Source organism: Talpa europaea (genome assembly GCF_964194135.1).
Source record: "Talpa europaea genome assembly, chromosome: 13".
NCBI classification, from domain to species: Eukaryota; Metazoa; Chordata; class Mammalia; order Eulipotyphla; family Talpidae; genus Talpa; species Talpa europaea.
Window position 1 is genome coordinate 22,711,374 of NC_140080.1, and position 63,193 is coordinate 22,774,566.

Consider the following 63,193-nt stretch of genomic DNA (forward strand, 5'->3'; position numbering starts at 1 on the left):
AGTATTTGTATCTGATCAATGGGATGATTTTATATAATCTTACAAAAATAAGTAATCTTACAAAGTAAAGCCAATATAGCAGTGAGAAACAGAATTTCACCGGCAGAAACTAGTATTTTAGATTTCTTTCTTTAAGTTTTCAGTTTGCAGTATTCATATTCCAATCTTTCAAAGCCAAAAATGGCAGTTTTTCAATTCACCTGTTTCACTCTTAACACCTATTTTCATTATCATATATATCTTTTAAATTCAAGTTATAAACTTAAAGTCAAATAGCTGTAGTATTCAATTTCCAACCTCTGAAGAAGTCATACAGATTTTAAGGGAGTAAAATAAAAAAAAGCCCACATAAAATTTAGAATTCAAGCAACAAGGGCCTCCCTGGAGGCGCAGGCGGTTGAGCACAGCGCTGTGAAGCTGTCTGCAGCCTCTGCAGTGCTGGTTCCATCCCAGCCAGCCGGCGAGGGTCCCACATGGTGAGCAGACCTCTCCTGTCTCGCCCGCTGCTCCCGTCAGCAGTGTATTTCATCAGTCTGCTGTTCTGTTCCCTGCTCTGTCTCTGATGATTCTTCCCACCCTCCTGCACATCTGGCCTATGCCCTGGTTCTTGAATAAAAAAATAAATCTTTAAAAAAAAAAAAAAGAATTCAAGCAACAAATGAAGTGGAAATTTTAATTACGATTAAAAATCTTCTATAAGACAAGGATATGTTTTCCTTTTCTTACTGAGGTAAATTTACATATAGTGAATTGCATAGATCATAAGTATACAATTTTGAGTTTTGATAACTGTATTTTTCTACATACTTATGGTCCTGTCATTCTAGAAAGTTCCTTAATGTCACCTTTCACTCAATCTTCCAATCGCAGTGGAAACCCAGTGTTCTGGTTTTTCTCACATACATTACACTTGTTCTTCAACTTCATGTAAATGAATCTTATAAAATGTATTCTCTTTATTTCTCAGCATAATGTTCATGAAGTTCACCCATGTTGTTACATGTATCTGTGGATCATTCTTTTTAATTGCTGAATGTATTTTTCATATGACTTCTCAGCTCTCCTGGTGATGAGAATTTGGATTGTTTCCAGTTTGGGCTTTTCTGAAAACAGCTCCTATAAACTTCTTGTACTATCTTTTAGTAGATAGGTGCTATCTTTTGGGAATGGGATTGCAGTAGGGGTAGAATTGCAATGGATTCAATTTTATAGGGACCTGTATGTAAACAACTTTCTGAAGCACTGTATGAAAGTTTCAGTTGCTTCTTTACTCAATATTTATGTAGATCATAGACATCCCTAATATTTTTTTGGTAGCATTGAATCACAAGAATTTGAGTGTCCAAATTCTGGAAGACTCTTGCCCAATTCCTAAAATATAAACTCAACATACACAAATACAAATATTTCATACAAAAAATAGAGTGATATCACTTTATGGAATTGTGGAAAAGTTGTATGTAAACTATTTATTTATTTATTTATACAAGCACTTGGTACAGTCAGAAGCGCGGGAGGGTGAGAGAATTCACCGGAGCCAAAGCACGGAGCAAAACAAGCAGAAGGACCGAAATACACTGCTGAGGGGAGCAGCGGGCGGCAGGAGAGGTCTGCGCGCCATGTGGGACCCTCGCCCTGCAGCTGGGGATTGAACCAGCGCTGCAGAGGCTGCGGGCAGCTTCACAACCCAGAGCTCAACCGCTGTGCCACTGGGGAGGCCCTGTGAACTAATTTTTGAAATCCAAACCACCTACTAAAGTAAATCTCCCACTACTTCATTGTCCAGTTGAAATCCTCTTTTTCCACAATGTTCTTTTGTGATGTCTTGGCTAGAAGAATTTCTTTCATTCTCTAAATTTTAGTAGCCCCAGTGTTTTGACACTTTACATCAATGCCACCTTTTTGTACCTTAGTCATTAATGGCTTTATTGCTGAACCTATTTATTCCCCGGCATACATTTCATTTGCACACACATATAATGAGGGACCATTTCATTTGCACACACACATATTGAGGGAACTAAGCATATTTCATACTTGAAAAAATTTCTTTCATAACATAGTACAGTGCCTTGTACACAGGAGTTAACTGAAAATTTTTGGCTTAATTGGTTTCCTATTTTTTTGTTTTGCTTTAGGCAAGGTATAACTGCTGTTTATTGACTCAGTTTAAAAAACTTACTTGTTTTAATTACATGGTAATTTTGTCAGTTTTCCATTTTTCTTGACTAATGTAAACCAGCCCCAAAGTTAAACTTGCTGACTAAAATCCACTTCCCTTATCAGTTTACTAATTCCTAGTTTAAAGCAGTCCCAATGTGGTTAGATGTGAAATGAAAAAGCACACCATAAGGAGATTAGGGATTCCATCTAGGGCTTTCCTTTCGTTTTCCCTGGAGGATATGAGTTGCCATTTAGAGGTCTTCACAAAGTACTGGATCCATTTGCCAGTCCCTGGAGGCGGACATTATTATCCAAGTCTAGCTCAGAGCTCCTTTTCCCAAATTCATATCTCCTTATTGGTATTTGGCACTTAGAGGGAAAATTGATATATGTGTATATTTGCCTGTTCACAATTGGACTGTTGAACTCCTCAAAGCAGGGATCATGTACCTTAGTCATCCTTGTTCCGCATTTACTTAAGTCCTCCACCAATGTTCATTGAAAAAAATGTATAGATTAATAAATGAACAAATACATATGACTTTTTAGGCATCCTAAACATTTAAGAATTTCTGTTTTTTTGGTATGCAAATCTCTGGAGAATTTTGGGACAGAAAATTACTTTCATTTTTTATTTAAAGATTTATTTATTTATGCATACAAGAACAGGGGTACAGGCCAGAGGTGTGGGGAGGTGAGAGAATTCACCAGAGACAGTGCGGGGAACAAAACAGGCAGACTGACTAAAATACACTGTTGAGGGGAGCAGCGGGTGAGACAGGAGAGGTCTGCTGTGCCATGTGGTTAGCTCCCTGGCCAGGATCGAACTCAAGCTGCAGTGGCTGCGGCTAGCTTCATAGGTTGCATCATAACCCCTTGCACCACCAAGGAGGCCCCTATACATATTATTTTATTTAATCTTTATAAACCTGCAGAGTGTGAATGATCCCCCATTTTCTTATTGTTGTAGAGCAACCCCAATACAAAACGGGGTGCCTGACTGTGGGTCCTCACCCACGCGCTTAAAAGGACTTCTCAATGCTCTACTGCAGGTACACACGAAAGGTTAATAAAAGGTTTATTTACAAGGGAAGGGTGAAAGGTCCATGCAGCAGGCCGCAATGCAAAAGCCTACCCAGAAGCCCACCTGGGGGGCAGGAATGAGGATACCTGCTTGGAGGACTCAGACAATGAGCCTCCCCCCTCCCCCTACAGTCTCATCTCAGACAAAGAACCTCTATCTGCCCTACAAACTTTTCCCACCTTAGGAGCCCAACTACCCACCTGACCTCTCCTCACCCTATAAAACCCTGCTTCCCCCTAACAACGTGCGCGACTCCACTGACCCCCGCCTTGGGTCTGTGAGGTCCGCCCGGGGCGCAATAAACTTTCCCTCCCTTTGAGAAATGTAGCCTGGCTCTCCTTTTCTTTACCGCGCCGAACCTTTCAAAGGGGAAATGAGGAAATGTACAGCTCTGGGAGAAAAGTGGTAGACAAAGTTTTAAATGAGTCCTACCCGATCCACCGATCAGGAATCCCAAAATGGCGCTCTGAGAGCTGGCCGCCAGCCAGGAGCCATGAAGCCAGGAGGCGAGCGATATCGAGCCCCAAGGCCCACGTGTTTGGTTTTTTCATCCAACCTGGCTGCCCAACTCTACCCTCAGGTCCCAGCCACCTTCTCTTTGGTGGTGATGGGATTTGTCTTTCCCAATGTCTTGATGGCTTTAGTCTGGAGCGGGGGTGGGGTCCACAAAGCCTATATGGGATTATCTCAGGACATCCTTTCCCCCTAACATTATGAGGAAACCAAGGAATAACTTCCATAAAGTTATAGGGCTATCAGTAGCAAATCATCCAATGTCTCACTCCTTTTTGTGTTTCAGATAAGACACAATGTGAGCTCCTAAAAAGAGTCAGAAGATGATTTTAAAAGATAAATTCCAAATATTTTTTAAAAGTCTGAGGTAAAGGGGAGTGGATTTACATTCCAATCCTGATTCCAGATTCTGTAACAGGGTGGTCCCCAGGAAAGGGGGAGGTTCCCTGCCCCACCCAAGGGAGGGTGGAGCTGAGCAGGGAGAGGAGAAGCTGAAGAAGAGACTGAGGAAGGAAGCAGGATGGAGCCAGGAGACCTGGAGGAGGCGCATGGATCCTAGAGACATGTGAAGAAACTGTGCTTGTCTTTTGGTCGTGGACGGGGTGACACAGATGTGGGTGAGACCCGTGGGGAGGTGACAATGGCAGCTTTTATCTTGATGTTGATTTTGCTCTTTTCCTTCCCGGCTTGTCTGGTTGTTTCTGACCCTTTGCTGTGGGTCCCCACTGGAAGGTGCTTCAGACTCATGGCAGGCTTTGGGGCCTTGCTCTGGGTCAATCCTATTTGGATGGACTTTTACCCATGAGGGGACGGGTAACTTTGGGTGCTTCACTTAGAAACTAGACTCTTTGCCTTACCTGTATTGTTTCCTAGTTGTATTAAAGTTCCTTCCCATTAAAGTCTCCTATGTTTTGTGTTGATGCGGCGGATGGCAGAACCCATTTAGAATAGGCAGGTTTGCGGGGTTTGGGCTGCCCCTCTCCCTGTCCTATAACAATTCCATTGCCTTGGACCCAGCCCCCACGTTTAGGCCTCATTTGTCCATTAGTAATCTGGATTTTCCAGATACCTTTAAGTTATTAAAATTAACCAGATACTTAAAGTACTTAAAAGTTACTATCACCAACTTTAAGATAGAAGCCTTTCAGCTCTTTAATTCTCAATGAGGTTTAGAAGGAAATATTTTAGATACCAGGACAGCATATAGAGCCATAATAAGGAGGGTATCATCATTTAAAGAATGCACAGAAATAATTCTCATGTACATGACTCAATATTTAAAGAACATCCTGGTCTTCATCTCTACCATCAAACCCTTAATTACACTACAGATGTAATAGGGTTGTGAGGTGGCTTTCTAGGTTAGTTAAGAGTGAGGCTCCAGTAAATTGAACCTCCTGGATTCAAATGAAGTCTTATCGCCTGCCTGCTGGGCGGCAGTAAAGAAATAATCCAGTTCCCAAATCACAAGACAGCTGTGAGGACGGGTATTTCACAAAAAGTTCAATGTGGGGCATGTAGTAAGTCCCAGCAAACGCTTGCCTGAAAGTTAAAAAACTTTTCCAAGAAATTAATGGGCAGTTTATAACAACTAGCTGTCAGTTACCTCTTAGGGGAATTCACTGTTTAAAGCAAAAAAAAAAAAAAAAAATCAAATCCCAATAAACGTTTGCCTGAAAGTTAAAAAACGTTTCCAAGGAATTAATGGACAGTTTATAACAACTTGCTGTCAGTTACATCTTAGGGGAAATCACTTTTTAAAGCCAAAAAAAAAAAAAAATCATTTCTATTTACGTTTCACAAGCTTAGGTTTTCATGCATTAAATTTTAGGAAGCATGACAATTAACAGCTTGTGCTATTTATTCGTCCATATGTTAATCCTCTCACTCGAGGCGTTTTTTTTTTTTATTTTACAGAGCCCTAAATTGTTAGGAAACCAAAGGTCAGCGGCCACCCGCTAGCATTGATAGCAAAAGATTTAAAAATCAAGGCTTCCGGCTTCTCGGCGGCGTTTACCAGCGGGCTGCTGGGCTCGCGCCCGATTTGAGGCGTCCTCGCACAGCGTTTCCATCGGAGAGAAAAATAATGATTTGTACTTGGAACCGGCCCGCCGTGGATTTTGGACCTTGACACCGAGGCCCCTTACGTAACCCCGGGGCGGCCGGGCCTCGGGGCCTCTTCCCGAGCCCTTTCCGCGGGGCAGGGGGTCGGGTTTCAACGCGCGCGGCCGTCCGGGCCTCGGCGAGCGGCGCGTGGGGCCGCGAACGGGGACGTTTACTTTTGAATTTCCCTGACCCGGCCGGGTGTGGGCCGCGGCGCGGGCCCGCCCCGGAAACCCCCAGGCGCCTTCCCGCCACCGGCCGGCCCGGCCCCTGCGGGGGTCCGCACGGGGTGATGGGAAGGCCAGGCCGGCGCTGGGCCTGGGGCCTCGGGGCGCGCAGTCCCCGGCGCCCCACCCTGCCGCCCTCAGGCCAGCCCCGGCCACGCCCAGCGCGGCGCGCCCCGCCGACGGTTGCCCGAGGGCGCGAGTTTGAATTTCCAGGCCCGACCCGGCAGCCGCCGAGCGCGCCTCCCGCCCCCCATTGGCCGGCGGGGGTCACGTGGGCGCGCCGCCATGTTGGGGAGCGCGGCGCGGCGGCTCGCGCCACCTCCGCCCCCTACGGCTCGGCTGCTGCCCGCCTCCCGCCCCCCCTTTCCCCCAGCCCGCCGCGCCGCGCCGCTCCGCCTGCGAGGAAACAAAGTGCTGCGGGCGGGAGACTCGGCGGCGGCGGCGGCGCGCGGACCCTGCTCGGCCCTCCCGGTGCTCCTCACCCCGTGTGTTCCCCGCGCGCGCGCGCGCGCGTGTGTGTGAGTGTGTGTGTGTGTGTGTGCGCGTCCGTGCGTGCGCGTGTTTTCTTACAAAGGGCATTTTACGATTGATTGATTCGCAGCCCTCCCCCTTTGCCCTTTGTGTGGTAACCCCGCTCGCGCCATCCCCGCTGCTTTCCCCTCCCCACGCCGGCCTCTGCGCGAGCGCGGGTCCCCGGCTGGTGCCTTCGGCCCCCGCTGCGCCGCCCGCCGCCTCCCCGGGACCCTCGCGCATCCCGGCTCAGCCCGCGGCCTCCCCGACCCCGCCGTCCCTGCCGATCGCCCCGCCGCCGCCCGCCATGGCGACCGCGACCCCCGTGCAGCCGCGGTCCGGCAGCCGCGCCAGCGCGCCCGCCACGCCGCTGAGCCCCACGCGGCTGTCGCGGCTGCAGGAGAAGGAGGAGCTGCGCGAGCTCAACGACCGGCTGGCGGTGTACATCGACAAGGTGCGCAGCCTGGAGACGGAAAACAGCGCGCTGCAGCTGCAGGTGACGGAGCGGGAGGAGGTGCGTGGCCGCGAGCTCACCGGCCTCAAGGCGCTCTACGAGACCGAGTTGGCCGATGCGCGCCGCGCGCTCGACGACACGGCCCGCGAGCGCGCCAAGCTGCAGATCGAGCTGGGCAAGTTCAAGGCCGAGCACGACCAGCTGTTACTCAAGTGAGTGTGCGCGCCGCGCGGCGGTGTCGGGGGACGCCGCTTCGGGGTCTGCCCCAGGGGGTGAGCGGGGACCCGGGTGCCGCGGTCCTGGGGCAGCGACGGGGCTTCCCGTCTGCGGAAAGGAGAATCTAGCGTTTTTTTTTAGCTAGAGGAGTGTTGTTAACGGGACTATCCGCGGGTGGAGGCTGGAGTTGTGGCACCCATGGGGTCGGGGCGCGCATTTGGCGAGGCCGGATACCCTGCAGGAGCCGGCGAAGTGTACGCTGGAGGCCGCAGAGGAAGAAAGCCCCGATTTGGGCCTTGGCCCCCGGCATCCAGCAGGGTTCTCTGGCGCGTGGACCCGGCACGGCAGCCGGGAGGACCCCAGGTGCGGGGAGGAGGATCCCGGGCGCGCGCTCCAGTGCGCGCCCCGGTTTCCGGCCGGGCGGGAGACAAAGCGTTTGGGGTTTGCTGCGCCGGGATGGCCGGTCTGGGAGGACTGGCTGATCCTCGAGAATGAATGAGCTCTGCGCGGGCTCGGAGGAGGAAGGGGAGGGACCTGTCTCCAGCGTCCGGGTCTCCCGGGGGTGGTTCTCTCTTTGGCGCGCTCATTCTCGGCCCAGTGACATTTTGCAATGCTGGTGCGTCTGCCTTAAGCTGGGAGGGAGGGGTGGGGTCCGATTTGCGCGCCACTGCCGGTCCACGGCACGTTGGGTGTGTGAGCGCCTTAGCTCTCATTGGGAAAACGTGTAGTGACTTTCCGCGAGACAGAGGCTGGCTTGGGTGCTTCTGTGAACGGAATTTCAAAAAAATGGATTTTTGCATGTCATGGCCACCCACTATTCTTCATTCCTTGGACTGCCTGCCACGTGTCTCAGGCAGCAGTTCCAGCTTTTGCATCTCCATAATATAGACAGTTCACCTCTCCGGTAATGAAGAGACCCCCTCATTCACCGTGTCTGTCGTGCTGACACGTCAGGGCAGGTGACAGTGTTGGATGAATGTGGAGCGTTGTAGTAAAGGAGTGCATGTAATTCATTATTCTACCTAACGGAGTCTGAGTTTCAGTCCAGGGTCAAGGATAAACTCTCCAGACTTGGCTGAGCCTACCTTGATTTTTTGATGAGTGAAATGGCATACTTGTTATCAGTAGGCAACTAGTGTTAGTGTTACCCTTTAAACATTTACTAAACATGCATCCAGAAGTCATGGTTTCCCTCCCTACTGTCAGTACAAATTTCTGAAGATACCCGATTCTAACTTGTTTATTCCTGGGTGTGTGTGTGTATCCTTGTGAATGTCTCTTTCAACCCTCTGTGACTTTTAAGTGAGTCTCTACTCAAAAGGGTTTATAAAAAAGTATGTGTACTGGGCCTCCCTGGTGGCGCAGCGGTTGAGCGCTGGGTTGCGAAGCTGCCCGCGGCCTCTGTGGCCCCGGTTCGATCCCCGGCTGCTCCCTGGCCACCTGAGGAGGGTCCCACATGGCGCGCAGACCTCTCCTGCCGCCCGCTGCTCCCCTCAGCAGTGTATTCGTCCTTCTGCCTGCTCTGCTCCCTGCTCTGGCTCTAGTGAATTCTCTCACCCTCCCGCGCTTCTGACTGTACCCAGTGCATGTATAAACAAAACAGACAAACAAACAAATAAATAAATAAAACATGCCTCTATAAAAAAAAAAGTATGTGTACTTAGTAAAAGGAAAATAGTGTGTACTAACTTATAATGAAAAATAAAAACATGTTTATGGCCTCTTGATCACATTTAGCCTTTTTCTGTTTATTTTTTGGTATCATTTCATAACCCAAAAATAATAAGCTTATATATCTATTTCTTGGATTTACCAATCTTTGGAATCACCTTTTGAAATTCACTGATATGCTTGTCTTACTCTCCATTATTTGTTGCTGGGGTGGGAAGGTTGGAAGTTGACAGTTAATAGGACCCATCCTATGAACCTGTTCTGGTTTCAGAGATGTTAAATGTGACACTGATTAAGTATCTGTTACATGCCAGTCACTGACACATAGAGACTTAAAAAGAAAATTACTGCCCATAATGTTCTTAGAGTGCAGTGGGGGAGATATTCAGCAAGTAGATACACATTTCATCTGGTTGGAAGCATTTTGATTTTGGGTGCTTTCCAGAAGGTATCCACTGATGATTTTTTCACACAGTAACAAGACTGCCACCTGGCTGACTGTGTGTGCATATGGGTTGTAAAATGCATACCGGTTTCAGAGGGATTAAAAAATTAGGAGATATGTGTATTAGAATCAATGAAGTAATATGTGTGATAATATTGCTAAATAATAACAGATTTCTCAGAGAACACTAATAAAACAGGAAGAAGGAATGGTGTGGTTAGGAGACCTGTCTGAAGCACTATTAAAATAGTTTTTGAGATGTTAGGTAGTGTGCTGTAATTTTATTTTCTAACCTTTGCAAGTACATTTGTAGTGTTTTTTTCCCAACACGCCTTCAGTTGCTCAAAACAATCCACTTTGTTTCATATTTCAACCCCTGCCTTTTTCTTATACAATTTTGCCCCTAAGTAGTGTTTCATTTTTCTTGTTGACTAAAGAAAAAAATTGCTCTCAGCATATCTTCAAACTTTCTTAAGATAACTAACTAGTCATATCATTTCAGTGTGCTATCTTTCCTGGAGTTTTATCTTCCTCCAACATGCTGTGCTGCTGACATCCTAGCAGTTTGCCTGATTTTAGATCTATTTTCCGTCTGCATCATATGTTTACCTTACCACACCTCTTTTTTTTTTTTTTTTTTTGTCATTTTTGGGAGAACATCCTTAAGTAACTTAGAAAAGATGTCCGAAGGTTACCTTTCTGAGACCTGTGTGCCTAAAAATAACTTTGCTTTGTCTTAAACTTGATTGATAGTTGAGCTAAGTATAGAATACAGAATACTGGTTTAACGTATTTCTTTACTACTTTGAAAGTTTTGTATTGATCTTAGCATCCAGTGTTGTTGGCAGTTACGGTTATTTTCTTTTATTAATTACCTTTATTTTTCCTCTCTGGAGCTTTGGGAAATTTTCTTTTTAATCTTACTTTTCTGGAATTGTATAATGATGGAACTAGGATGTTATATATCCTAGTTGTAATAGGTCTTTTTTTTTTTTCTTTTTATGATTTATTTATTTATTTATACAAGCACTGGGTACATTCAGAAGCGCGGGAGGGTGAGAGAATTCACCAGAGCCAGAGCAGGAAGCAGAACAGGCAGACTGACTGAAATACACTGCTGAGGGGAGCAGCGGGCGAGGCAGGAGTGGTCTGTGCACCATGTGGGACCCTTGCTGGTGGCCGGGCACCAGCTTTGCAGCCCAGCACTCAACCACTGCGCCAACGGGGAAGCCCAGTCCTTTTTATTTTATAGGCTTGATTTTAATTTAGCTCTGGGAAACTTTATTCCATAATTTGCCTGTACTCGTTTTCTTTGTTCTTTAGTTTGAAAGTTGAAACCTTTGGTTTCTTGATGTCTCTTATAATTTTCTCTTTCTTTCTGGGAAATTACATAGTTTTCTTCTGTAGCTTAATATTTTAAAGGCAAAAATAATACGGTGCTAGGAAATATTTTTGTACAAATATTTCTCTTATTCAGCTTGTTTCTATTTTAAGGATGCATTTTATTTGTCGAAGGATAACATTTAGAGTTTTCTTGATAAAATTCTTGTCTATTAATTTATGTGTCTCTTTCTCTCCCTGGTCATTGTTCTTTTTGTTTGGCTTGTTGTTGTTTTCTTTTTTCTTACAGATTTTTGTCACACACACGGTGATCCTTGGTTGTTTTTGTTCATAGTACTTGTGAACCTGAAATTTGTAGACTTGTAATCTCCATCCTTGGGCCTGGTTGCTTTGAGGAGGGTGGGTTTGAGGTTGCTGGGTCAAGCCTTTTGTAGTTATTATTCACATTTCACTCCATCAACACATTAGTAAGAACACCAGTTGGAAGTTTGGATTTGTGTTTGCATAAAAAATGCATGCAGATGCTGCTGTGCTACTGTAACAGGGTGGTCCCCAGAAAAAGGGGAAGTTTCAAGTTCCCTGTCCCACCCAAAGGAGGGTGGAGCTAAACAAAAGAAAAGAAGCTGGAGAAGAGACTGAGGAAGGAAGGTAGCAGGATGGAGAGGCAGAAGGAGACCTGGAAGAGGTACATGGAGCAGAGAGACACGTGAAGAAACTGCACTTGCCTTTTGGTCGTGGACTGGTTGAAACAGATGTGGGTGAGAGACATGTGAGGAGGATAACAATGGCAGCTTTTATCTTGATCTTGATTTTGCTCTTTTCCTCCCAGACTTGTCTGGTTGTTTCTGATCCTTTTCTGTGGGTCTCCACTGAAAGGTGCTTTAGGCTTGTGGCTGGCTTTTGGGCCTTGCTCTGAACCAATCCAGTTTGGGTGGACTTTTACCCAGTAGGGGGTGAGTAACTGTGGGTATTTGATTTGAAAACTATATTCTATGTCTTTTCTGTATTGTTTACTAATTGAATTAAAGTGCCTTCCCATTAAAGTCTTGTATATTTTGTGTTGATGTGGTGGATGACAGAACCTGTTTAGAGCAGGCAGGTTTGCGGGGCCTGGGGTGTCCCTCTCCCTGCGTGTAACACTACAAACAAGTGTAAGTGGGACACTTGGTTACGATAGCGACAGACGTAGTAAAATACTACAGAAGTAGTATCAAGCATAGTTGCCACTTCCACTTCTTGTGGTTTGGGCAAGTACTTTAACTCTGAGCCTTCATTTCCTTATCTGTGTAGTTGGGATAAGGAGTAAGTAGTTTTCTGAATCTCAGGAAGAGTTAAGCAACTTAGACCTTTTCCTAGCCTGTCATCTACTTGTCTCAGAGTAATGAGTGGTTTTTATCCAAATTAGAGATATGAAAGGATTAGGAGAAATGTAAATATGGTAAATTAATTTCCATTTTCTCTTAGTGCCTTAGTGGAGAAAGGACTGGAGGATTTATGTTTTTTAGTTGTATATTTTTTATTTGCTTTTTTGACTTTATACATGTTTTGGTAATAGAATAAAATTTGGAAAATGTGTATAGGCTAAACAGTGTCAGGGTTATTTCAACATTCACGTTTCTTAGTTTTCAAACCTAAATTAGTAACTGTTACTCTGCTTTAGGGAGTTTTCATTGTATTTGGGACGATTAATTGAAAACCAAAACTTCGCTTGTAAGAAGGATCCACTTATCCTTTTACATCCTGAGTTTGCATTGATAGGAGCAAGTTAACAGTTACCCCAGGCTTTACTATACGAGCTGTCAAAGTGCATGTTAAAATTAATATTCAGAGGAAGAGCTAGAAGGACAAAACTCCCAAAATTGGTGTTAAAAATCTGGGAAGCAGGTCCTAAGTAATTAAACTGTCATGACACTTCCTTCCCATGCTTTCAAAGGATATTTGGTGGAGCCAGATATCTTTGGGAATTATTTATTTAATTAGGGGGATTAGCCTAGGTGATCTTTTGGTGTGTCCAAATTGAAGGAAGTAAACACAGAATGAAAGATAAAGCGCTATAAAAATATGCTTCTGAGTCTTTCTCCTCCAAAGTCTGATATGTTTGCTCTTTAATTGTCCAGATGACATCACCTCTGATTTGTCTGAGTTAACGAACTTTGAACTTTCATGTCATATCAGGTGTAGTTCATGCACAAGTAGTGAGAATCAGCCTCTGGTGTTAATGGGTGTGTGGAACCTGTCTAACTTGAGGCTCCCAGTTTCTGAGATTTAAGGAAGTTTCCTAGTCAGAATTTTAACTTTTTTTCAATGTTAATCTGTGATAAGGAGTTTTGTATTTTGATGGTTGTGTTTTGTTACATTTGTGGGCTTTTTAACATTTGACTTATTTATTACACAGAATTTTATGTTCATTGTGGAAAGGGAGAAAATAGAGATAGCACACCAAGAAGAAAATAAAAGTCACCCTTGGTTCCACTGCCCAGAAGTAAGAGCTCTGAAGTTTTTCTATTCACATCCATGTTATTAACAAAGAGTAGGTTTATGATAGTGTAGCCTTTCTTTATGTATAAGTACCGCGGGCTAACCGATTGCGCCACTGGAGCTCCTGTAGCCTTTCTTTATGAAACACTTTTGCGAACATCTTTACACATTACTACACGTACCATCATTTAGCATTTTCTGAAGATACGTAAGTAAACTTTGTTGGCTACTTGTGACCAATAATGTAAAATAATTTACTGGTTTAATGTTAATCATTGGATAGGAAATAAAAATTTTGTCAATTTGTGATGCGAGTAGCAGCTGAGAATTCATTTGCTGTTTGGGTCTAACACAGTGCCTGGCAAGCATAGTAAGCTCCCAAATGGTGTTAGCTCCCTTTGTCTCCCTTTGTTTGAGTTGGTTATTCCAAATGATCCAAGACTCCCTTCTAGCAATAAAAGTACATTAATTCTGTCAACCTCATAAATCCCAAACTGCAATTAAGGCAAAAAAAAGGTTAAATTTTAAAGGGACCAAATACATATCTTAGGAAAACCTCATTTATCATCTAGGTTTACACTAAAAATATCAACAGAAACCTAAGATACGATTTGTGTTTCAGTCATTCTATTCCTTTATCTATAAGCCTTCAAAATTAAAACTAAATTCCTCTAAAATATCTTTAATTCTACTGATGGAAATGTTTATTTCTTATTCACACATTTGTGGGTCAGGAACTATGTGCCGGCACCCTAGATCTCGATACTGGGAATTGAGAGATGGGACACTCAGTCCTTATCACATTGTGTGCAAGTGGCTCTCGTCTTATAGGGAAGGAAGGCAGAAGACAAGCGCTACAGCATTGTGATACTAAAAATGCCATCCACTAATACTGCATGATGAGTGCAGTATCTCATTAGTTCTGTGGAGAAACTGGCTACTGGGCTCATCAGGAGTCTCCTGAAGTTTTGAAAGGACATCTCAGGGGAATCTGGATAGAAAGTGTTGACAGGAAAGTAAGAGTTGACTTTTAAATGGAAAGTGTTAGGAGAGGGCATTGTCCTGAATGGCAAATAGTTCCTTCTTTGTATGTATGTATGTATGTATGTATGTATGTATGTATGTATGTATGTATATATGTATGTATCTACCTTCCTCCCTCCCTCCTTCCCTCCCTCCCTCCCTCCTTCCTTTTCTTCCTTCTTTTTCTTTCATTCATGGGGAAGGCTTGGATTTTAGGTAATGAGGAGCCTCAAGAAATTCAGGCAGAAGAGACAAGTGAACTCATCATTTTCTCAGTTCTGTGGGGGAGAGAAGTAGAGATAGAAACACTGGTGAAGACACTTGGGGAGTATTGAGGTATAGCCACTGAACTGAGGTGCAGGCAGTGGGGAAAGACAGAAAGTAGACTTAAAGAGATGCTGAATGTGGAAATTAGGGAGAATAGTCTAGGACGACCCTGCTTCCAGGCACATGGGTGCCTGGGGACATAGTGTTACTCTCCACAGATTGGTAGAGAAGAACCCTACATAGGCTTAGTGGTGAGTCGGTGCTGTTAGTGAGTTAGTGATATTTGGACTTCCAGGTAGAGATGTCAGCTGGGAATTTTGAGTGCTTTTCTGTAGCTCTGAAAAGAGAGTTGGACTGGAGATCCTGTTTTAGGCTAATGGGTAGTCTTTGGGGCTGGAGAGAGAAAAGAGAAGAGGCCAAAGTCAGAGACAGAACATTCACATCTGAGAACTAGCTAAAGGAAGGAAATCCCACAGTAGAGCTGGTAAGTTACAGAGAGGTAGGAAAAGAGTTGTCATTGAACAAGGTTTGTTTAAAAAAAAAAAAAAAAAAGCCTGAGGCAAATAAAATTCCAGTAATTTCCAAGAATGTGGTGTTGAGCAAGGTTTGTGAAGGGATGCTAGTGTTGTTTTGGTTTGATAAGGTAGTCATGGGCTTTCTTGTCTAGTAGGTCCTTGTTGAATTGTAAGGATGAATTAGTGCTAGTAGAGGGCAGTGTGGTCAGTGTCACTGATTATAATTGAGGAAAAAATGAGTAGGAAGAGAGTGTGGATTTAAAGTAGATAATTACTCAATGTTTATGTAAATTAGGTTGGGGATCAGACCACTTCTTTCTTCAGCATTCTACTGAACAAATATTTGCTTAAAACATTTATGTAACTTCTAAAATAAACACTAAAATCCTCATTGTTGGGCCTCCCTGGTGGCCCAGTGGTTGAGTGCTGGGTTGCGAAGCTGCCCGCAGCCTCTGCAGCGCCGGTTCTATCCCCGGCTGCTCCCCGGCCACCGGAGGAGGGTCCCACATGGCGCGCAGACCTCTCCTGCCGCCTGCTGCTCCCCTCAGCAGTGTGCTTTGGTCCTTCTGCCTGCTCTGCTCCCCGCTCTGGTGAATTCTCTCACCCTCCCGCACTTCTGACTGTACCCAGTGCTTGTGTAAATAAATAAATCTTAAAAAAAAAAAAAATCCTCATTGTTGCTTCATGGTAGCGTGCCCATATAAGTAGGGTGACCATATAAGCATCCAGACAGGAATATTTTATTTGCTTTGTTGGAGCTATGGAAAGCAGCCTTAACCCGCTGCCCATGGGTGTTTTCCCTTCCCCAGCTGCAGGGAGGCCAACTCTGGCCTTGTCTCCTCATAGCCCACAGGCCCACAAGCCTGCCCTGACCTTGTCCCTTTTATATCTGATTCCAGGGTCCTAAATGGACCAATCAGTTTTCTGCTCTCCCGCTGTCATTCAACTTGAGATAATTTTTCCCATTAAAAATGGAAATCAAGGTGCTAAGTGGCCCAATCACACACTTGGGATTGAAAAACGTTCCTGTCAGGCTTGTAGTGTGGGGGACCCTGGATAAGGCTATAAGGCAGAGCAAGAGTCACAGCTTGAGTCACACAGCAGCTGGCCTTGGAAGAGAGAAGGATTCAGCAGACGGCCTCAGAAGAGAGAGAAGCCTTGCGCAGACAACCTTCGTGGGATTCAGCAGACTTCTAGACCTTCGTAGACCTTTACAGAGACCCAGCTGCTTCACCTGCCTCCAGCCCTGCCTCTGACATCACTTGCCAGGAGCACTGTCTGGTATCTCAAAGAGCTGTTTGCTCTTGGTGTTTGCCATTAGCTCCCATAGAGCTGTCGACGACCTCTGGCTCTCTGGTACCATCTCTTGGTGCTGTTGAATCTGTTGCTGTCCAGTCTGGTGTCCAGCCCAACCTTCAGATTGTGGCTGCAGGCTGCTGCAGTCACCTCATCTTCTATGAGCAGCCTTTGTTTGAGACTCCTGGACACTGCAGACACCACCTGGGGTGAGACAGCCCAGCCTCTTGTGACCTTAGAAGCTCTTTCCTTCCCCCCCACTCTCTTGTTTGTAAAATAAATCCTGTTGAACCCTGGCCTCTGTGGTCTTGCAGTTGAGTACCTGGGTGAGAACCAGCAGTCAGTAGACAGTGACCTGTCCCCTGTTTTTAGTACTGTCTCTTAGAATTGCTTGAGTACTGTGTTAGTACTTTTGATTTTTTTTTTCATGCATTGTATTTTACTTTAGATCAGTTTTTGGTATTTAAAGTATTTAGTGTATTGTTACGCGTGGTTCTGTAACACCAGTTAGTTCCTGTGACTGGTAAATAGACTGATGATATTATTATAAGTGGAAGTCCTATTAGTGTATATATGATATTTCTTAGGAAGGGGGCGGGGACTAGAATAACTAGAAGAGTTCATAAGGAAAGAAAATCCCCAGTTCTGCTTTCAGCTCTATTTTAAGAAGACTTAGAGTGCCTCCAGCCTCCCTCATCTCCCCTATAGAGGTGTGTTCACCTGTCTTGTGTTCAAAGCTCTACTTCTGTCTCTTTGGTCTCAATTCCTACAAGCCAGCATGTCTACTCTTGTTTTTCTTCATTTTGAAGTAGCTCTGCTACACTAAACTGCCTGTGTTGTCTTATAAGGTACTAATTACTATTTTATGTTGTTGTTGGTGCTCTAGTTACAAAGCTGCGTAGGTTTTGAGTGGTTTATTTTCAGCCTTTTTTTTTTTTTGCCATTTGCTCTATTATTTTAATGTGTCCATATTAAATGTATTGTAGCAGAAATGCCCATGCTGTATGGACATAATCCCCAGAAGAACTCAGTAGTATACTATGAGGAGATCTCCTCATGCCACCTTTTGATTGTCTATGAAACCAGTATTCTTCTCTTACTTGTTTTATATAATCACATAGAAAGATTGTAAATAAATAGCCAAGTCATTTAGAATAACCAAGTTGAGGTTTTCTGTTTATCTTATTAAAGAAAAATCCTTTGGAGTGTTGTGTGCTTTCTCTGGTTGCACTGCATAAGCCTTGACAGCCTGGTTATATAGAATTCTTAATGGTAAATATTACAGCCTCAAGATTTTGAAGGCGTGCGCCACAAGGTACAAGCTTATATTGTTACCGAAAAATACTAATCAGTGAAGAATTAAAAAACTTGTAAGATCTTTTTTGGTCCCATTCTGAAAATTTTACAATGTTCACAATGGTGTGGCTCTTTCGATCCACTGAGCTGGTCATTTGGTAGAAATTTTACTGAATGGGAATTCATGTTCTTTGGTTCTTAGAAATGATTAAATTAGTTTTTGATGGTATTTTTCTTATTATTTTCTGAGACTTCTGTTAAAATGTTGTACCTCTTAAAAATTGATTAGTTTTCTTGCCTGAACTTTTTTCCTTTTTCCTCTGCTAGATGTTTTACCTTCACATTTTTGCAATCCTTTTAATTTCAAATAGCTTTTTATTCTCCTGACATTTCTTTACAGCATCGTGAACTTGCTTAAATTTCACAGATGCAGTAGTTTTCATTACCTTTTCAGAAGTCATAGTTCTCCTTGATAGTTTTGGTGTGCTCTTTGTTCTAGGTTCATTTCTTTTTGTTTAAGTCTTTATATTAGTGAAAGAAATGGAAACCACTAGATATTTTAAGCAGAAAAGAAAATAATGGGTTTTTTTTTTAAGAATACTTTTTTTTAAGATTTATTTATTTTTATACAAGAACTAGAGTACAGGCCAGAGGCGCAGGAGGGTGAGTGGATTCATCAGAGACAGAGTGGAGAACAGAACAGGCAGACGGACTGAAGGACACTGCTAAGGGGAGCAGTGGGCGAGTCAGGAGAGGTCTGTCCCACCATGTGTGTTTCTCCCTGGCTGGCCGGGAATCAAACCTATGCTGCAGAGGCTGCGAACAGCGCTGCGCCACTGGGGTGGCTGATCTGGGGTGTTTGTGCTTAGAAAAATATTTTAGAAGCTCTGGGGGTCATGTTGTAGACAAGCTTGTATGTCTGAGACAACCACTAGAACCACTGAATTAAAAAGAAATGGCATATAGCTACAATTTATAAAGGATCAGGAAGCTACCACAACTGTTGCTTTACCAACAGCTGTCTCTTAACACCCAGCAAACTGGATAATGGACATTAAAACACTGAAAAGAAATTTCAGACCAAGATCTTTTATGATTATAACTGAAAATTCCCAGCAAAACACTAGCAAACTAAAACTGCCAACATGGAAAAGGATTACATACCACTACCAACTGGAATCTACCCTAGGAATGTTAGATTGATTAAGTCTATAGTATTGCACACCATCCTAATAGACTGAAAGTCTGTACGGTGATCTCAATAGATGCAAAAAAAAAAAGCGCATATTTCAAGGCATACACCATTCTTTCTCAAGATATATACACCCAAATGAGGGGTAAAAAAGGAACTTATTAACCCGATAAAGGGTTTTTGTGTGAAAAAATGTAAGATCTGCTGCTTTCTCCCTAGGTTCAGGAAAAAGGCAAGGCTGTCCACTCTCACCGCTTTTATTCAGTGTTGTACTGAAGCCTCTATCCAAAGCAACTAGGCAAGAAAAAGAAATAGAAACGCATTTAGATTAGAAGTAAAACTATTTCTGTTTGCAGATGTCATGCTATCATAAATAGGAAGTCCTAAGGAATCTGAAAAACAAAACAAAAAACCCAAAGCTTTTGAAAACTATTAAACAAGTTCAGCACAGTTGCAAGATACAAGGGCAATATAAAAAACTCAGCTGTATTTCTGTATTCTGGCAAATAACAACCCAAATATGAAAGTACAAAAACGCCACTTAGAATAGCATCCAAGAGAAGAAATACTTAGGAATAAATTTACGGAAACGGAAGATGTTTGCACAGAAAACTACAATATATTGTTGAAACAAATGAAAGAAGACCTAAATAAGTAGAAAGACATCTTATGTTCATGGGGTGGAAGACTTTAATATTGTTATGCTGGTGCTTCTCCCAGACTGAGTTACAGAGTCAATAATACAATCTATCAAAATCATAGTTGTCCCCCACTTTTTTTGCAGAAATTGGCAAACTGACCATCAAATTCATATGGAAATGCATGACACCAAGAAAAGCGACAACATTCTTGACAAAGAATAAAATTGGAGGACTCACAGTTTGTGGTTTTAAAATTTACACAGCTATAGGAATGTGTGTGGCATTGATGTAATGACAGGGTGTTTTCAGGTTTCAGAGACCCTGCTTATCAGCAGAAAAGGGACCGTATGGACCAGGAAATTAGGCCCACTGCACTTCCTTCTCTCATATGGTTTATGGATGCATTAGCTAGAGTGCCTAAAATGTATTCAGAAGCATAGCTGGGATTCTGATTCCAGGAATGTAGGTTTTGATTTTCCAGAGTAGGAAAGCTCTTTAGGAGGGTGGGATATGGATATTGGCTGAATCAATCCAAAGTTTTTCTCGTATATGTGGTGAGTATTGTATGTTCCCTTGTATTCAAGAATGAGATTCTAAACTGATGGGAAGCATCTTTGGGAACTTGAACTAGCTTCATTGTGGGTGAGATGGTGAGATCACTTCATTGGGACACCCACCGTCAGCTTCTTTAAGTCATTTCTCTGGAAGTTTGGCTGCCAAGTGTACTGTAAGCCGAGAGAATAAGAGCTAATGTCAGGATCTGTAAAGATCCACCAACTTACTCTGCCTTTTTAGTATGGTACTGCTGATACTGAGATCCTGCTTTACTGCTGAAAGTAAACTTGTCATCTTTTGCCATGGTGAATGAGTGGCCATTGGTCCAAAAGCATGGAAATATGAGTTCTGGGGATATGAGTTCATTTTGATTCTTAAATCAGTTTCCTTTTTTTTTTTTTTTTTTTAAGATTTATTTATTTATTTATACAAGAACCGGGTACAGGCCAGATACGCGGGAGGGTGAGAGGATTCACCAGAGACAGAGCAGCAGGGAACAGAACAGGCAGACCGACAAAATATACTGCTGAGGGGAGCAGCGGGCGCAACAGGAGAGGTCTGCTGAGCCATGTGAGACCCTCGCTGGCCAGCCGGTATCGAACCTGTGCTGCAGAGGCTGCGGACAGCTTCACAGCGTGGCACTTAACCGCCTGCGCCACCACGGGAGGCCCTAAATCAATTTTCAGCTGGTCTACTTAAGGATACCAGGTCTATCTTGCTACCTATCAACATTGTCTACAGGATAAATCAGGTTATTTCTCAGATTTTCCTGTTTCTAGATTAGAATTCAGTACTCTTGAATTGGGTTGACTAAGTAAGTTGTCACACATCCATCAGCTTTCAACCTCCAAAATTGTTATCATTTCCTCTTAGTTTATTGTGAAACTTTTAGCCTTTGCTGTTTACTTGGGTTTCTGGAAGAGTTAAAAAATGCAATCATGTTTAATATGACTTTTTTTTTTTTTTTTTTTGGTGGGACCCTTGCCAGCAGCCGGGGAACGAACCGGCGCTGCAGAGGCTGCGGGCAGCCTCGCAGCCCAGCGCTCAACTGCTGCGCCACCAGGGGAGGCCCTAATATGACAATTTTTACCCAGAAATTAAATCATGTACTCTTGCAGCAGCACTATGTACTTTCTTTTTCTTAAAACTTGTTGAGAAAGTGGCTCACAAGTTTGATTTGTTCATTAAATGGTTTCATATGATTGGCTGATTCCCTTATTAGAGTGGAATCTCTTTATGGGCAGAGTGTGTGTCCTTTTTTTTGCCTCCTGTTGTATCACCACAATTCCTAGCACTCTAGGTCTCTCCTGAAGTAACTGTTGACTTAATGATGACCATTTTTGTAGGGAGCTGTTAATTTTTCTTAGGGCTGAACTGTACATAACCCATAGAGGATCAAAATAATTAATGATATAAATAATGGTATTACTGAATACAACCTAGATTTGAAAAGTGATTTTCTGATGTGAAAATGGCTGTTAGTTTTAAATAATGGGCTTTAAATCAGTCTCATTCTGTTTATATTCTATAAAATGGTCATCATTCCCCTCTGACTCCTTATTCTGATTTATTTTTCTTCAAGTACTGATTACCCCAGTCACTTTTGTACTTATTGTGTACTCTCCCCTAGGTACTCTCCCCACTATAAAGTCCCTTCCAAAGAGCAGAGAGTTGGTATATTTTCTTCATTACTGGTTTTTGAGCACCCAAGTACATGCATGACATACATAATGACGTCATGAGTATTGGTTGTTTTTTTTCCCCCTAGTCAGTCATTTTTTAATTAGAACTTGGGATATTATAAGTGTGCACTCCTTTACTCCTGTGCCTATGTACTGAAGAGTGACTTCCTTTTTTAAAAAAAAAGATTTATTTATTCATACAAGAACTGGGGTACAGGCCAGAGGTGTGGGGAGGTGAGAGGATTCACCAGAGACAGAGTGGGGAACAGAACAGGCAAATTGACTGAAATACACTGCTGAAGGGAGCAGCGGGCGAGACAGGAGAGGTCTGCTGCACCATGTGGGTCACCTCCCTAGCTGGGGATTGAACTCATGCTGCAGTGGCTACAAGTAGCTTCACAGGTTGCATCCTAACCCCTTGCGCCACCCGGAATGCTCTGAACAGTGACTTCCTTTTGTTCAAAAAAATGGTTGTATGGTCACATTTCAGTCTTAGTATTTTTCCTAATTTTAATCTGATTTCAATTAGGGTTTGCCTGAATCTGATTGGGTTGTTGCTAATTAGTTTGTTGCAGAATGTTAACACAACCAGAAATTATCAATGGCAGTTTCTGAATTTATGCAAAAGCATATTAGTCTTTTTGCTTGTGCTAGAAAAGTGCCTTTTCAATCTAAGTTGTGATCACATGACTTTCTGGAGGTTTTGTATATTAAATTACATTTGTCTTTAACTACAGAGAAGTTTATTATTTTTTCTCTGTAGAAATATTGTGAATCACATCCTTTTGGAAGGGAAGATAATTTAAGTACAGTATTGAAGCTGAAGAATAAATGTTGGTGCTAACTCACATTTAATATGCAGTTTGAATCTATTCTGAAATAGATTCGTTTTAGGATGGAAGGTTTTTACTTGAACACAATACCTTAAATTCATAGTAAATATATTTTGCTAAAAATGTGGACCCTGGTTAGATAATAAAGGACATGTTGGTTCTGAACTCTGAAGAAAGCCCCAGAAGCTGGATTATTTGGTAGTCACTTGAATGACTGTACTAGTGTTGAGTGGGGTTCAGCTGCCTCCAGACAGCTGCCAGAAGACCCTTAACAGTAGATGAAAGCACAGAGCCCCACCAGCTGGGTCTGATTGGCCTGGCTCTCCATGCAGAGTGGGCTTGTTTGGAGGGCTTGAGAAGTTCTTTTTGTGGATTTGATTAGAAATAACCATTATGCACAGTGGTTTCTGTGTTTGTATCTGATTGCAGGTGAAAAACCACATCCTTTCCCCCCTTTTAATCCTGTAGTTTTATCTGTTTTTCTAAAAAAGAATAGTTCTGACAAAGCACATCATCAGCATGGCACTCCTTGTTCTCTCATCATCTTCTCATTTCCATTTAGGAGATTACTGTATGTGCTTTAGGGGAAATTCTCAATCCCTAGTTCTTGAGTGTCTGTTCTTATAGAATATGAAGCTAACAATTTATAATTGCTTCTCAGAAATGCTAGGATTGAGCTAAACTACCAGAATTGCATGGTATTTTTCTGTACAATATGAATGGAATTTGAAACTGACTTGAGGGTATCCACTTTTTGTTTCCTTAAGCGATTCTTTTGTCCTGCAACTGGTGAGGCCAATTGTAAAAAATCTGGGTACTTGTATTTCTGGTTGAATATTTCTTGTTTAGTTTATGTGTAACTTTAAAAAGTTTAATCTTTGATGCACTTACAGGAAATGACAATAATTTAATGTCCAGACACTAGTTTCTTATACCTTTTTCTAGGTATCTAATTATTCTAATAATGAAGAGGCCATCTCTGATTTAAGTCTATTACATTGAATTGTTTAATGTAACTCTTTGTACCTGTATTTCTATGAAAATCAAAGAACATGGACAAAGTACTTGGAAAATAATGGCACATGTAAAAGAATCAAACCACATCTGGGCATGTGTATAGATCCTGTCGAACATGAACCATTCCTTGTGCTCATGTGTGTTGTGGGTATGTCTTTATTTAAATTGTTATTACCTAGTAATAACATACATTCCCTCAGTTTTGTTGAGCATTCACATTTCAGTGATTGTATACTTTGGTGCATTTTTAAAATCTCTGCTTAACTATTGGCGGGGTTAGTCTGGAGTGGGGTGTGTGTACACATATGAAGGGTCTGCAGGGAGCGTGATGGAGTCACTGAAACAGGAAAGGTAGTGCAGAGAACAGAGTTGAAGCAGGCACTGATTTCCACAGCCAGGTGGTTCAATGCAAAATTAGGGTTGATTCTGTAATAAGTCAATGTCAAAGAGTCAGTGGCTTGAAAAATCAAGCTGAGGAAAGCAGTGAAGTAGGATGTTGCTGGCAATGGGAGGTAGGCAGGGGTAAGTCAGAAAGTAGCAAGTAGAGGCTGAGTTTGTGTTTTTCCTCCAGATCTCAGAAGAAGGTCCCAGACAGTTACTGTTGATAGGTTCTCCTAGGAAAATAGTCTGTACCCTACCTGCCTCAGTCTGTTACTCTTGAATTACTGCTGTAGGAATATGAATGGATCCTTTCTAGTTAGTTAGTTTTTTTAAGGGTCACCTGGATTCTTGATAGTAATTTATGAAATTCACAATTACTTAACATGAAAGAATTTTATTAGGGCAGGAAATTCTTAGAGTCTCAACTACATTTTATAAAACATTTTCCTTGGAGTTTTGGCCCTTCTATAAACATCTACATCCCCATCCCCATTAAACAATGTTTACTTCTACCACCCCCTCAAGTGTAGTTCTCTGCTAAATATTTAGCAGTGTGCATTTTCCTACCATTTGGGTTGACATGTTGTATTTAAATGAAAACTCAGGAAGGTCTCCTTATATGGAGGTAGGAAAGGAGGTAGGTCAGTAACACTGAACAAATTCAGTTAAGAGATTTAGTAAGAAGAAAAAAATGCCCACTAACCCCCATAGTTTCTGGTGACTTTGGGTTCTGAAGTTCTTTTTGTCCCCCAGGGACATTGTCACATGTCACTGTGTGCATAGGTGAGGACTGTAGTCAGCTCACAGGTGCATTTTTAGGATGTCAGTTCTGCAAGTGTCTGCTGGACTTCCTGCACTATATTTCTTGAATAAAAATAATACAGTTAGAAAACTAGGGCAAGATTACGTTTGACATTGATTCAAAAAGAACACCTGTACCCCTATGTTTATTGCAGCACTATTTACAATAGGTAAAACCTGGAAACAGTCCAAATGCCCAAAAATAGATGACTGGCTCAAGAAGATGTGGTATATATACACAATGGAATATTATTCAGTAGTCAGAAAAGATAAACTCATGCCATTTGCAGCAATGTGGATGGAGCTAGAAGAAATTATGCTCAGTGAAATAAGCCAGAAGGAAAAAAAAATTGGATTGTTTCACTTATAACAGGAATATAGGGAAACCGAATAAGACAGTGTAAAAAAATAACAGTACAAAACACAGCAAAGCAAAAACAGACAATTATAAACCAGAGACATCCTGCAGGGGAGGAGCAGGGAGAGGGAGCAGAGGGAGGGAGGGAGAAGCACAGGGGACTGTGGTGATGGCGCACGGGTGCACTGGTGAAGGAAAATCTGGGGGCCACACTTGAAGGGGTGGGGGTAGTAAATATTGTTTAAGAATGAACAATGATGTAAAAAAAAAATCAAAAGATGTGAGATGTTAACTCATTTTGTGACCCTTGTAATTTTGGTTTGGGCTGCTCATGTGGCATGTAATCATGGCATCTTATCAGATAGAAACCTAAATGTTATCTTCACAATTTTTCATGATCCACCTTACTTAGGAAATTGGATGGGCCATATGGAGAATCTTTGTTTCTCCATTTAAAAAATATATATATATAAGATTTAAAAATACTTTATTAGCTAAAGATTCATTATGTAGCTTATTCGAATTTATCAGTAGTAGAAATATTCTTTCACAGCATTAGTTTTTTTTTTTAAAGATTTATTTATACAAGAACTGGGGTACAGGCTAGAGGCGCGGGAGGGTGAGAGGATTCACCAGGGCCAGAGTGGGGAGCAGAACAGGCAGACAGACCTATAACACTGCTGGGGGAGCAGCAGGTGAGACAGGAGAGGTCTGCTGCACCATGTGGGTTTCTCACCAGCCGGCCGTGTTAGTACCGGTGCCGCAGAGGCTGCGGACAGCTTCACAGTGCCGCGTTCAACACGCTGCGCCACCAGGGAGGCCCCACAGCATCAGTTTAAATTAAGAACTTTTATTGAGAATATTGGTACTCCTTAGGCTTTTCCAGTGTTACTAATTAATGATGACAAAATTATTTGGAAGAAAAAAATACTGTCTTTTAAAATCTAATTACTTGATAAATGATTTTAGTAGGTATGAGAGCCTTCATTTAAACTGCTTCTCTTGTTTCCTCCTTAATGACCAAAGAAAGCTAATTTTTATAATGTAGAGCTTCATTTAATTACAAATAATATTTAGAAGAAAAACCTATTTGAACCTCATTTTGGGGTAATTGTTTAAACGGAATTGATTTTTCTTGAAAATGTTAGGGATGCCCTTGTTTTTGTTGTTAGGGAAATCTTATCACCTCTCAGGTAAGAAATGGAGAGCGCTTGTAAGACTGGGATCAGATAGCTCGTATATATTACCAAAGGATTTTCTATAAGATAAATTATCAAGTCATAATATTACTTCTGAAGAATTACTTTTCTTTTTCATTTATTTAATCTCATTTTATATCCTGATTTATATCTGCTGTCATCTTGGTTTGTAATATTCATTGTATTTAAGAATAATAAATTTCCACTTCTCCAAAAAATGTCTTCTTGGTGAAACATGTAGTGTCTCTACAGAGCAAGGACAGATGGGATTCTGGTACCTAAGGTCAGTAGTGGGAGGGAAATCACTAAAAAACAGTTATCCACCAAAAACTCTAGGTGTAATGCTCCTGTGCTTGCACTTCTTATTTTGGTAGGTTATAAGAGCCTTTATTTAAACCGCTTCTCTTGTTTCCCCCTTAATGATCAGGAAAGGAGACGATCTAAGGTCGTGGGGTATTATTTGATGTCTTGTGTTTTTTCAAATGCATTACAGTTACGCTAAGAAAGAATCTGATCTCAATGGAGCCCATATCAAGCTTCGAGAATATGAAGCAGCACTGAATTCTAAAGATGCAGCTCTGGCTACTGCTCTTGGTGACAAAAAGAGTTTAGAGGGCGATTTGGAGGATCTGAAGGATCAGATTGCCCAGGTAAGGTCAACTCTGCTCCTTAGTCACATTTGGCCTGTTAGGCGCCCCATCTGTGATGATTGATCGTTAATATTTTTATATATTTTTTATTTTAAAAATATTACTTATTAGGTGAGTTTTACTTCAAGAAAAGTGCTAATGTAGCTAACATGAAAATGTCTTCCTCTGTTATCCCTCTCGTTGTGTTTGCATTATGCAAATCTTGTTGCTCTTTTGTTTCCTCTCTTGTGCCTATGCTCATTCTGTTTCTTGCTCTTCCACCCTATATCATTATTGCACCAAAACGTGCAGTCAGAAGAGAGAAGGTATCATAATACTTCTCTGCATACTGGAAAAATGAAAAGTAGTAGCTAAAATTGTTAGTTTGATCTTTGAAATTTGAGTTGCAAGAGGCCACTCTCCATTCCCTGTTACCAGTTACTAAATTTGAGAGGTGTTATGATGTGACACTCTGGGTGGGACCACAGTGGAACACAGTTTTGTGATACACATTAAAATGAGAAACTCTTACACTGGTACATATTATATAGAAATTGTACTTGATTTAATCTACAGGTATCTTAAATTCATTACTAGATGATGGTTGTGTAATATTCATCAATTCTTTTTTCTTTCATTAGTTGGAAGCCTCCTTAGCTGCTGCCAAAAAGCAGTTAGCAGATGAAACTTTACTTAAGGTGGATTTGGAGAATCGTTGTCAGAGCCTCACCGAGGATTTGGAGTTTCGCAAAAATATGTATGAAGAGGTAATTATATGTAATTTTACCTTTTTTTTTTTAAGGCGTGGAGGTATCCCAAATGGCTTTGTTATAGCTATATATACAAAAAAATTATAAAAATTTGCAGGTAAATTATTCAAGGTACTGCTGCCAAAAGGCTGCATATAAGAATTCAGTCTGTTATGGTACACAGATATGATTTCATTTCATCTAATTTATTAAGGCATGGTCACAGCAGCTAGTTACTGTCAACATGGTTAAGCATTTGTATTAGTTATAATTTGCTGCCTAGCAAATTATTCCAACATTTAGCAACTTAATACCATAGACTTAATATTTTACAGTTTCTGAACATCAGAAATCTGAGAGCTCTTAACTGGGTGGTTATATTTCAGGGTGCTCATGAAGTTGCTGTCATGCTTTCACCCTGGGCTGGAAGGACTGCTTCCAGCTCATTCATGAGACTGTGGGCAGGAGGTGTCAGTGCTACATGGGCTTCACCATAGAGCTGCTCATGACATGGCTTCCTTCAAAAGTGAGTGATGAGAGAGAAGAGCACAAGCAGACAAGCCACAGCATCTTCTATAACTTAATCACAAGTGCTGTATCATCAGTGCCCATCACATAGATACAGTGTGGGAGGGGATTACACGGGTGTGAAAATCAGGAGGCAGCCACCATTGGGGGCCATTGTGGCTACCCTCAACATCTATAGGTCTATCAGTATACACTTTAAAGTGTCATTTATTAGCCTTACCTAATATCACCAAAGAAGATGTAGTTCTTCAAAAGCAAGAGCATTATAATAAGCCCATTGTGGAGAACTTACAGATACTTAATGTTTTTACAGGTAATATGATTTTGAAAAGTGACTTGATTTAAAAACAAGAATTTATTGTAGCAGTTGAAAAAAATAATTGGAGAAAAGAAACCCAATATAATAAAGGTCTGACCATTTTTATAACTACCTAGTGTCACACTAGGTATTGTTTGGGACAAAGTGGACCGCTAGCTCACTCAGACTTTGGACAACTCTTGATTCATTTCTTACATGGAAATGAAACAGTAATATCTTATCTTTAAAGAGTGGTGAGCATCTCAGTAGATTAGAGTACTTGAAAGTTCCTTGTAAACGGTGGTCAATACGACTATTAAAATGTTAGCCTCAGTTTTGTTTCTATTATAAAGGGAACTATCTTAAACTTATCTGTTGACTTATATTTGTTTTGTTAAAATTGCCCCTGATTATCATGATTTGATTTTGATGTTCTGTGTGGACTCCTGCATCTTTAAACCAGCAGTTAGTTGTTTTTGTTATTTGCAAGTCACTGATTCTTCATAAAGTGCTAAATGAAAAGTAGCATCAGTAAAACATAATTTAATAGTTTGAGTGGTGGCATGTTAGAATTTTTGGTGTTTGCTTTTTTGAGAATGAATGTACAATATTCCTTATTTCTTTACGTGGAGGATATAATTCTATTCACTGAATATACCTGAGTTCCTTATTATGTACAGTAAGTGGGAAAGAAAGCAAAAGAAGAAAAATAGGGAGGAGAAGGAACAGGGGCTAGACAGAGGGCAAAAGCATTAGTAGGTATTCAACATTTGTGGAGCTAATAAACCTTTTATTATTTGTATGATTTCATGATTTAAGTATTCTCTTCATTAAATAGATGTGGATTCTGGGAGGTTAATAGCAGAACTGGAATTCAAATAATTGATTTTCTGATTCTGTCGAGTGCATTTTCCTGTGCAACGAATTGAAATGCACAAACTGCATGCAGTTAAGATGCCCGAAACAAGAACTTCAGTGGGTTTTATCCCCCTCTGGTGGCGTCTGTAATTATTGCCACTAAAGACATCTTGTGTTTTCAGAGCTAGAAACTGGCATGGAAATTTTACTCTTGCGTTCCTAGCCATTCTAGTCCAAAGTGACTGGTCACGCCTGCTATTTCTGTTTTTTTTTAATAGTGAATTGTCATACATACTTGATATATTAATTTGTTAATAAGATTTCATATTCACATTGATAGTGTAGCAGTTGCTAAAATAAGTTGTGTAAGTTGGTGTGCTCTGCTCCCTGCGTCTTGTATGTCTAAAAAAATAGTTTTGTTATGCATAAATTTTCTAGTTGAAGTTGTCTGACATTTAGTTTTTCATGAGGATTTTTAAAATCTAAGAGCTGTCCTTCGATCATTGATAAAACAATTACTGTTCAGTGGACATAGTTATCTATGATCGTATGGTACTTAAGTGAATCATTCAGACCTTTTCCTGCCTTCAGAGAAATAAATAGCTATGCCACTGAAAAAAAAACATAAAGTTCATTGGGCTTAACTATCATTGTTGTCATTAATTTCATCTCAATCTCATCACACAAAATTAGTCTCTTCACGTTGCCTGAACTTGAACAGAGGCAGCTGGTGTGCAGAACTTCAGGTGGCCCTGGTGTTACTCAGACTTGTGTCAGTGCAATTGTGATAACTTGGTTTTATGTTATTTCTCCCTTCCTCCAGGAGATTAATGAGACCAGGAGGAAGCATGAAACTCGCTTGGTAGAGGTGGATTCTGGGCGTCAGATTGAGTATGAGTACAAGCTGGCTCAGGCCCTTCATGAGATGAGAGAGCAGCATGATGCCCAAGTGAAACTGTACAAGGAAGAGCTGGAGCAGACGTACCACGCCAAGGTGAGCATCTCCTTGAGCATTGGCTCAACACCTGAAACCATCACGTCATAGTCACCCTGGTGACTGCTTTATTTATTTATTGGTGTTTGCTTTATTCTAGTTCTCTTAAATGAATTCTCTATGTCTCCATGAACATAGGAAATGGATTTTTTTCCTAAAGTACTTTTCAATAAAGTAAGTGTTGTAGAAATTACTAATGAACAGATAGGGGGTTTTGTCCTGTTGATCATTCATGTTATGTTGTTGTTTAACATAAATTATCTGGAAATACTTCTTTTCAAGTAATAAGTACTAATCATGCTGTCTTCTACTTCCATTTAATAGTAAATGCACATCGACTTGCAGCTAGCTCTGGTTTCCATGTCCTCACTATACATCAGTTGTGACCACTATACTTTGGGCTTTTTTGAACAAAGTCAAATGAGAAGTCTTATTTCTTTCTCTGCTATATTCAGTTTTAAAGTGTTAGAAAATTTCCACTCATATTAGCAGACCTTGCAAAATTTCATAAAATCACCAGTATGTGCAGGCTTTCCTGGTAAATGATCTTGATAAATGTTACATAATTTGATTAATCCATTTCATAAGTAATAATTGGTGAGAGGGAGAGACCTTTTAAGCCATACTTTTAACTGTACAACACTTACTTGATGCTAGTCATTGTGTTAGGAAGTGAAGGAGCTAAAGTAGGCATCAGTCACATAGCCTAGGCCCTCAAAGGGAACCAGGAAAGAGATGGCAATGTTAGGATCATGTGCTGAGACACACAGAACAGATACCTTGGGTACTTGGAAGAACGGGTATTGTTTTTATCTGAGGAGCTGATTTTTGCTTCTGAAAGGAAGTGTTTTTACTTGGTTTGAAATAATCTGTAAATTAGATTTATAGATTGCTTATTATACTGTATTGCTTATTGCTTTATATTCTGTAGTAGATTTAGTGGGTTAGGGATATGTGATATTTGTCTTCCTCTAAACATCTCCAGTCTCGTTGCTGTTGCCCAGTCTCCTTATTAGCTGTATTACCTGAGATATAATAGGTGAAATATTGAAGAAATAAACTTTGGGTAAACGCCCAGGTATATTAGCATTGTTAAAGCGCATACATTGGGAATTGAGTCCGAAAGTTAGAAAGACTTTTAAGGCAATTTACACCACATCAGCAACCTCATGATGCTTTTCCTGTTGTTTCGTCAACCAGTTGCGAGCATGACTTTGTTTTGAAATGAAACTCCTTGAGGTGAATCATGCTTCCTTATTTTTTCGTTCAAATTTACTAGTTAAGACTCATTATGGCTTGCTTTTTCATTTAGCTTGAGAATGCCAGATTATCCTCAGAGATGAATACTTCTACTGTGAACAGTGCCAGAGAAGAACTAATGGAAAGTCGGATGAGAATTGAGAGTCTTTCATCTCAGCTTTCTAATCTACAGAAAGAGGTCAGTAAGCATCTTCCCCTAAATCTTGAGGCTGAACTTGAAGGCCACCTCTACCATGCTGATCTACTCTTTTACTCTGCCTGATAGCACTCCTCCCTCTGCTTGCCAGACAGGCTGGTGTTATATGCACTCTGGTTTCACTGTGCTCCCGGGTGTTTTTATTTTGTGTTGTAGAATCATCCTCTGAGCACAGTTACTACTAAGTTAATGGACTACACAGAGCTAAGGGAGTTATGCCTGAGGAAGCAAACTCCTGGTTGGTTCTCTGGGCTTATTCCCACCATCTAGGTTTTCTGACCTGTCAAGCAGCCTCGTCTCCACACTGCTTTCTTCCTAGTGTACTCTTTTGTTCATCATATTTGGAAAATGTAGTGAAGAAAAACATGCAGAAATTCTCTGTGGGTGGTAAATGCTTTTTGTTTCTAGACACATTATCTTAGTGCTCAAACTACTTAGTAATTAGGGTCTGGGGAAATAGCATTCATTGGATATTAGTTAAGATTTTGGTGACTTACCCATTCACTTGTAAACCTAAGTAATTGTTAACTGTGTTGATCTGATGTTTGCTGATCTGTGATGGGGCTCTGGGTGCAATTTATTTTATTTTTTATTTAAAAGATTTATTTATTTATGCATACAAGAACTGGGGTACAGGCCAGAGCTGTGTGTGGGGGGATTCACCAGAGACCTAGTAGGGAGCAGAACAGGCAGACTGAAATAAACTGCTGAGGGGAGCAGCGGGTGAGACAGGAGAGGTCTTCTGTACCAGGTTGGTAGTTCCCTGGCCGCCTGGGAATCAAACTCATGCTGCGGATAGCTTCACAGTGCTGTGCATAACCCCTTGTGCCACCAGGGAGGCCCCATGGGTGCAATTTAAACAGGCGTGAACACCACTTGAAATTTGTTCAGTTTAAGGATGATGTTGATAAGTATACAAAGTACTTACACAACCATATAGGTATTCAGAATGTCTTAATAATTACTTGGGAAGTAACTTCAACTTCTGTTTTACTTAAGGGGAAATTTTGTTTTAAGATACCCACATTTAATCTTTAGGCTTTTCTTATTTTTCTTTTTACTATTTCCAGTAAAGCTTTTTTATTCTAATTAGAAAACGAAGACATTGATTGTAGGAATTTAGTCAACAAAGTAGACAGTGGGTTAGATAAAATAGGGTGAGGTTTTTTTTTTAAATAGGTTAAGATTTAAAAAAAATAGAAACTTTATATTGTTTATCATGTGTTCTTTATGATTCACAATATATTAAATTTATTTTAGACCTATTTCATCTTGATATTATTTTGAAATTTTCATGTCACATTATAGGAAGGACTTGTGTTCACTTAGTGACTGCAGATATAGGTGAGTTTAGTTATTTTCCCAGAGGCTACAGGCTGCTAAATGGGTTTCTCTCCGAATCCCTACATTTCTCCTTTACACATCACTCCTGGAAGAATGTTTTCTTTCAGGAACTTAATGTTCTTTTTTTTTCTGTTGCATTATTTCACCAGGTAACTTTTTCAAGATAGCCCTCTCTTATACTGAATTGAAATTTACTGCCTATCCATTTAATAATTCACATTGCCTGATTTATTAAGTCTAGTTATTAAGTCTCTTAGGTTTTTATTTCCCTACCCTTTTGGCTGCTGCTTAATCCATTTGACATAACTACAGACGTTTACGGGTGGGGAGACTGAGACTGGCCTGTGGTTAAATAGTAGTAGACTCTGAAACCAGGTTTACTGACTCAAGTTCAGGGTTATTCCCATTTGCCAGTTATTTATATTCCTGTCCTTGCAAGTAGTTCTGTAACCTCAAGTTAGTGGTTTTTGAATGACATTAAGCAGGGTCCTGGGGACTTCTAGGACCTGACTCCTTAGGATATAGAGAAGTGCCTACTTCATCCAGATAGTTGTCCATTTCTTGGAGGGGTGGGGGGAGAGTGAGGGTCAGCAATCTTTCTCTATTCATTACTGGTATCATATTTTAGAATAAATATTTTGAGGAGTGTTATCATCAGTTGGCAAATCTTAGCCTTAGAGAGATCATTTTTTAAAAAAACTCGGTATTTCCCATGGCTCTTACTAGTATTTGTTGTTGAGTCACAGCAGTTTCATCATGCTACCTATTGGGCCATAGAATTTCCTTTCCATTGTATGACTCATATTAGTAAAGTACTTCATATATTTTACTTAGAATTGACATAGCCTTTAGAAATCGACTGGCTTTAGAAGCTGGCCAAATTAATGTTTTTGGTCAGGCTTGCCTTGCATAGAAGTCTCCAGTGACAGGTTAAAAACAACGCTTTAATTTTTATTTTTCTAACACCCAACTCCAGAAACTTTTGTTGAAGCTAGACCATAGCAACTGGTAAAATTATAGCACACGCTATCACAAATGAAACTTTAAAAAGGCAGATCATTAGTTGTCAGTCATTAAATTTTAGGTTTAGAGGTGAGATCTTTCAGGTAATTTAGTTCTTTTTCTTTATTTTGCATATGTGGATCCCAGTGTAGTGAGGTTGTTTGCGGCTGGCCAGGAATCACATAGGTGCTTAATGGTAGAAATGGGAAGAAGAATCTAGATCTTACTCTCATTTTGTGTTCTTTATATTTCACTACATAACAGGTAAAGTGCAGCTATTTAAAATGCAATGTAAATGTTTCTATTTCAAATACAAAGCAATTCAGAGTAACTTTAAAACTAACATGCTTAGATCTTGATATTTTTTCCCCCTCTTGAACGCTATAATACTCAAGAGAGAGATATTTTAAGATTTACAAATCTTGTCTGAGAGGCTGTTTATGAATTTTGGGTAGTTTTATGTCTTGCCTCAACTCTTTTATTCCATCTCATTGTGCATTCTGTTCTCTCCCTCCCACATGGGAAATTAGTGAAGAAATGGATTGAAGAGGAGGCATTTTGAACTCAAAATATCTTTTTTCTTTGGGAAGAAATAAAAGAAGGATGAGGTGGGGGGAAAAGATTTCTCAGTTTAATAGCATGGTTTTTACACATGTAGTTCCCTGAGGCACAGATTATGTTAGTATATTACTCTTCAGAGGAATGCCCACTTGTGCTACAGAATGGTAATGCTACACTGGATTTTAATTAATTGACTTATTTTTAAATAGCCTTTTTTATTTTGACAGAATTCTTGATTTATAGAAAAGCTGGAAAATAGTACAGATAGTTCCCCTGTTTCCCTTACCCATTTTCTCCTGATCTTTAACATATCATCATGACACTTCTTTTAAACTAACATACTGACATCAGTGCATTACCGGTTCCCTACTCATGTCAGGTATCCATTACTTGGGTTTCTGTTCCACGGTGCCACATGTCTCTGTCTGGTTTCCTGGCCTATGGCATTTTCTCAGGCTTTCCTCGTTTTCTCTGACCATGGCAGTCTAAGCTAACTGGCTGGGTATCCTGTATTCTGTGCCCCAATCTGGGTTGTCTGGTGCTTTTTTCATGATTAGACTGGGCTTATGGGTTGTCAGTGCCTCAAAGAGATAGTTATTGGTGATGTAAACCTTTATCAATTAAGGTAGTGTTTGTAGGTTTCTCCACTGTCAGATTATTTTTTTTTTTCACTTTCCATTTTCTGTTCTTGAAACTGGTCACTTAAGTCCAGCCCCCCTTCAAGGGTGAAGGCCAGGGATTCATAAACTTCACATTCCAAAGGGGAGTATTTATAATTAATAGTTGATATTTTTTTGATAAGGTTTATCTTGACCTACTTTTTTTTAAGATTTATTTATTTATGCGTACAAGAACTGGGGTGTAAGCCAGAGGTGTGGGGTGGTGAGAGAATTCACCAGAGAGAATGGGGAGCAGAACAGGCAGATCTACTGAAATAAACTGCAGAGGGGAGCAGCGGGCGAGGCAAGGGAGGTCTGCTGCGCCATGTGGGTTTCTCCCTGGCCGGCCAGGGATGAACTCATGCTGCAGTGGCTAGTAATAGCTTGATGTCACTGACTTTAACCCCTGCACCACCAGGGAGGCCCTCTTTACCTACATATTTTTATATTTTTTCAGTTTTTATTGGAATGTATTCATGGACATTTATGTTTTGGGTTATATAATCCAGTAAAGACTGCAGTATCACTTTAGTTCAAATTGTTCCAGCTTTGGCAGTTAGGAGTTCTTTCAAGTTGACTACTGTGTCTTTCCTCTTTTGTGATATATTTATTTTTTAATTATACTATTAAGATGCTCCAGACTCATATCTCCTATCCCAGCCCTGGAAAGTCTTTTTTTTTTTTTTTGGTGGGACCCTCGCCAGCGGCCGGGGAACGAACCGGCGCTGCAGAGGCTGCGGGCAGCCTTGCCGCCCAGCACTCAACCACTGCCGCCACCAGGGGAGGCCCCGAAAGTCATTTCTTGAAGGAGAAATGATCTACATAGACATTTACTCTTTGGAGAGTGATCGACGCAGAAATTTAGATCTGGGGACTGAGAGTTGTCCTCAGTACTGGCCCTCTTGCTGACAGAGCTAGGTAATATGTGGATATATGCTAACCCATGTTTACACATGTCCATTTTATTCATATTAGGCCAAACATAAGTTCATTTGGATGTCTCTGACTAACCCTGCACCACAGGGTTTGTTTTAGGCTTCATTTTTTCTTACCTGCAACTTTTCTCTCTGAAAATAAGAACCTGCTTTCTACCATTCCATTTACTTAATGTTCAACCCCAGTATGCATGTAAATGTATACTGAATGAAAATTAAGTGTATAAAATGGGAAAAAAATTTTAACCTGCACATACTCTGCGAAATACTAACAAGAGTGGTGTGTCTGTAACATGTAGTATTCCTTTTTTCTCTAGTCTCCAAGATTCATTTTGCACAGTAGCTGCCCTTTCTCTGGCTCTGATGTAGCTTCTTGTGATTGTAGGGGAGACCTAAGTTATCCTTCTGTCTTTCTGAGTTGATTATCTTTGTCACTTAACTATGGCTACTGCAAAGTTTCTAAGGTAAACTTTCTGGTGTAGGATATGTGATTTCTCTCTCTTTTTTTTCCCCCAAATACCAAATATAGCTTCTGTGTTTACAAGAACACCCTGCAGCCTACACATCAGTGTACTGTGGTGTGTGCTGCCTCCACAGAAAACCAGAATCCCTTTTCTTTGGTTTCTGAGTAGTTCCAGGGGACTCTTCAACACAGATTTTTACCACCCTTAGATTTCATTTGTTAATGAGTTTTCTATCTTTTTAGTTACATCTCTTTATTAATTTGTACCTTTGAACTAAAAGCCTCAGAGAGCCAGATTTGACTTTACGGAAGGTCAAGGAAAAACCAAGTCTGTGACAAGTTAAAAATGGTTTTAACTTGTCAAAACCAGGCAAGTATTTATGATAATTATATTTCATGAATATCTCCTTGGTGGTTTATAAAAGAAAACTTTACTCAGAAATATTTTTTATTTGAGGAATCTTGGTTTTTAATATCTTAAAAGTCTCTCGAATTCTATTAGAGATTTGTTAGGATTCTATTTGTTTGCCAGTCTGGGAAATGGTTTAAAATAGCTGCCTTGTGCTAATGTTGGAAAGTTCCTAGAGAGTAACTGAGTTTCCTTGAATCTGCAGTCGAGAGCATGGTTGGAGAGGGTTCAAGAGCTGGAGGACTTGCTTGCTAAAGAAAGAGACAACTCTCGGCGCATGCTGTCTGACAAAGAGAGGGAGATGGCAGAAATAAGGGATCAGATGCAGCAACAGCTGAATGATTATGAACAACTGCTTGATGTCAAGTTAGCTCTGGACATGGAAATCAGTGCTTATAGGAAACTCTTAGAAGGTGAAGAAGAGAGGTAAGGAACTCAGATGTCACCCTTACATCACAGTCTCCCTCCCCGGCCCCCTTCCATTTAAAGAAGAGTAAGTAGGGTTAAAAAAAATCACGCCAACTTTATTTTCTCTGACATTTCTGTTAACACCTAGGTGTAGGGGTAGGTGGTGATAGATTTTATTTTGACAACAGGAAATTTGCATAAGCAGTGTTATTTTAAATGCTGACTGTTAGGATAGAGTCTATTCTATGAGGCTTTAAATATTTCCACAGTTTAATATACTGTAAGACAATAGATTTATTCTGATGCTTTATACTTACTTTTTAAATCTGGCTAGTGTGTAAATCCTTTTTAACACCTGTGCTCCGAAAAAAACCCGACTAAATGTAAAGTGGCTAATTTAGAATAAAAATCCAGTCAATTTTATATTATGTATATTGCGATTGTAATTTTGTAAAAAGAAAAGTCGCAAAGCAATTAAGGAAAGCATACTAAATGTAACAGTGGTTGTTATAAAGAGGAGGTAGGTGGACTCATGCGTTTTCCAAACTCGCTGCATTGTGGTTATATTTTCCTAGGGCAAACATTCAAATTACCTTTTTTTTTTTTTTTAAAGAAACTTGGTTTGTCATCATAGCATAAATATATTCATCTTAGTTAAGATATGCCAGATACTACCTAACAGATTGACAGTTATGTTTTGCTTTAGAAATTCACGGGCATTTCGATATTCTTTGTAAGGCAGGGAGGGCATACTGTTTCATAAATGCTTTATTTCTCCCACATAGATTGAAGCTCTCCCCAAGCCCTTCTTCCCGTGTGACAGTATCACGAGCTTCGTCAAGTCGCAGTGTGCGCACGACCAGAGGCAAGCGGAAGCGAGTTGATGTGGAAGAATCAGAGGCCAGCAGTAGTGTTAGCATCTCTCATTCTGCTTCAGCCACTGGGAATGTCTGCATCGAAGAGATAGATGTTGATGGGAAGTTTATCCGCTTGAAGAACACCTCTGAACAGGTTAAAAGTCTCCCCCCCCCCCCCCCATGAAGCTTTTTTGATTGTGACTTATCTTGTAATTATAAGATCTCCTCGGCCTTTATTTGGATTCAATGGTCCTCACAGAAAGTCTCTTCCTTCATTTTTACCTGAATTCATAAAGGACTGAAGTATAACTTGAAGTAGGAGGAGATGGTGCCCTTAGTGGTTAGAGATTTTCTGCATTAGGCCTCCTTTGCAGAGCCAGTATTTTGTTCACACCTGGTTGTTTTGCCACAGTGGCCTTCCTAAGCATGAGTAGTTATTACCTGCCCTACGCTAGATTGTGGAAAAGTTGCTGTGGCTACCTGCTCCTATTATATGCAGGAAACATTTTTCTCTACATGGATGCTAGTGATTTAATTTATATCAGAAATAATATGAAGCTCTATCTGAAATTATTTGTTTAGAAATAAACACAAAAAAACAGCAGGGAATTCTGGAATTTAGAGGAGGGCCCTGACGAGCTCAGTCGTGAAGATCCTTCTTGGCTGGGCAGCATGGTGCTGGGGGTCGTGAGCGGGTGAGAGGATCTTTGAGGAAGAGGCAGGGTGGAGGTGTGGCAGGGGTGCATGGGATGGATGCCATTTCTGAAGCCTGTGTTCAGGGTTTGTCAAATGTTTGTGAAAATCACTCCTTTTCTCACCGTAGTTATCAAACATATCTTGCTGTGGGTAAGTAATTTGGCTGGGTAAAGGAGCACTAGCAATTCTGATGCTAAAGTACAGGCTCAAAGGCCTCTTATTGACTCTAAAAGCTAAAGGAGACAGTAGTTGTAGTGGTGAGCTAGCTCGTGTGGAGCTATACTGAAGTTGGCTCTCAGCCTGCTTTATTCATGTCTGAGTTAGAGAAGAGTATAAATTAGTGTAGCTAATTGCTTTCAAATCCTGCACCTTTCCTCAGATGTCCGGCAGCTCTGGATAGCTTGGGGGCTAGAATTGATAACTGTCCTCTAGGACTTGGCTCACTGCATCACTGACCCTCTTTGAGCCTCTGATGCTTGAAGTTACAAGTTACATGTGGGCGGAGATGGAATGGGGGTAGGAGGAAAAGAACATGTTTTTTTCCTCCTGTCTCTAAGCTTGTGTGCCTGTATTTTAAAAGCGTAAAGTAAATAGTAGATATTTAAAGGCCCACCTGATCTAGCAGTGACTATAGCCACTCGATTTGGTGCGTATTCCTTTTCTCCCAAGTTTTATCCTCTTTAAAATTAAGTACCTCAGTTTTGTCAAAAAGTTATTACCTTGCTGAATGACAAAACCATGTTCACTTTTCATAGTAAGAAAATGAAAATCATGGAAAGACAGCCACAAGGCTGTCTTAATTCAGCTGTACAGATTTTATAAAGTTTAACTGGATAGATTTAATAATTTCATGATTTTGTGTATTTTTGGAGTAACCTTGCTTTATTTTGCTCTGTGAATAGGATCAACCAATGGGAGGCTGGGAGATGATCAGAAAAATTGGAGACACATCAGTCAGTTATAAATATACCTCAAGATATGTGCTGAAGGCAGGCCAGACTGTTACAGTAAGTGAATGTACTCATCATTTAATTTACCTTCATTATGCTAATGAAGAGTTAACAGAATTCAAGAAAATACTAGGCTTAAAGAAAAACATTTTAGAAATGAACATTAAAACATCTTTTATATTATTAAAGAATTACAAGTGCTATTACAAATTTTTAAAAATTCCGTTGGAGTGATAACTGACTAGTGAAGGATAGTGGTGAGCAGGGTGTCAAAATACATTGTTGTAGAGGTTACAACCTAACACCCCCAAAGCAGATACAATGGCGTAAACTAATTTTACCTTAAGAAATAGAATTGGAGGGGAAATGCAAAAATTGAAGAACTGATCTTTGAGTTCTTTTTATTTATATAGTCTAGTAGATATAATTGTCTCCTCACTGATATTTATAGCACAGTGTATAAGTGAGGAGATTCTTGCTTGCCATTGAGAACTACTAGGAAAGAAAGCTATTAATGCTAGAATATGCCTTAAAATGACAAGATTTCAGTTTGGGGTGGACATGAAAATCATCTGGGCAGTATTTGGATGTCCAGGACCCAGTCACTATCTCTTGTCCTGGGTTAGAGTTTGTGTTTTGAATAAAAGCTATTAGTTGCTAGGTATTGTTCAAAAGAATCACTTCTTTATGTATAATAATATAGCGAAGGCAACATGTTTTAGATTTACAGAGATGATCTCTGTAGTATTCTAACTGTATGTTGAGTTCCAAATGGTTCTCATGGTGTGTTCTGAAATAACTGTGTCTTGAAAAATAAATAATACTAGCTCAGTTTTTAGAGGAATGATTCATTGAACAAACATAAGATTCCTTTGCTAAACCTAACCATTAAGTAAAAGCAGTCAAAAAAAATGTTAACTTTGATACTTATTTTTATTTTATAGACTCATTCATTTATGCATACAAGAACTGGGGTACAGGCCAGAGGTGTGGGGTGGGCAGTGAGAGGATTCACCAGAGACAGAGTAGGGAACAGAACAGGCAGATTGAAATACACTGCTGAGGGGAGCAGCGGGAGAGCCAGGAGAGGTCTGCTGTGCCATGTGGGTAGCTCCCTGGCCAGGGATTGAACTCGTGCTGCAGCAACTGTGGATAGCCTCATAGGTTGTGTCTCAACCCCTTGTGCCACCAGGGAGGCCCCTGATACATATTTTAAAGAAGTCCACTATGCTTACCCCAAAGAATGTTGAGGTCACTGCTATTTCCTTTTATTGGTTCTTTTACGAAAATATTAAATACATTTAAAATTTAAGGATTGGGGCCCTCCCTCGGCGCAGGGGTTAAGTCTCAGTGCTATCAAGCTATCGCCAGCCACTGCTAGCCACTGCAGCACAAATTCGATCCCTGGCCAGAGAGCTAACCCACTTGGTGCAGCAGACCTCTTCTGTCTCACCCGCTGCCTCCCTCGGCAGTGTATTTCAGTAGATCTGCCAGTTCTGCTCCCTACTCTATCTCTGGTGAATCCTCTCACCCTCTTGCACTTCTGGCCTAGACCCCAGTTCTTCTATGCATAAATAAAAAAAAGTCTTCAAAGAAAATATTTAAGGATTGATAACAGTTTAAAGTCAAAGGCTCCAACACCGTAGAACCTTTTTTTTAAAGTATGTTTGTAGAACCTGATATTGTGAAAATACCAGGTGCTCATTTTGTAATAGTGTATAAAAATGGGAACGAAAACTATCCTCTTTAGTAATTATTATAGTGAGAGAAAATGGTTCAGTTCTATTATGTGTCTTATGAATGCTGCATAATATGGTGGAAAGAATCTGACATTTTAATTGAAAAGATTCAGATTTGAGTGTGCTCTCTATTTCTCTGATGTGAAACCATTATGTCAGTCATCTGCTATTCCACTGGGTATACTTCCTCAGAGACAAAATTCATACATATTCTTTAGGTCTAGTGTAGAACTCAATTATCATATGAAATAATGTATTTTTTCTTTAGTAGGTAGCATTAAATGTGGAACATGGAGGATAATAAGTGATCTTTTTGAAAAACTGTACAAGGTGATAGTGAAGATCAGTATAAAATTCCAGAACAGAAATTAGAGAACTAGATAATGTAATTTAAATTTTCTTGTAGCAACTTTAAAAAAAAGCAAAGGTGTAAAATTAACTTCAGCCTTATATTCTTTTCAATGCAAGATATGCAAAATATTATTTCAATATACAGTCAGTATAAACATTTGTCGATTAGATAGTTAAAATATATGGCAGAATTTCCATGCTACTGAGAAGGGAAATAGAATTATTTTCTTTGTTTTGCCTCTTTCAATATCAGTTATTTCCCCCACCTTGAACAGTTGGTGCTTGTTCCTTTTCCTGTATTCTTCTTGTAGTTCAATGTCTGACTCTCTGGGGTAGTGATACTGTGTCTGGCTGGAGAGGTAACAGTTTCCATGAATGTTCCAGATTAGATGGCATGCTGTAGAAGGTTTGAGAGCAGTCATCTCCTTGATTCTTGCTCTCCTAGTTGGAGAACACTGCTTGAGAGGCAGTGACACGGAAGATATCCCATGAAACCCCTAGGATAACATGCTGACATGAGAGCTAGTTCTCATTGAGGGCTCCAGCTCCTGTGTGTGGGAAGTCACTTGTTCATCACAGCAATCCCGTGCCATTTCTGTCTCATTTGTAGGCGATGAAAGGAAGGTAATTTGTTCAAAGTCAGCTGGATTGTAGAGAAAATAGGATGTGAATGTAGGAAACTTTGTTTCAGACGCGGATGTCGGCATCTTTATCAGATAGGAAAGCTGAGGCCTTGACAAGCTCGGGTTGTCTTGTTATATGGCTAGTTAGTGCAGCGGGTTGAAAGCCGGGACATAGTTCTGAGATTTACAGAATCAGTCCAGGGTGTTCAAGTCTCACCATTACGTTGCTAGTGTTGGCATGAGAGAGAACTGGGTTCTGAGTAGACTAAACTCACATCCTTTCTGTTTTCCAGATCTGGGCTGCAAATGCTGGTGTCACAGCCAGTCCTCCTACCGACCTCATCTGGAAGAACCAGAACTCTTGGGGCACTGGCGAAGATGTGAAGGTTATATTGAAAAATTCTCAGGGAGAGGTATGGACATTCTATCAGTAGCTCTAACCATCAGTTTCACCTAAAAGCTCATCATGCCAGTATTTTTCTTTTCAGAATCAGATTGAAATATGAAATAATTGCTTAAATCTGACCAAGGCTGCTGAGTAAGTCAAAGTGAAGCTGCCTTTAGATTTTAGAAATGAAATATGATTATCTTGTAGAGTACAAATTATTTGCACAGACTAAAGAGTCTCACACAGTGTCCAGTTTTGTCTCCACCGCATACTGGCTTTGTGACTAATTAAGATCCTTTACTCTTTTTAGTTTCCTCATTTTAAAATGCAGATAACAAGATTATAAATGAGACAATCCTTGTGAAATACTTAGAACAGTATCTGATCTCTAGTAAATGTCTACATTATTAATCTTGTGCTTGTGAAATCTTTGGGTTTAAAGATCTTTACTGTGTTTGTTTTCAACTGTCAGTTTTAGAATTCATGTCAAAGAACCTGACATACACCCAGTCAGAAGTGAATGTCTGCAAGGGAGGGAGGAGTTGCAGGTCCAAGTGTGCAGTAACCCATTGGGTGTCCTTTTCCTTTAATGCCAAGTGCAGCCGCTTATCCTGCAGAGTGCTCGTCCGTTGTCCTCTCTCACACGGTAACGAGCACATTAAGGGCAAAGACCTATGCTGATTTATTCTGGCAGCATGCCTGGCACCTAATAGGCTTTCAGTAAGAATTTATTAGCTAAATTAAAAAAAAAAATCAAACGTGTACTTTCACTTAAATTCACAGAAATAAAGTAATTAACAGCAGTAATTGTGGGAGTTTGTAGGTTTTGCATCAGGTCTGTGCCTAGCCATCTTCACATCCATCCCCATCGTAAATATCTGCTGGTGGTTGACACTGCTTTTCCTAAGGAATTCATTATCTACTAAATGAGGAGTATCTTTGATCTCAGGCTGAGACTGATCGGGAAACGGCATGATTTTTTTTTTTTTTTTTTTAAACTGAGGACTTCAGTACGATTGTATAAGGTTTTTGGGTGCATCTGGGGAATTTACCTCCAAATACCTGGTAATTTTCCAGGCAGGAGAGTAGTTTACAAATGCCTCCAATCTTTCACAGACTTTAGGGTGCTAGATCTTCTTGGTGATCTCTGTTTGGAAAGCCCTTACTTGCTTTCCTGCCTTAGCATCTTGGAATCCTTCCAGGTACCCTCAAGTACTAGACTTTTTGTAGCTCCTGAAGTGGGAATTCCCCCTGATGTGAAATTGGCAGAATACAAGTCTCTTTCAAAACATTATTACCAGTGGTGATATGCTCCGATTGAAAAGCATTGTTATAAAGCAGATGAAATAGGCTTTTGTGAGTCATGGAATTTAGTTGACATGCAGTACAATTATTTTCCGTATGAAAATGTGTTTCAAATTAGAAACAATTTTACAGGAGGATATTTGGAAAGGGGAAGGTTTCAAAGCTCACAAAATGGGTACAATGACATGGAAACAAAGTAAATGCTGGGGCCTGGGTCTTGAGGGGTAGTATTGAGATGAAGCTCTGATTTCCCTTCATAAACCAAAACACTAAATATTAGCATATTTGGTTGGTTTTGTCCTTTTTACAGATTTCTGTTGGGAAATATCATGAATACGGTTCTTATTTCTGATTTTAAGACAAGTAGTTTTGGTGATCATTCATTTCATTGTGTAAGACCATGTTTCATATTTATCTGTAGGTCCCAGACCACATTTGTAACAATCTAATTACTACCATCAAGATTACTTTTCTGTGAGATTGTGGGGTAGTTAGCTTAAGTTAATATTTTTTTTATTCTTGCTGAGGCATTGGAAATGTCAGAAAATCCAATATTAACTGCCCCTAAAATAATGTGAGTGTATGGATTCATGTAACTCCAAACCTAAAGATCATGGACTTGATCCGTTGGTTCAGTGTCCCCTAGGTTTCTGTTGTCTCCCTCATGGGTGCAGGTTCGCTGTGAACTGTTCTTGGAGGTTTGTCATGCCAGTTGACTTCTTACAGGAAGGAGCATCCTCCCCTGTGAGATCTCCATCCAGGCCTTTGCTCAGTAGTAGCTTGGGTCGCAGCCTCCAGTTCCTGGAGGATGGAGTTAGAGTTTGAGCCTTTTTCATTCCTCACAGCTAGATTACATGTGGCTCCTGGATGACACACATACCGCCTCTCCCTGGGAGAGATGGGCACCCGGGTTAAACAGAGACTCTTACTGAGAAATGAGGAAGAGGGTGTTGAGTGGTGGAAAGAACAGTACCTGTCATCATGGTAGAATAAAATGTTTTTCTATCAGGGAAATAAAATTTAAAGCAGACTCTATACATTTTAGAATATAGGCATAACTGAAACTTGTGTATGTAATGGTTACATATATTGCTCTGATTTGTAGCATATGCTGATATCTGTTGTGTAAATGTTCCCACTGTGGTCATTTTACGCGGCCAGCATGTGAAGTGGCTATTTGTGTGTGGAAACGCAAACCGATCTCACAGAATTGAAGTTTCTGGCTAAGAGACTGAAAATGGTCTCTTCCATGACTCTGCAACAGTAATCAAAACTCCTACTTTACTACTTATAGAAGTCTTATTTCTATGACACGGGGTTGGTTTTTTTGTTTTGTTTTGTTTTGTTTTGTTTTGTTTTGTTTTGTTTTGTTTTGTTTTGTACCTTTGCTGGTCTGTGTTAAATTTCAACACTGCTTTTACCGACTCATGTTTGATGTCTGTCTTTGTGGAGTTCTTTCTTGGGTGACCTTAGGTCATGGTGCACCTGCTCTGCAGCACCCTCTAGGACACTCTTTATACCTGTTGCAGATCCCAGGTTCACTTCGTGTTTATGCAAGTCAGTATTCTCTACAGAAAAGTGATCTATATTTGAATCTTTCAGTAGAAAATGAAAACAGTTACTTTCTGTTTTATCTCCAGTGAATGATAGGATACACTAGAGCATCCAATGTTTTATTAGTAAATATTTCACCTCTGTCTCTGTCAAGAGGAACCAGTTGCTGAAGGAGTAAAAGGAGCTTGTCCTTTGCATCTCACTCACCAGGTGCTCCTGCCACCACGTTCCCTGAGATCACAGCAGTTGACCGCCAGCTTTATTTTATTCAACATTTACTTTCAGCACCTTTTTGTGAGGAAGCTAGACCTTTTAGCTAAATTCATGTTGAATGTTATAAAGAATTTAATGTTTCAAATCATTTACAAAATTCTTAGTTAACAGGATGGGAATAAAAGCAGTGGAAACCTCTCAGCAGGTATTTCAAATTGGAAGCCAGTAGCTTCTCTGCAGGGAATACTGAAGATATAAGAACTGCTACTAATTATGCAAAAATTCTGTTCAGTAGCAAAAGCTACTGATCTACAGCTTAAAAAAAAAAAAAAACTCCCTGGCATAGGAATGCTGTTTCTTAAACTTAAGCAAAGAAAAGGTCCCCCTTCTCCATAGCCCTTGTGATTTTAAGTAGGTTTTAACTTAAAAGTCAAACCACTCTTATCTTTAGGAAGTTGCGCAAAGATGTACAGTCTTTAAGACAACCATACCGGAAGAGGAAGAGGAGGAGGAAGAAGCAGCTGAGGTGGCTGTCGAGGAAGAACTTTTCCACCAGCAGGTATTACTGTAATGTACTTGTTTTAAATTCTTACAACAGAATTACAGTGGACACTCAAAACCATTACTTGATAGATTAGATCAGTGATCTCTCGAGTGGAGTTTGTTCTTCATAACGGTCATTTAAGATCACAGATTAGGGTACTGGAAAAAAATATTAGCACTTTCAAAACTTTTTCAAAACTTTTTCAATTTTGTTATTTTATAATGCACATATATAGTATATTAGGGCCATGTATATTACTTAAAATAAGAATGTGGATTTGAATTATTTACCAAAGGGTTACATGTTGGAAAAGTTGGATCACTGTATTAGAGCAAGCATTTGCATATAAACATAAAGGGTAATACTCAGCTCCTTGTGAAACAAAGTTTTTGTCATATTAAGTTCTTAATCATCCAATTGCAAGATTTTAGCTGATGCTTGTGCTTTTGAGAGCTCTTGAAATAAAGAAACTTCAAATTTGATTTATTAAATTGGAATTATTAGTAACTAAAGAATCCCAGGTTTTTGTTCGCAAGCAGAATCTGATCAATCAGAATTCCTATCCTTATCAGACTTCTTTATGTCTCTAGATTTATAATCTTAATTTTTTTCCCAATTAGTCCAGTTCTACTCCAAATAAACCTTCTCTTATATGTTTAGTCCCCAGGGTCGAGAACTGCTTCAGGTGGGCTATACAAGGTAGAATGAGTTTTTGGCTATCTTCTCGGGCATTTTGAAGGCATATTTAAAAACAGATGCTTGAGACTTGGCATTAACAAGAAACAAGCACAAGAATCTATTTCCTGTCCTTAGTGAGAAGCATTAAAATGACTGGAGCACTATAACAGTATAGGAGATACGCCAGTGGGCCAGACAAGTAAGTGGCTTGGAGCGTGAGTAGACAGTATACCAGATGCTGGAGAAGGCTTTCCAGACAACATAGTTGAGAAGAGCTCACAGAAATATGCTTGTCCGGTATTTGTGAAGAGTTAGCGGCTATTATTTATTTAATGATGTTTTGAGAGGATTTGAATTACATGTTGCTACACTAACAGCAGCATCCCAGATTCAATGACTTAAAACAGTAATTTCTTACATACCATGATCTGTGATTTGACTGGGCTCAGTTCTTTTGCGCCACATACTAGAGAATGCAGTCAGTCATGAAGTTGCATTTAGCTGGGAATTTGGGACTGGAATGTCTCCAAGTTTTTTTTTTTTCCATGTAGTTTCTCATTCGTTAGTTTAGCCCAGCGTTCCTTACAACATGACAGCTGACTTGTGATAGGATGAGGGAAAAAAAGCACTGAGTATGTCTGTACACCTCATTGCACTGTAGAGCATGTGAGAGAGAAATGAAATTGCAAGGTTAGTGTTAAATTAACATAGTCTGGGATGCCTACACGAGTAGACTGTGCATGTTGGAGCAAAGGAAAATTTTATGAGATACCAGGGATTGACTCTAGAAGGGAAACTGCAGAAATACTGAGGGACTGTTTAAATAGAAACTCATTAAGGCATTATGCTTGAATGTGAAGGTGAGAGAAGGGGGAAAAAAGTCAGATGGGTGAGATTTTTGATTTTTTTAACTATTGCGATGAGAGAAAATAATGCTATCAAAGTTCAGAAGAGGGAAGATAGAAAGGCAGTTCAGCTATTTAACTTTAGATTTGAGATTGAATCCAATGGCCTTTTGAGTTGATTAGGAGGCTTTTGAGTGACCTTCAAGAAACCAATTCAAATGTTAATTCGCAAGTTATATTGTAAGGTTTTAAGGAATTTAATGTGTGATAAAGAAATGGAGAGCTGTGTTTTTTTCTGCACTGGGCCAGCTCTCCTGCTACATTTCTTCATTCCCTGAAAATGTTTTATGCCTGAGCCAAGTTCGTCTCCACCCCATCCTTGGTCAGGAGCACCTCAGCTGCTGAGTGTGCTATGGTGCTGAAACAACCAGAGACCCTGACAGATGATAGCCGTGACATCTTGGCAGCCTCACATCCGCTGAACTCGCTTATTTTCAGTCGTAGCTTCCCAACAAGCGCCATTTCAAGGGACATTGACATAGCAGCTAAGTTCTCTGAGCCTGAGACTAGGTGCCTCATCATGGGTTATGCCAGGAACCCTCCTGAAGCAACAGCTCTTCTGTGCCTTTCTAGGATCTGCTATCTCAGAAGCCCTGGGGCTCTTCTGCCTGATGGTCGCCTTTCTCTTTGCCATGTGAAGGAGTCATCTCCACCTCCCATAATTCTTTCTACCATATCTCCTCTGCCTTGTACCTTTTCCTGTATCTCCTCAGGTAGCCTGGGGAAAGTTGGCTCAGGGTTTGACGAGGAAGGCAGGTACTATATTAATAAGGAAAAAAAACTGGATAGAGGCATTTTGACTTAAAGTTTGAGGATGTGGAAGTTGGGGGATCCAACAAGCCATTCTGTTATTGTTCAGAATGGAGCTCACAGATTTCCTCTTTCCTCAGTAATAAAAGGAAGTTACTGAACAAGTTTTCAAGAAGTTTTCAATCTGCATGACTGGTATTACTTAGGGAGCTTTGTAATTAGATAGACATTTTTCCCTAGTTAAATGAGAAGTTCTCATTTAATTGATTTACGGACCTAGATCAGAAAGTTTTTTTAAGTTACTCGGGATCTGAACGTGCAGCCAGATTTGAATTTGTTGGGAGTATTTTAGGGAAGAACTTTGTGACACAGTTTTAAAATGAAAAAGTGAGAAGTGATAGGGATCCATTTAAAGTTAGGTAGTATGGATTTGTGAGATCTCTGTTGACATCTTTTAAAGTATTGTGATTTATTTTCTTAGCACTGATTTTTTCATACTGTTTTCCTCCTCAGGGAACTCCAAGAGCATCTAATAGAAGCTGTGCAATTATGTAAACTTCTCAGAACAATTGTCTTCCTCAAAATAAAGACGTATGGTAATCCTTACCTACATACAGTGCAGAGCCTTCTCAGAAGCACAGAATATTTTTATATTTCCTTTATGTGAATTTTTAAGCTGCGAATTGATGGCCTTAATTTCTTTTTGACACTGAAAAGTTTTGTAAAAGAAATCATATCCATACACTTTGTTGCAAGATGTGAATTATCGACACTGAACTATCTGTACTGTTTGGAAAGGGTTCCTCAAATTTTTTGACATTTTTTGTATTGTGTATGTGGGTTGTTTTTTTTTTTTTTCTTCTTCTTTTTTAAGTTCTTGTGAGAAGGGGAGGGAAGGGTAATAAACCACTGTGTCTGGGTATAATATGAAGATTGCTCTATCTAGATTAGCAATCTGCTCTTGATTATTCTCTGCTATATACAACGGTGCTGTGAGGGCGGGGAAAAGCATTTTTCAACATATTGAACTTTTGTACGGAATTTTTTTGTAATAACAATCAAGGCTACAATTTTTTTTTAAAAAAACAGAAGAGAAATTTTGTAAGAAGGCAATATTAACCTAATCATCATGTAAGCAACTATGGATGAAGGATTCCGCAAAACTTTGTTTTATGGTTACTTCTCTTAGATAATTCATGAGGGGACTGGGGGAGGGCTGGGCATCTCTTAAAATGCGGTAGTTGTGTTTTTTAAGCTAGTGTAACTTGCTTAAATTTCTTATGTGACATTAACAAAATAAAGCTGTTTTAATATTAATTTACTGTCTTAACTTTAAAAACATTTGAGGGGAGGTATAAGTATTTCAGTTTTGCCTTTTATGAAACATTTGACTCATTTGAACTAGATTTTTCTTTAAGACACTGAGTAAGATAAGTGGAAATAAACTGTTTGGAGTATTTTACCTCCCTTTTTACTGTTTTTAATAATAATGGTAATCACAATAAAAACAAGGGTTGATTTCTTTTGAGCCAGCCGTTGTGCTCAGAATTTTGTATTTGTTAGCCTGTTAACAGTAAAAGACCTTTCAAAATCTCTTAATAGGAAAGCCACATCTCACAAATGATAGGTAGTATTTCACATGCTAACCCAGAGTACATGTTTGTTTTCTCTTAAAATATTCTTGCAGTAAAGCAAGCTGTGCAAAGACTACCAGCTTTCACTTGAAAATAATTCAGAGTCCCAGAATTGCTGTGCTCTGCAGATTTACTACATACTCTGGTGCCATCAGAGACACAGGATAAATGCTGGGTTAGAAGTTCTGTCTGTTGAAGCAGATAAAATGATAACTTCTCAATGCAGATTTGTCTTCAGAATGAGAATGGCGAGACAGTTCCTCGCCAAACTTGGTTGTGAAAAATTTTTGCCACAAGATGGGGTTCTTGTCATCAAAATGCACACTAGGTACTTTATTGCTAGATAAATTGGGTTATAGAAATAAACACTTTAGCTTTAGTTAGGCATTAAGAAAAATTGGCAGTTGTGATACAGAAGAATACTCTAGTGAAATTCAGGACTCAGTTAATATACACTTTGGTTCCTGACAATGTGAGGCAGTGGATTGTTAAAGTGTATTTAGACTGGCAACACTAAATCGAGGTTTTCTGAGAACAAAGTGCACTCAGGGTGCTTCCCACAGAATGTTTGAGGCAGAGGGGAAAGGAGCACATGCTGTGTCTGTATTTTCATTATCTCTACATCTGTGGAGGTTAGTTTTTAAAAACACATTTCTGGGGCCTCCCCTGGTGGCGCAGCAGGTTGAGCACAGTGTTGTGAAGCTGCTGCTGCAGGCAGCCTCTGCAACACGGGTTCTATCCCCACTGGCTGGCAAGAAACCCACATGGCGAGGCAGACCTCTCCTGTCTCGCCTGCTGCTCTCCTCAGCAGTGTATTTCAGTCAGTCTGCCTGTTCTGCTCCCTGTTCTATCTCCGGTGAATCCTCTCACCATCCTGCACCTCTGGCCTGTACTCAGGTTCTTGTATGTATGAATAAATAAATCTTTAAAAAATAAAAGCACATTTCTGGATTATTGAGCTACTAGTGACAAGCATGAGTTTATTCTGCTCCCCCCCCATTCTTTTGTCTTGTTTTACTACTAGTTTTATATACAGTTTTATTTTTTCCTCTTGTTCAGCTTCTCATCTCAGTGTTCTCCACTAAGAATATGCTGAAAATCTTTGTTTTACTGACTGTTTTCAGTTAGCTGTTCTTTCTGGAATCTCTTCAGGCTTTTTTTTTTAACAGATTATTTATTTATTTGCACAAGAACTGGGGTACAGGCCAGACGTGTGGGAGGGTGAGAGGATTCATCAGAGACAGAGCGGGGAACGGAACAGGCGGACTGACAAAATACACTGCTGAGGGGAGCAGCAGGCAAGAAAGGAAAGGTCTGCAGTGCCATGTGGAACCCTTGGCGGCCAGCTGGGATCTCACCGGTGATACACTCAACCGCCTGCACCACCAGGGGAGGCCCAAACCTATGCTTCTTTATATGTTTTGGTTTCCTCTGTGATGTAACCTTTGTGTTTATCTCAGCCCATGTAATGTTTATCCCATCTACTGAGTGTCTGATTTCATTGACTGTGCTTTTCATTTCTGAAGTGGTCTTTGATTCTTTTTCTGTCAAGTTTGCCAGTTCTTCAGGTTCCTTTTTTCATTAGTTTTCATCATTTTAGAAAATCATTTTAATTGTAGTTATTTTATATTCTTATTTTCTTGAGTTTGTAGGGGTGGTATGGTTCCCATGGGGTTTTTTAAGCTTATGAACTCATCTTCAGCAAGGGTTGTTGATTTTACGAGTGGTCCATGTTTTGGCGATTGTGGTACATAATTTTTCTCTGCCAAGCTCTCCAGTGATTCACCTGGTGGTGGTGAAAATCCACTGCAACACTGGTACCTGGGTGTGTGTTTTTCACAAGTCACTTCCAAGTGTTTTCCAAAGCCCTAGCAGGTGTCTGCCTTTGCTTTGGTGTGGCAAGCACGTTCTGATTGGGTGAGATGCAGGGAAGATTCTAAGGTTCTGTGCGTTATACAGCACTTTTGCTCTAGGTCCTTTCCTTTCAGGACCCAACATCTGTTTCCTATTTTCCACTCCCAGCCGTAGGAAGCTTGTATTTCAGACCTAAGAGTTTTGTGTTCCTTTATAGCACCTGGTGTTTAATTCTTTTAACGCTTGTTCTTTTGGCGCTACATTGAAACAGAAATTAAGTCAAAATATTTTATCACTTATGGTGGGAGGAAGAAGGGATTGTCCTTGTCAGTTTAGTCTGCCATCATACATATTTGCATATATGCATATTTATTTGCCTGTGTGTATGGATGTCTTTTTAAAAGAGTTAAGATTATCCTAAATCATGTTCCTCTTGGTTTCAATCCTTTAATCAGATTTTATATTACAAGGATAATTTATTTGACTGCTCTTCTCCTGGTCATGACATGTTAAAATGAGAAACTGAAACAAATCTTTAAAATCTATGTTTCTGGGGACCTCTCTGGTGGCACAGTTGGTTAATACGCCACACTATGAAGTTGTCCATTGCTGCTGCAGTGAGGGTTCAATCCCCGGCCAGGGAGTGGCCCACATGGTGCAGACCTTTCCTGTCTCATATGCTGCTTCCCTCAGCAGTGTACTTCAGTCAGTCTGCCTGTTCTGTTCCCCACTGTCTCTGGTGAATTCTCTCACCCCCTGCGTCTCTGGCCTGTACCCCAGGTCTTGTATGCATGGATAAATAAGTCTTAAAAAAAAAAAAAATCTATGCTCCTGGAACTTTGGCTTCTAAACAAAATGCTTTTCTTTTCAGTTGTACTGCATGAGGGAGCAGCATGAATATGACTTCCAGGAAGTACCACTAGCGGAGAATGACTATTAAGTTTAAAACTTTTTGGAGCCACCTTAACAAGGTTTTGGTATTTCCTTATTTACTTGAGAAAATCCCCTCCCCTCCCCCCAATACAAAAGCCATAGAATGACATAATATTTAGGATTGTGTATGTGCCATTTGCCTGCCTTAGTAAAGGGACATTCAGAGCCAAATTAATGTGAACAAGGAAAATAGGCAAAAAAAATAAAAAAAAATTCACAGGAGTCAGATTTCAAGTTGGAGAGGGAGCTTCACATTAGTAGTATTAAATGGGAAGAATAATTAACAGGCATAATACTGCGAGTGGATGTTGCTTTGCTGTTCTAGAGGGTCAAAGCTAGGGCAGAGAACAATGATAGAGGTAGACCAATAGCCAGTTTGCCCTTGGATACATGCAGCTGACTCCAAAGTGAGAAATCACCTCACTTCCACAATCTTGTATTCTTTTAACAGCACAGTAAATCCTATCTTCTGACATTTCTCCAGAGACAAAATGCACCTCTCAATTTAAGGAGACAGCCTGTTCAGTAGACTAATTACTTTATAACAATAAAACACATATTCGTCCAGATTTATTATGTGAGTGCTTCCTCCACCAATCTGAATTGGAATTCCTGGTTTAAATGCCAGCCAAGTTTGCTCTTAGAGAAATGTAGCTCTTGTTCCATTTCAGTGGTTTTTATACTTCCTTTAGCTATATATTACTTCAAATGGGCCCGTAGATCCTAAGGTTTCCCTGCATTTTGTAGCCATTTTCTTAAATGTTGGTGTTGATTTGATTTGAAATAAGAAAATTCTCACTGGGACTGAAAGCCTTCCTTCGTGATCTACTTGGCCCATAGGTTGTGTACCCTAATCTTCTGCCACTGTAAGCTGCTAGCCACCTGAATTTCTCCAGGGACCCAGCTTTAGGGCTATACCTCAAACAATTGTACTAGGCATTTGTCCTCAGTAACTGGGTAACTATTTTCAGTTTGGTTCTGTCTTTTGAATATATTCAGGTATTTCCACAACCCCCTTCCATACAGTCCTGTGTCCCAAGACAAGTGCTAGTGCAAGTGTCTGCTGTGCAGTCACCCTAGAGGGACACAAGAGCTTATGCTGAGAAAGGCTCAACTCTGGCAGAAACCCTTTCTAGCTTAGTGGCCGAGAGTGATCTTTCCCCTCTTCCTCCTAGTAAGCCAGGGGCCTTCTTTCTGACTAGACCTAACAAGCACTAATTACTGAACTAGAGCAGACAATACATTTTCTCTGAAACCCCAGCCTTTACTGCCACCTCTTCAATTTTTTGGTCATGCTACCCTCCAATCAGCATCAAGGGACTAAAACCAAGCTCTTTTGAGTACCAAAATTTTCCCAAGAACCATCTTCCCAACTGCCTAATTAGACCATTTTGAGTGCCTGTTGCATAGTTCTCATCCTTCTGTGTTGTAACAAACTGAGGACCTGGACAGAACTCTGATAGGCAGCATAGGCAGCCATGGGCTCATCAGGAAAAGTAGTGCTTATACCTACAAATCTGGAAAAGGTACTGTTGTGGAGAAGGAACCAGAGAGAAGAATGTTTTAGTTGACCCAGGGTGACCTCATACCAGAAATTCCTTTAGGAGCCTGAAGCAGGCTGAGTTGTCGGGGAAACTTGCAAACCCAATTAAGAGAACCTGGGCAGGGCCAAGTGGTGGAAATGCACTTCAGCTCTGACACTGGGGAGCAGACTATCATATGCTCGCCTCTTTCTTAATGTGGAGAAGTTTCATTCCCATGTGGGGCAAGAAAGCACCCCAAGAGCTATAAAGAGGAAGGAAGGCAAAAGCTCAAACACTTATTGAATGTTGGGCACACTGCTCATGTCAAAAGTTCCTTGAAGCTGCGGTACCTCCCTAGGGAAGTGGACTCCTTCTTTTGTAGGCCTGGTAATGTGCCCAGAGGTTAAGTCAGTTATTTACTCACTCATTCCTTCAGTAGCCATTCGCCAGGGAATTTTTTGCCAGCAAGGCACCAGGAAGTCAAGATGAGAGATGTACTTTCTGGGAAGCTCAGTCCGATCACACAGGTTTGTATCTTTGACATCTGTGCCTATTCTAAGCAGCTATTAGAAAGTTATTTACATGGCTAGTTTATAAATGAAAACTGCTTTTAGTTGTCAAAATGAATGGGAACAATTCCATTGTCATTAATCCCCAAGTCCCTTTTTCAGATCTGTTGTTTCTAATGTCTTTCAAATTATATGGCAAATGTCATAAATTCTATTAGCAAGTTGCAGCTCAGGAAGACACTATCAGATTTGCTGACTTTGCCCATCAACCCCTAAGATGTGACTTAGGAGCAGGGAATCTGCTTCCTGCAGCCCAGGCGCCTGCTCTGTGTTTCTGCCTTTCCCTCCTGTACTGCATTCTGCACTTTCAGACAAAGCAGCAAGCCACAGCCCAGTGGCCTTTCGTGAACTGGCTGTGTTTAGTGATGTACTTTTCATATCAGGGAAGTAATTCGGTTTTCTGAGCTCAGAGTGTCCTGTGGGGGATAGTTGTTGCCACTTGGTAAGCTAAGCAGGTGTAGAGGACCTGCCTGAAGATTGTTCAAAGTGACCCATCAGGAGTATGAGTGGGGCCCAGTTACTCTGGTGGGGGAAGGCTATGAATGATGGGAATGATTGGAATTGGTGATTAGGCTGATTACAAAGGTGGTTAATTTTTTTTTTAATGATAGAGAATTAAGCATTCTTTCAAACATGCCAAGAGTAATCATGCGTTATGTAACAAATTTGTACTCGCCCACATGGATGGGCCTTCTCCATAGATAAGCTGCAAATAAAAATAGCAGTATTTTTTTTTTTTTGCCTTTGAACTAACTTGATGAATGAAAAACCCCCAAAGGGAAATAATTAGTGACTCTTAAGTTGCTGTCACTTAGTGCTGTGATCCTGAAAACACTTACATTCCTGCTGCTCAGTTTCCTTCCCTGTAAATGAAAAGTTCTATTACAGAAGATTTGTGGAGAATTAAATAGATGATGGAGAAAGGTCATACCAAAATAGTAGGTCTAAATAGAATTTTAAACTGATGATGATGTCAACATTTTCATTTAGGGGAACTGGGAAGTAGTGAGTTTTTTTTTTTTTTTTAAAGATTTATTTATTCATGCATACAAGAACCGGGGTACAGGCCAGATGTGCAGGAGGGTGAGCGGATTCACCAGAGACAGAGCGGGGAACAGAACAGGCAGATTGACTGGAATACACTGCTGAGGGGAGCAGCGGGCGAGACAGGAAAGGTCTGCGGTGCCATGTGGATATCTCACCAGCAGGCGGGGATCGAACCTGTGCTGCAGAGGCTGTGGGCAGCTTCACAGTGCTGAGCTCAATCAACTGTGCCACCAGGGGAAGCCCAATAAGGTGAGTTTTGATTAAAAATGGCAGGGTGGTTCACTGCTGCTAGTGGGTATAAGTCTGTAGGTGAAAACAGTTTTGGTCAGATCTAGCATTTCTCCCTGTTAATTGAATAGTTGAATAAGGAAAGCCACTGAGAACACTGGAAGCACCACATTTCACGAGGACATTAGTCCAACAAACATTAAGTTCTTAGCAGGTGCCATCCTGTATACTAGGCACTAGCAATAAAATGTTCCTGATGGAACTCTCCCAACCGAGTAGGGTCGCAGGCACTGATCTGATCTTGCCAATATGGAAAACTACAGTGGTGCTAAGTGCTTCTTTCTAAAAGGAAGGAACCACACATGGCTGATCTCGGGGGTAACTGCTCTCGTGGGAAATGACCATTAGGAAACATTTGTCTAGTTGGAGGCTGAGCCTTTCAAAGATAACAGCTCTCACTGGAAGAACTCAGCTGCACAAACCCCCCCAAACCAGGATAAATGTGATTTACAGTGTTTAAATTCTTTGACTTCTTGTTGGATCATTTGAGCCTGTTGAGAACTGTGCCCACCAGCTCTGGTAGCTGACACTAAGGGATAAAGGGGTTCTGAAACGTCATTTTGCTCTGTCCCTGCATCACAATTCAAACTCCAGTCAGTGGCTCCCTCATGCAGATGGAGATCTGAACGGCGCAGAAGAGGGGCCAGAGGCATCCACACTGCCAAGGGGGCCCCACAGGCCTGACGCCTGGCCTCGCCTCGATCTTGGGTCTCCCCAGGTGATCATTCGCCAGAAATTCTTAGGTACTCAGCTCAATTCAGTCGATTGCTTCTGTGGGAGGGGGGCATGTTGAGGCTTGTCAAGTACTTCACCCAGCCGACCAAGTGGAATTCAAGAGTCCTCCTGAGGTTATCTGAGCCATTACTCTGCCTGCTGTGACTGCTGGATTTAGACAGGAATTTGGAAGCACCCAGAATCTCAAGAGTTTCTGGGTCTACAGCTGCCCAAAGATAGGCTTTGTGTGTCACCCATGAACAGAAGCCTATACTTGAGAGGCATCATCGCCACCCACATTCCCACCCCACCGACTGGACGTGTTAAAACAATTCTATGTTTGGGCCTCCCCGGTGGCGCAACGGTTGAGCGCTGGGTTGCGAAGCTGCCCGCAGCCTCTGCGGCGCCTGTTCGATCCCTGACTGCTCCCCGGCCACGGGAGGAGGGTCCCACATGTGCGCAGACCTCTCCTGCCGCCTGCCCGCCCGCTGCTCCCCTCAGCAGTGTCCTGCCTGCTCTGCTCCCTGCTCTGGCTCTGGTGAATTCTCTCACCCTGCCACGCTTCTGACTGTACCCAGTGCTTGTATAAATAAATAAATAAATAAAAATAAAAAAAATAAAGTTCAATGTACTTTCTCTCCTTTAAAAAAGAAAAAAAACAATTCTATGTTTGATGAATACCAAGATCTTTTTTTCTTTTAAAAATTCTTTTAAGATTATATGAGGGAGGATGGCTATTTCTCTGTAAGGTGATTTTGAAAAGTGCACTTGGATTTTTCCATTTTTAACAAGCGTTAGCTTTTCTCTGAGCTAATGTACTTAATTCTTCCAAATCATGTAAACATTTGGGCGCATGCAGTGGCCCCGTTGGCTTCCTTTCTGTTTCTGACAGGAAGGAGGCAATTGTGAACTCTGGTCACATTGGTACTTTTGCCCCTGCTGTTTAAAGCCAAAGATGCCAGTAACAGGTGCCTCTGTGCTCAGAGCTTAGATGGGAAATGAAGAGGGTTTCTGGAACATGTTTGGCAATCACATCTGACTTTTCCGTTGAGACCCAAACACTGAGAAAATCTTATGGCTCATGCCAGTTGGCCATCCTGTCAGTGCTCTCCCAATGCTCAGGCCCTGCACGCTGCTGGCAGTGGGAGCTGCCCTCCCACTTGGAAAACTACGCCTGAAAAAATACTGCACACACTGAATACTGATGCTCTTGCTTGATTCATGGGACTGAGATGACAGGACGTCCTTGATGATGGCTGTGGATGATTTCATAATTTCATTTAAATAAACTGTAATTCAAGTCTTCACCTGGGAAAGGGGATTGATGTGTCAAAAGGCAAAGCCTCTGGCATATTAAAGCAAACTGTGACCCAACAGGGTGGACTCCCCTCTTCCCACCCACGTTGCTAGAAGTAACTATGGTTCTATGGGAACATTTTCCCAAAAGGAGTGGTGGATGGTTGGGAAATGCTGAATAAACGGAGGAAGGCAGTCGGGGCTTTTTCATCCTTGGCTCATGAGTCCTAAGTTACAGTAATGATGTCAGACATTTAATGGGGTACTATGAGGCACTGGATATCCTTAAGCCATTTACGTTCCAGTATGTTCTCTGCAACATACTCGGCAGGCATGGCTGACCTAATGTGAATGACTTTGGCTGGTTATGATCGGAAACAAGTCAGCTCACTGATAGCTGTCTCTGGGGGAAATGAGAAAATGTCAGGATTCCAGAAGGCTATTGTGCCTTCAGTTCCAAGAAGAGTTGGGTGGAGCAGGAAACGGGAACATATGTGCTACTCATTGACTTGTATCATATGGCAAATTGTCCCCATCTGGAGGTTGTGACCCCTCTTAGGTTCAGAAGTGCCCCCAGGCAGTTGTGGAGACAGATGTGTCCTTTCCCCATCTCTAGTCCCCTGACCTTGGGGTGTGCGGCTACTTCTCTGAATCCTCTCTGGTTTGACGGATGCTTCTCAGACCAGCTGCCTCATTCCTGTTCCAGGCACTTCTTCCTTGAGTGGTGCTGAGCTTGGCCACATGGAGCTCTTGTTGGTTGGTAGGGCCAGGAAGAAAGAGGGTGAAGGGGCCTCAGAGGACATCACCTTGAGATGTGCTGAGACAATAGAGTTAGCCCGTCACAGGATTCTTTTAATGTTCTCTTTGTCTAAATATGTCCGCATGTTTGTGGTATATTTTTTGGTTCAGTACAACTTCTTAAATTTGGAAATTTTCCTGCAGGAAAAAACTCTATTTTTGGTCTTCTGTCTAAATGTTTTTAATTCAAGTTGAACCAAGAGGAGTTTGACTCATGAAGCTTTCTTCTCTTTTTGTCTGTGGGATGGCTAGTCTCTGCTGGGCCCCACAGCCGCCAGGCACACCAATCTGAGCCCCCGTTTGGATGGATCACAGAGGACCTGCCCCACAGTCACCCTTTCTGCAGGCCAGCCAGGGGCACTCGGCCACAACAGAACAACCAGAAGGTCTTTTATAGTCAGGCGGGGGAAGCAGCTGCTGCTGGCAATCTGAGCTCCTCCCATAGTCCCTGTATTGACCTTGTACAAAGGCTAAGAACTCTGAGAGCAAACTGGTGACAACTGCCCTTCCCCACTGAACCCCAACTCAGCACCTCCAAGCCACATCACTCAAAAGCACTCGAAGAATAAACATGGGGCTCCAGGAGCTCTCAAGGACATTTCTCCCTTCTTTGTTTCTGGAATACAGTAGGATGAGTCTTTGTCTCTGTGGGACTGTCTGATCTGACAGACTCATTAGCACCCTCCAATCACAGTAGGATATGGAGGTTTTAAATCCATGCTGACACTAATTGTCCTTCTATCCATAACTGGAAGCATCTTTCTTGGCATAGGATGTGAGGCCTTCACTCTGAGCTCGCCTTATCTTCTCTCCAAAGTTACTGCTCATGGTGCCTGGCACAGTTTCACCCCAGGGTGGCAACATCAAGAGTTGACCTTGGCACATAAAACTCTGAGGAAAATGACCAACCTTGAAGCTACAGCCTCTGCTTCAGACCCTGCCTTGGTTTCCTGTGCTGATGTACAGCCTCCTATTTTCATTGCACCAGCAACAGCCTGCCCTCTTCAGCTCACTAGTCTCAGCAGTGACAGGTTCTTTTAAATAAAGTTGAGTCTGGCAGCTGTGCCTGAGTCTTTTTTGTTTCTAATCACTTTTTACAATCAGATTCTTTAAACATATATAAAAGTGGCGAGAACAGCATAATGAACCCTCTTACCCATCATGCAGCTTCAGTAACTGTCCACATACTGCCAATCCTGTTTCTCTTACGCTCCTACTCTGCGTTGCCACTGACATGGATTATTTTAAAGTGAATCCCAGATATTACAACACTACTTCCTAAGTTCTTCAGAAAGTATCTCTAAGAGATAAGGGATTTTTTTTTTTAATAAACATAACCACAGTTCTATTAGCATAGCCAAACCCAATTATTCCTTAACATGATCAAATATCCAGTGTTCTAACTTTCCTGATGGTCTCATTTGTTCTTTGTTTACATTTGTTATTTCTGTATCTGGGATCCAAGCAAAGTCTACATGTTACATTTGTTGCTATATTTTCAAGTCCTCTAAATGAATTATCCAGCTCAAAGTGTCAATAGTGCTGCTGCTGTGGCGAGAAACCCTGTTGTTGCTGTCACTGAACAATCTGTCCTGCTAGTTCCTGTAAAATAATAGTCAGACAGCAGTGCTGTCTATCTATTCACATTCAGAGTTTTGGTAAGAATATCTCATGGGGGGCCTCCCTAGTGGCGCAGGTGGTTGAGCGCAGCGCGGTGAAGCTGTCCGCAGCCTCTGCAGTGCCAGTGTGCTCCCCACCGGCCTCGGAGCAACCCACGTGGTGAGCAGACCTCTTCTGTCTACCCTCAGCAGTGTATTTCGTCAGTCTTCCTGTTCTGTTCCCTACTCTGTCTCTGGTGAATCCTCTCACCCTCCTGTGCATCTGGCCTATACCCTGGTTCTTGTATAAATAAAATAATCTTTAAAAAAAAAAAAGAATTTTATTCAGGGCCTCCCTGGTGGCACAGGTGGTTGAGCAGAGCTGTGAAGTTGTCCTCAGCCTCTGCAGCACGTGTTCGATCCCAGTTGGCCCGGGAGATACCCACATGGCGCAGCAGACCTCTCCTGTCTCACCACTGCCCCTCCTCAGCAGTGTATTTCCATCAGTCTGCCTGTTCTGTTCCCTGCTCTGTCTCTGGTGAATCCTCTCACCCCCCGCACATCTGGTCTGCACCCCGGTTCTTATATGCATAAGTAAATAAATCTTAATAAAAAAAGAATTTTATTCATTAAGACCCCATTTGGCACACAAAATAACACCTGAATAAGTGCCGATAGACTAATCATCTCATGGGATTGCTCAAAATTGTAAAGATGTCAACTTTCATGAAGTTAATTAGTATGCAAACTTACTACAGTTCCAATCAAAAGTCTATCTAGACCCTTTATACCACAAAACTAATACACAAGAATAAAAAGCTTGTCCATAAATAACTAATTTTGCAGAAGAATACAGTGATGCTGGCAAAGGATTGGGGAGGAATCCCTCATTCTGCTAGGTATTGAAACATTCAAGTAAGAAAAGCAGCGAGGTAATGCAGGCACAAATAGATGGAAGCTAGAGATTGAGTACACAACAAAGGATTCAAGTTTATATGCAACTGGATATATGATATAGGTAATACCACAAATGGGATTGTTTGTAGGGGAAAACTGCCTGCCTTAGGGAAATAAAGTAGGATCCCTATCTTATATACAGAAGTGAACTCCAGATAGATTCAAGGTTTAAGGTTACTACGTTAAACTATAATGCTAAAGGGCGAAAACATGGGAGACTTTTTGTCATTTTGGAATGAGAAAAAACTTCTAAAATGTAAATATGACTACAAATCACACGACAAAGCAAGATCTGACTATGTCAAAGTTAAGGATTTTGATTCAACAAAGTATGTCGTAGACAAAATTGAAAAAATTTTGAACAAATAACAACATGGACATGAGAGCTTGGGTCTGAATCCCAGTTCTACCCCTTACTGGCTTGTTACTTTGAGCAAGTAACTTAACCTACCTGGTTAACTTTTCCCATTTGCAGAGACAGGACCCAAACAATCCTGTCCCTCCCTTAAGTGGTGCAACTCCTCCCATCAAGAGGGGTGCCCTGACTGCTTTGACCAGTAGGTCAGTGCTGCTCCAGGCTTTAAGCTTTAAGCAGAGCGGAAGCTTCTTCCTTCCAGGCCTCCAGAGTCTCTGTGGAAAGTGAGGGACTTTTGAAACCGAGATGCCAAATGAGTCAGGCCAGAGGAAGGAGCACCTGGGCCTGTGGCTGCCTGAGATACCTGAATGCAACCAGAAGAGGCACTGCCCAGCTGAGCCCTTGGCAATCCATGTCATGAAATAAAAATGATTGTTTTTAGACCCCCCTAAGTTTGGGGGGTGGATTGTTAAGCAGCAGCAGATGAGGTTGTCGTGAAGATTGAAGTTGGCACTGTTCA

At 41.1% G+C, this 63,193-nt stretch overlaps 1 protein-coding gene and 1 pseudogene across 2 annotated transcripts; both read left to right on the top strand.

The window, feature by feature from the left end:
- Positions 1-6,907: 6,907 nt before the first annotated feature.
- LMNB1 (lamin B1) lies at positions 6,908-49,662 on the top strand (the record flags this gene model as incomplete). Its single annotated transcript, XM_084251892.1, has 11 exons — positions 6,908-7,266; positions 26,755-26,911; positions 27,532-27,657; positions 30,147-30,317; positions 31,630-31,755; positions 37,352-37,572; positions 38,340-38,565; positions 40,010-40,114; positions 43,064-43,183; positions 46,682-46,789; positions 49,621-49,662. The coding sequence occupies 11 exons, from the start codon at positions 6,908-6,910 to the stop codon at positions 49,660-49,662; spliced, it is 1,761 nt and encodes a 586-aa protein (XP_084108018.1).
- Positions 47,739-48,995, top strand: LOC311182816 (ATP synthase F(0) complex subunit C2, mitochondrial-like; annotated as a pseudogene). The gene is made up of 2 exons: positions 47,739-47,749; positions 48,607-48,995. The product of its transcript is annotated as an ATP synthase F(0) complex subunit C2, mitochondrial-like (transcript).
- Positions 49,663-63,193: the final 13,531 nt, after the last annotated feature.